Source organism: Capra hircus, chromosome 7, assembly GCF_001704415.2.
Source record: "Capra hircus breed San Clemente chromosome 7, ASM170441v1, whole genome shotgun sequence".
Classification (NCBI taxonomy): Eukaryota; Metazoa; Chordata; class Mammalia; order Artiodactyla; family Bovidae; genus Capra; species Capra hircus.
In genome coordinates this window covers 104441614-104510117 of record NC_030814.1, presented here as the reverse complement: position 1 = coordinate 104510117, position 68504 = coordinate 104441614, and the positions used below count along the sequence as shown (strand labels likewise).

The window sequence follows — 68504 nt, the reverse complement described above, 5'->3', positions numbered from 1 at the left end:
TGTGCATGGCCCCACACTCAGTGATGCTGGACTCAAGAGCCCCCCAGGCTGGGGAGCAAAGGCAAACACAGATTCCCCCACCCCCATGGGGTCAGGTCTGGGTTGGAAAGAGGGATTGTGGCTGGAGGACCCCAGACCAGGGAGCTGGGCCCTGCTGGGGGCCGTTAAAGGAGGCTTCCCGGAAGAGAGGGCAGTGCGGAAGAATGGACAGGAGCCCAGCAGGTGGGGAGGAGATGGCAGCGACCCGACAGAGGGAACTTGCGAGAGCGTGAGTGCGAGGACGCTGAGCAAGCGTGGGGAACTGTGGGCAGGCGGGCGCACAGAGGCAGCGGGGACACTGCTCAGGGGCCCCTACCTGCAGAGCGACCTCACGGGGAAGCGCCTGCTGCAGGGGCGGTGGACAGTGCTCCTCACCTTCAGCCTGATGCTCATCCCGAGACCGGCACGTCAGCATCCTGCGAGACTGAAGACTAGACGAAACCTATGCTCAGGGAAGGTCAGCATCATCTCAGTGCCTCTGGGGGCAATAACAGGACACCTACTGCATGCTTGTTCCTCATTGTTGCTCTTGTTGTCTAGTTGCTCAGTCGTGTTCGACTCTCTGTGACCCCATGCACTGTAGCCCGCCAGGCTCCTCTGTCCATGGGATTCTCCAGGCAAGAATACTGGGGTGGGTTGCCATTTCCTGCTCCAGGGGATCTTCCTGACCCAGGGATTGAACCCGTCACATTTCCTGCATTGGAAGGTGGTTTCTTTTACCACTGAACCACCTGGAAAGCCCGAAAACAGCAGCTCAGGAAGGTTTAGGGCTTTGGATTTGAATCCTTGACTGCTGGCCTGGCTAGGTGGGACCATCCCTTCCTTGAATCTCTTCATTTAATCTTCACCCCCAACACTTCAGAGGAGAGTCTGATCTCCATTTATTAAGCCTCCAAGAGGGGATTTCTTTTTTTAAAAAAGATTAATTTATTTGGCTGGGTATTAGTTGTGGCACGTGGGATCTTCGATCTTCATTGCAGCGGGCAAGATCTTTAGTTGAGGTAGGCGGGATCTCATTTCCTGACCACAGATGGAACCCAGCCTCCTGCATCGGAAGTGCAAAGTCATAGCCCCTGAACCACCAGGGAAGTCTCCAAGAAAGGATTTCTGCTTGAGGGTTCACAGTGCTGGTGCCTCTGAGAAAATGCATAGCCCGCCACCCCCACCTACACCCTTCTCCCCAGAACCCTGAAATCAAACTGGCAGGAGGCTGAGAGGCACCTTCAGGGCCAGCCCCTGCCAGGGGCAACACCTGGAGTGACAGCCCCACCCCAGGGTTTTATATGGTCATTTGCTCCTAATTATAAAAAGGTGGAGCAATTTCCAGATGGAGAGTTAAAGAAGCAGAAAAGAAAACAAACAAAAAAAGACACAATCTCTCCCACAATCACTCCGCTCAGAGAAAACCTCCCCTGGCGTTTCATGCACTGCCTCCCAGCATTTAAAAAATGGCCTTTTTATATTTTTGTTATTATCCCAGTAATGTGACTCTCCTAGAGAATCATCAACTGCCAAGCTAAGGAGGAGGAAGGAATAAGCAGAAATTACCTCTCGTTTACAAAGCAAGGACTCTTACTATTTTAAAGTGTTTATTTTTCTTAGTACACAACAACACTTTGTGTCAAACCAAAGGCAGAACAGTCTCTTTTCATTCCTTCATCTAGAGATGAGCCTCATTAACTCCATTTCTATGGTTTATTCATACTATTGAATACACAGGAAATGAAAAACAGCAAAGGGTTATGAGCACAGACTCTGGACTCTGACAGTTCAGGTTCAAATCCTAACTCTGCCCACTGGCTGTATGACTTCGGACAAGTAGCTTCGCCTCTCTAGGCCTCAGTTTTCTTTCTTTTTTTTTAGAGAAATGTATTTACGGCTGCGCTGGATCTCTGTTGCTGTGCACAGGCTCTCTCTAGTTGGAGAGAACAGAGGCTGCTCCCTGCTACAGTGTGTGAACTCTGGGACCCAGGCTCCAGTCGTTGTGGAGACAGGCTTAGTTGTTCCACAGCCTGCAGGATCTTCCTGAACTAGGGATGAAACCCGCATCCGCTGCACTGGCAGGCAGACTCCCAGCCTCCGGACCACTGGGGACGACTGTCCACTTCTTATCTCTGCACCAGGGAGGATGGTCACTGCGCTTCTAAGGGACAGTGAAGACTGAGATAACTCACTTGTTTTGCCCAGAACATCGTTTGCAACTTGATTTTTATATTTCTTTCCTCTGCTTACAAAGATAAGATGTGCATACCAGATACACAAAAATACACACACACACAAAAGAGGCAACAGCTAATAGGAAGGGACAGGCTGGCAGCCCCACCCAGCAAAGCCCAGCTGAAAACAAGTTAGGGCAAGAGAAGAGCCGACGTCCAGCCTCGGCCTGGTCCCACGGGGAGCGCTGCTATGTGAGCAGCTCCGCAGAGCTTGTCCCGCCCAGAGGCTGGGCGCCTGGGCTGGTACGGCTGGGTCTGCCCTCTCAGGGGCTGCTATGAATATTTCTCTCCATTTTGCAGAGGAGGAAACTGGGGCCCAGAAAGGGAAAGGTGACTTGTCCAGGGTCCAGACTTGATCCATTGCATAGATTAGTCAAGTCATTAGGAAAAAAGCGAATTCTTAAACTGTTTTCTTTCATTATATTATTTTCAATACAAAAATATGATACTCTCAGTAGGAAAGATTCCAATTTACAGAGTCCTGTTCAGTAAAAAGAGAAGCCCCACTGTGCCCTTTAGAGAGCAGTTATATATGTGTCCATTCAGGTAGTTTATACCTATATACAGATGCAGAAATTATATATATATAATTATTTTACTTATATATTATGATATATATTCTTATTATAATATATTACAATATATTCTTATTATAGTGTATGCTATTTTTACAGAAATTTAATTCTACTCTGCATATTAATCTGAAAATTGTCTTGTTCACACTCTCTGTTGTGAATATATGTGCACATTGAAACATAAATCTCTTTTTTTTTCCTTCAATGGGGGACCACTTTAATCCCCCATTGACATTTTTTGTAATTTTTTCAAATTTTTTGTGAAACATAGATTTATATTTTTTTCCTTTTGCTTTATTATTGCAGTATGGCTTACACCCAGGAACATGTGTAAAGTGCATTAATGTCAGGTGTGGGTTTTAGTTAATTTTTGACGTGGGCACACCCAGGTAACGGCCACCCAAGTCAACTTGGCAAGTCCCCGCTGCCCTTCGCAGTACAACATGGCCCAAATAGCTGTATGCGTTCTACTATCTTCATAGAGGTTGTCCCCCACTTTAAAAAATAATTTTATTGTTTTCCATTATTTTCATTATGCCCTGATCTTAATTTGTCAGCATTGTGAGTCTTTTTCCTCCCTTTCATTAAACATTTTTTGGGGGTTTCATTTTCAATTTTTTTTTTCTTTTTTTAAAAACTGAAGTACTGTTGATTTACAACGCTGTGTTAGTTTCAGGTATATGGCACAGTGATTCAGACATATATATGTGCTGTCTTAGACGCTCAGTCGTGTCTGACTCTTTGCAACCCCATGGACTGTGGCCTGCCAGGCTCCTCTGTCCATGGGGATTCTCCAGGCAAGAATACTGGAGTGGGTTACCATTTCCTACTCCACGGGATCTTCCCAACCCAGGGATCAAGCCCAGGTCTCCCACATTGCAGGTGGATTCTTTACCAGCTGAGCCACAACGGAAGCCCTGGAAAGTTATATATACATATATATATATATATATATACATATAATGAATGTATTTTTTTCAGTTCCTGCGCCCTTACAGGTTATTAAAAGTATTGAGTATAGTTCCCTGTGTGATACAGTAGGTCCTTTTAGTTATTTTCATTAGATCTTTTTATTTCTAAAATTATTCTAGATTCACATGCAGTTATTAGATTGGTGCAAAAGTAGCCGTAGTTTAAGAACCTGAATTTTAAATCACCATAACTAGGCTCAAACACATTTTACTAATCCAAATAGGAACCATTACAATCAGCACATTTTTGTCAATAAGAAATAAGTTTGTTTATTCCTGTAGCATAAAAATCCATGCTTTGGGATTCAATGACACTAAGACGAGGTGACAAGAATACACAGAAGAACTATCCAAAAAAGGTCACGACCCAGATAACCACGATGGGGTGATCACTCACCTAGAGCCAGACATCCTGGAATGTGAACTCAAGTGGGCCTTAGGAAACATCACTATGAACAAAGCTAGTGGGGGTGATCGAATGCCAGTTGAGCTGTTTCAAATCTGAAAAGATGATGCTGTGAAAGTGCTGCACTCAATATGTCAGCAAATTTGGAAAACTCAGCAGAGGCCACAAGACTGGAAAAGGTCAGTTTTCATTCCAATCCCAAAGAAAGGCAATGCCAAAGAATGCTCAAACTACCGCACAGTTGCACTCATCTCACATGCTAGTAAAGTAATGCTCAAAATTCTCCAAGCCAGGCTTCAACAGTACATGAATTGTGAAGTTCCAGATGTTCAAGGTGGATTTAGAAAAGTCAGAGGAACCAGAGATCAAATTGCCAACATCTGTAGGATCATTGAAAAAGCAAGAGAGAACCAGAAAAACATCTACTTCTGCTTTACTGACTACACCAAAGCCTTTGACTGTGAGAATCACAATAAACTGTGGAAAATTTTTCAAGAGATGGAAATACCAGACCACCTTACCTGCCTCCTGAGAAATCTGTATGCAGGTCAAGAGGCAACGGTTAGAACCAGACATGGAACAACGAACTGGTTCCAAATTGGGAAAGGAGTACATCAAGGCTGTATATTGTCACCTTACTTATTTAACCTATATGCAGAGAACATAATGTTAAATACAAGCCTGGATGAAGCACAAGCTGGAATCAAGATTGCTGGGAGAAATATCAATAACCTCAGATATGCAGATGACACCACCCTTATGGCAGAAAACGAAGAAGAACTAAAGAGCCTCTTGATGAAAGTGAAAGAGGAGAGTGAAAAAGTTGGCTTAAAGCTTAACATTCAGAAAACGAAGATCATGGCATCTAATCCCATCACTTCATGGCAAATAGATAGGGAAACAATGGAAACACCGAGAGACTATTTTCTTGGGCTCCAAAATCATTGCAGATGGTGACTGCAGCCATGAAATTTAAAGATGGTTGCTCATTGGAAGAAAAGATATGACCAACCTAGACGGCACATTAAAAAGCAGAGACATTATTTTGTCAACAAAGGTCCATCTAGTCAAAGTTATGGTTTTTCCCGTAGTCATGTATGGATGTGAGTTGGACTATAAAGAGAGCTGAGCACCAAAGAACTGATGCTTTTGAACTGTGGTGTTGGAGAGATCCAACCAGTCCATCCTAAAGGAAATCAGTCCTGAGTGTTCATTGGAAGGAATGACGCTGAAGCTGAAACTCCAATATTTTGGCCACCTGATGTGACGAACTCATTGGAAAAGATCCTGATGCTGGGAAAAGTTGAAGGCAGGAGGAGAAGGGGATGGCAGAGGACGAGATGATTGGATGGCATCACCAACTCAATGGACATAAGTTTGAATGAGCTCTGGGCGTTGGTAATGGACAGGGAAGCCTGGTGTGCTGCAGTCCATGGGGCCTCACAGAGTCGGACACGACTCAGCTACTGAACTGAACTGAAAAATCCATGTTTCAGGATTTAACGAACTCATGGAAAGCATTTTCTGCATCCTGCTGGTTGTGGAAGCATTTTCCCTGCAGAATGTTGTCGAGGTGTTTGAAGAAGTGGTAGTCGGTTGGCGAGAGGTTGGGTGAACACGGCAAATGAGGCAAAACTCTGTAGCCCACTTCATTCACTCATTCAACTTTTGAAGCGTCGGTTGTGCAACACGCGGTCAAGCGTTGTCACGGAGAAGAGTTGGGCCTATTCCACTGACCCAGGCTGGCTGCGGGTGTGCAGTTTTCGGTGCATCTCATCGATTAGCTGAGTTTACTTCTCAGATGTAGTGGTTTCCCAGGTAACCAGGGATAGGACAGTCAGCAACCTCTGACTCAACCCAGAGCAGTCTCCAGGGCCCCTGTGGGCCTGTCCTAACAGCTTGCCAGCCCAGTGAGCTCTGTTTTGTCAGCAAAATGGAATGACTCGTTTAGCGCGATTGCCAGAGGAAGCAGGGTGGGGAGGCCCAGGCCCGCTCCAGCTCGCTTCCTTCCTGCAGGGGTGGCGAAACATCTCACTCTGCTTCCCGTCTGCCCTGACCCCAGCTTTTCTATTTTTTTCCCCTTTCCTGCCTTCTTCTGGGGGGAAGGTGGTTGTCTGGACTGCGAGTGTAGCCCTGGTACGGACGGTCCAGCATGTCTTTGCCAAAGGGAAGTTCAGGTTCTTGCTCACATATAGCACTTTGGTCCCCTGGGAGAGGTGAGCGTGAGGGTCCCAGGCCACCCTCAAAGAGGCTCGCTGTCCCCTGAGTCTCCCTCGATCAGGAAGCGTGTGTGATCAGTTGCTCAGTTGTGTCTGACTCTTTGCGACCCTGGGGACTGTGGCCCGCCAGGACCCTCTGTCCATGGGATTCTCCAGACAAGGACACTAGAGTGGGTTGCCATCTCCTTCTCCACAGATCAGGGAGAGGCTCTAAGGAACCCAAATATCCAGGAGTCTCCCTGGATTTCTTTCCTCCCTTCGGCCCCGGAACATTCCTCCCTTTGGCCAAATTCTTCCCCTGTCCCGGTAGATCATCTCTCCCCCAGCAGGTCTGGGGATGGTCAGGAAGCCAGGAAGCCTGGGGTCCACAGTTGGCGCCTAGCAAAAACTGAGCAGAGCCATCGTTCTGCTCGACGCCTCCTGACATCCTTGTCCCCAAGTCCTTTCTCCCTACAGCAGCCCCTGCGAGCTTTCTAGAACTTAAAAACCATGTCAGGTTACTCCCCAGCTCACCCGCGTCTCCCATCATCCTACTCCCTGCAGCCCCTCAAGGAGCCCCCGCCTGTCTCCTTGACCTCTTTCTCCCTCCCCCGCTTGCTCACCTGGCTCCAGCTCACCACCCCTCTTTGTTCCTCAGACACTCCCATCTCTTTCCACCTCAGGGCCTTTGCACATGCTGTGCCCTCCACGGGAATGTCTTTCCTCCTGATCTCAGTGCTCCCGACTCCTCCTGCTCTTCCTGCTCTCACTTCAAATGTCACCTCGTCCACTTGCCTCCCATTTCCTCCCCAGTGCCGATCACCATGTGGCCTCTTCTTATTTACACACGGGCCCTTTATATTGTTTGTACCGCCCCAGACACCCGGCTACAAGGGGCTTCCCTTGTAGCTCACTCGGTAAACAATCTGCCTGCAGTGCAGGAGACCTGGGTTCGATCCCTGGGTAGGGAAGATCCCCTGGAGAAGGAAATGGCAACCCACTCCAGTATCATTGCCTGGAAAATCTCATGGCCAGAGGAGCCTGGTGAGCTGCAGTCCATGGGGTCGCAAAGAGTTGGGCACGACCGAGCAACCAACACTAACACTTACACACACCCAGTCCAGGGCCCATGACATGGTTAGAACTCAACATACCTTTGCAGAAAGAATGAATGGACTAAAGTGGTTAAGGGGCCAGAAGTCACAGGAATCCCTTCTGAGGTCCAGCCATGGGGTAGACTGTTTACACCCTCCCGGTTTGGAGATGATCTCAGCCATGGCCCCTGGGCCTCTCTGGAAGGGGCCAGGGCTGGGACAGGATGCGAAGGGGCAGGCCAGCCCTGCACTCACCTGGCCTCATGCCCTGGGGCAACCCTGGCATTCTGAGCCTCAGTTTTCTTCTCTGAGAAAATACTTTTGACTTCCTCTGCTCTTCTCTGCCTGGTTTGGACCAGGACACAGTCTAGGCACATCAGCTCCTTTCTCTGCTGGGATGACTGGCAAGCAGGAAAGCATGGGAGCCACTTGTTGTTTAGGCACCAAGTCGTGTCCAGCTCTTCTGTGACCCCTTGGACCCCAACAGGCTCCTCAGGTCACGGGATTTCCCAGGCAAGAAAACTGGAGTGGATTTCCATTTCCTGCTCTAGGGGATCTTCCTGACCCAGAGATCGAACCCATCTCTCCTGCATTGCAGGTGGATTCTTTGCCACTGAGCCACTGGGAAATCAGGGATGCCCAGCTTCCCAGGTGGCTCAGTGGCAGAGAATCTACCTGCCAATGGAGGAGACACAGGAGACTTGGGTTCAATCCCTGGGTTGGGAAGATCCCCTGGAGGAGGAAATGGCAACCCACTCCAGCATTCTTGCCTGAAAAATCCCCTGGACAGAGGAGCCTGGCGGGCTATAGTCCAAAAGGTTGCAAAGAGTCGGATACCACTGAGCCACTGAGCAAGCACGCACCAGGAAAACCGGTGTCTAATCATCTGAGCAGAGCCACGGTTACACTCCTTGCTTTCCTGGGGCTCTTAGTTGGCAGAGCCTCAGGTACTTCTCTCTGACTCCCTCCCCGCTGCTTCAGGTGGTATGACATTTTTCTGGCCCCCACTGCTCTAACTGAGCCCCTAGACTGGAGGGTAGATGGTGAATCTGGGCCTTAGGGCCCCCACCCCCACCTCAACCTTGAGATTCATGGCCGCCCAGGCGAGGAAAGGGAGGCCCAGAGGGGCTTCCCATTTGCCCAGCCTTGAGAAGGGAACTAAGGCGGGGCTCTCCCAAGAGATGCCTCGCTGGGCCTCTCCAATTTAAGCTAAGGATGGCAGCAGGGGGCCGAGGTTCAGAGAGGTTATCTTGCTCACCCAGAAGTAGAGAGGGGAGGGGCAGAGCCGGGTCCTCCTGAGACAAGGGACAGTAGCAAAGTCAGCCCAGACACCCTCTGCTTCTGAATGCTGACAAGTGTCAGGAGTCTGAGTGCAGCTGGTCAAAAAGTGAGATGATCCTGAGCACCTTTCAGTGGAGACCCAGGGAATTCCCTCCCTTCCCCTCTCCTCTCCTTCCTTCCCTTCTTTTCTCCCTTCTTTCCACTGAAGACAACAAAAGTTCTTTTTTTTTTTTTTTTTGGCTACATCTGTCTTAATTGCTGCCTGCAGGATCTAGTTCCTTGACCCGCGATGGAATCTGGGCCCCCTGTGTTGGGAGTGTGGTGTTCTTAACCACTGGAACACCAGGGATGTCCCTCCCCACAGGTCTTTAGAAGCATCCTTGCTTTCTGGGCTCACAAGATGCTCCTGGATCCTCTGCCCAGTTCGGGAATCAGCCATTCCTCCAGGAGCCCTGGCTTCTTTCTTGGGAAATGGTAATTAGAGAGCACAGTTGGCATCAGGGCTGCTCACTCCTGCAGATCTGGTCACTGTTTCTAGGCCTTTTCAGTGTAGAGAGAGAGCGCATGCTTTTCCTGTTTAAGAGATAGTACATGCTGTATTCTTACTGATTTTCCAATTCAGTTACTCAGGATTGCAGGATTTTACTTCTTTGCTCTATTTGTACATCTGTCTTCTAACACTGAGAATCTTGGTTTCTCACATTAACCAAATGACTTCTTTGCTTTATCTAAAAATATATATATAATAGTTTCAGAATAGCAACATGAATATTGTTACTAACATTATGATTTCCCATTAGAGAATGTGCTTTAGGTAGTTATACTGTGTTCAGATGACTGCGTTCTAAAGTCATCTGAAATAATTCCTGTTTGTGTGCTTAAGCCACCAACTCGAAACCACAATTAAGTTCATTTGTCTCTTTATCTTGCTTTTTTGGTATCCTGCGCAAGTTTGCGTCATCTTAATTCCCTAACCAGGGATTGAACTCAGGCCTTTGGCAATGAAAACACAACATCTTAACCACTAGACTGTCAGGGGATTCCCCATTTGTCTCATTTTTATTTCAAGGTTTTTTTTTCCCCTCTTTTTTTTTAGCCCACATGCCTAAAGCCTGCGCACTGCAACAGGAGAAGCCACCACAATGAGAAGTGCGGATGCTGCAACTAGAGAAAGCATGTGTGCAGCAACAAAGACCCAGAGCAGCCGTAAATTCACTGCATACTCCCACCATGCCATTATGCTAGGCTACATTCCCACCTGCAAGGAACAGAAGTACCTATTTCTTCACAGCCTCACCAAGGATGTAAGGTCGTATTTCTATCGCTATATATTTTCTTCCCCAAAGAAAATGGACATTTACTTTCTATCTTGTAAAAGTCCAGAGCTAAATAGTCCAGGGCCGGTGTGGTACTGCTCTACAAAGTCCTCTGGAATTCAGCCTTGTTTCCTGGTGGCCTCCATGCCTAATGTCTCATGGTTCAAGGTGACTGCCTCAGCTCCAGCCATCACATTTGCAGTCCAGGTATAGGAATGACGAAGGGATAGAGAAGGATAAGAGAAATTGAGATTAAAACTTTCCATTTCTCTTATGAGAGCAAGGTTGAGCATGTTTTCAGGGCCAGTGTATTTATTTAATGGGATCTCTTGTCCATTGTTAAACATAGGGTAGTTGACTTTCTTCTTTATTTCTGGGAACTCTGTATTAGGTATATATTAACCCTTTGTCTGTGATATAAGTTGCAAATGTTTCATCAGACTTGGAAACTAAGGCTTAGAGAGACCAAGGGGAGTGGGGCTCAGACAGAGGGTGGGGATCCCATTTCCTTGAAGAGCAGCTTAAAGTGGCAGCCCCTCCCGCACCACAGTGCTGGACCACGTGGCCCTGCAGTTTCTTGCTGGAGCTGCCGGAGCAGAGAGCACAGTCTAGGCACAGCCACGTGCAGCTGCTCTGCCGCATCTCGCCCCCAGCGTATTCGCAACCATTCGGCACACTGATGCCCTTCCACAGAGCAGAGGGCCCAGCCCTGCCCACGAAATGGAGCGATCTGCCCTCCCTCACTCCATGACTCCATCCAGCTGTTCTGAATAGCCTCGCCCCACAAGCCCCCTCTAAGTGCATCCTCCAAGGGGCGCACAGGTGCATCCCAGCCGACCCCGCCTGTGGGGGAGCCCTGCCCGCCCAGGAGTGCAGCCTCAATGTTGGCATCTAGGCGTCAGCACTGGCAGCCCCCTGGCCTCTGTGCCTCGCCCCTCCTCCCTCCGTACGGTGGACTCAGGAAGAGTGCCACCTCGAAACCTGCTCGCGCACGTCCTTGATGTGCGACCTTAGGTGTGGCACTTCACCTCTGCACCCCTCAGTTTTCCTCTCTGTACCCTGAGCTCCCTCCAAACCTAGACCCTCACTTCCCAGCTGGGCAAGGACTTTGCTCTGTGCCCATTTACCCATTCATGAGGGGCTGTTGAGAGAACTTTGAGGAGTCACATTGGATGCTTAGCATACAGCTGGCACTCAATAAATGTTTGGAGTTGTTCACTTAGTTCCTCCAGATAAGGAGATGTGGAAACAAGTGGTGGCTGGAGAGGGTCGTGGCTGAGGGAGAAGCCAGCAAGTGGAGGGGAGCCCAGGGTCAGCGCTGAATCTGTTTCCTTACCTGCAAGGTGGGCTTGTGAGACTGGCCAGGCCAAGGGGGAATTACCAGCCTGGGCTTCGAGTCAGAACAGAGTAGGCGGTTTAAAAATGAGGCTTTGGGGACTTTCCTGGCGGTCCAGTGGTTAATCTCCGTGCTCCCACTGCAAGGAGACCGGGTTTGATCCCTGGTTAGGGAACTAAGATCCCACGTGCCATGTGGTGCAGCCAAAAAAGCCTAGAACAAACAGAAACAAGGATTTCCCTCTGCTGGTAGCTACTCACTAGTGATAAAGAACCTGTCTGCCAGTGCAGGAGATGTAAGAGACACGGGTTCGATCCCTGGGCTAGGAAGACCCACTGGCAACCCACCCCAGTATTCCTGCCTGGAGAATCCCATGAACAGAGGAGCCTGGCGGGCTACAGTCCACACAGGTGCAAAGAGCTGGTCACCACTGGAGCGACCTAGCAAGCAGACAGTAACTACTCGGTCATTCCCGACTGGTTCCACCCTTACTGCAGGAACATCTGGGAACATCTATGGCTGTTTTCCAGCAGACCCCAGATGGTCCCTTAGAGAACACTGCCCAAGAAAGGCATAAAGCCTGGGATACGCCTGGCGCCTTTGAAGACGAGATTGTTGAGGGTGGCTGGGGTGGGGAGGGGCAGGTGCTGGGCGACTGAAAGCTGAGAGGGTATGTGGGCTGGGGAAGCGAGCCCAGAGCCTCCTGTGAGCAGGACATGCTCCCACGTGCCCGGGGTCGGGGAGGAGGAGGGTGCATTCAACCTGCAGTTTCATGGGGCACGTGGCGAGGGAGGGGCTGAGCAGCCAACTCTGGGAGTTGCGTCCTGGCCTGGAGTCTGTCTGACTCTCCTCAATCTGTCCCCCCGGAAAGACACCTCACCCCGACTCGCACCCCAAGCCCCAGACACACTGAGCCGCTGGGAAGAGCTGGGAGGATGGGAAGGGTTTGGCAGCCCACGCCCGAAGCCCTGCGCTGCCGCTGTCTCTCCTGCCCTGTGGGCCCTTGGCCACGGCCATCACAGTCCGTGGGTTAGATTTCTGCCTCTGTGTCATGGGGATCACCACACTGAACTGGGGAGGTTCAAACACCGCGGAGGTGGGGAGGGTCTGGTCAGGTGTTGGGGAGCGCAGGGCCGGGGGTGGGGGTGGTTCTCTTTAAACGGCTGTAGGGCGAGCAAATCCAGCCCGCCCAGCCCGGTCACTGTTCGTTATCAGTAGCTCTGTTGTCTAGCTGCTAAGTAAGTCGTGGCTGACTGTTTTGCCACCCCACGGACTGCAGCCCGCCAGGCTCCTCTGTCCGTGGGATTCTCCAGCAAGAATACTGGAGTGGGTTGCCATGCCCTCCTCCAGGGGATCTTCCCAACCCAGGGACTGACCCATGTCTCCTGCATGGGCAGCTACCTGGGAAGCCCCAGCGGCAGGCTGGGGGCCCCTCAGACTGACCCCAAGACAAGGACTTGACGGTCCCTGGATTACTCGGGAGGTGACCCCAGAAGAGCTGGTGGGGGGGGTGAAGACCTCAGATGCGGGAGCTGGAGGATGGAATTCTGCGGGCAGTGCTGCAGGCTCCTGGGGCTTGTGTCCATTGAGAGTCTCGCAAGAAGGCCTAGAGCGCACCTCGGAGCTGTGCCACCCCAAGGCTGACGTCAGAGTGGCCTGGGCTGATCTGGTATCACTGGCCTGGCACTTCCAGCCGGCCCCCCAGGTAGGCAAAGAGAGCCACGGCCACAGAAATGGTGCTGGGAGCTGAGCAGGTGCCGGGGGTACACAGGGCGCCCCGTCAGCGGCTCCTCTTCACATCTCATCCCAGCGAACCCTCCCCCAGCCCTAGAGCCTGGTGTCAGTGTCCACTGGCGTAGCTGCAGTGAGTAAGGCCCGGGTGGGGGTGCACCTGCCCCTGTCACACAGTCATGTGGACAGCCGAGCTTCCCCCCGCCCACACCGTGGGGTCCCTATAGCACCGACTGGCTCTCAGCAAAGCCCTGGGCACTTCCCTCACCGCTCTGTTCTGCTCCCAGAGGACAGGTACCCGCACAAGCTCACAGCCACCATTCAGAGACCGTCGTCATGGAAGAGCCTCCTTAATCCCCAGTCCATGGGCTCTGTGGAGCTGTCTCCCAAAAGAGAAGGCCACCCACTCCTCAGTCCTTGCTTGGCCCATGGCCAGCTTCTCCCTCAGAACAAGTGACTCCTTCAGACACCTTATCCCCAAAGATGTCTTATACAGTCAGCCCTCTGTATCCATGGGTTCTGCTTCTTTGGATTCCTCCAACCACAGATCAAAAATATTCAAGAAAAAAAAATTCCAGAAAGTTCTAGTGAGCAAAATTTGAATTTGCTTTGTACCAGCAACAACCATTAACATTTACGTTGTATTAAGTATTATAAGCAATCTAGAGATGACGGAAAACGTGCGGGAGGATGTGCCTGACTCATATGCAAATACTGCACCATATTATATAAGGGACTTGAGCGTCCACAGATTTTGGTATCCAAGGGGGATCCTGGAGTCAATGCCCCATGGAGACTGAGGGACAACCGTAGGACATCTTCTTATCCCAAAGACATCCCGACTCAGCCCACTTCTCTCCACCCTGATGCCCCCACCCAAGCGGCCCCAGTCTCTTCTGGGAGGCCCCAAGCCCTGCTTCCTCCTCCCTGTCCCTACTTCTGCTGAAGGGTGCTTCTCCAAATCCTCCTATGCACCCCCAGCCCACTAGGGATAAAACCCCAGCTCCCCATCAAGACCCTGCCCCATCTTGCCCCTCCTGATGGCCCCAGCCCGGAGAGTTCAGGCTCTGCCTCCCTCTGGCCACAGTAACATCTACCTCATCCCCACTCCTAGGCTTTTGCACAGGCAGCACCTTTCGTCAGAAACACCTTCTCCTGTGCCTGCCTCTGTCACTGAGTTCTCCAACCCTGAGCTCCAACCATCCTCCAAAAACCTTCCCCAGCTCCCCAGCCCAGCTTAAGTCACCTGATAAAGCTCTCATGGAACTAATTCTTTTCTTTCCAATAGCTCCATTCAAACTTAGACATTTATTTCTCTGACCATGTCTTCTGTGGGCTTCCCAGGTGGCCCTAGTGGTAAAAAACCCGCCTGCCGATGCAGGAGACATAAGGGATGTGAGCTCGATCCCTGGGTCTGGAAGATCCTCTGGAGGAGGCAATGACAACCTGCTCTAGTATCCTGGCCTGGAGAATTCCATGGACAGAAGAGCCTGGCAGGCTCTTGTCCATAGGGTTGCAAAGAGTCGGACACAACTGAAGCGACTTAGCACGCAGGCACAAATATCTCCTGCACTGAATTGTTACTCCGTGATAATAGACCCAGGTCTCTATTTGTCCCCAGTGGCATCCCAGGCTCAACCCAGTAGGATTCAATGCATGGTGAATAAACCTCCGCCGCACTCCCCCCAGGCCTGGGCCTCCCTGTGTGTATAGCCCTCTCCACTGTCTCCCAGCCAGTGTTTATTGAGGAGCGACTGTGCCCCACACGATTCGCAGGATTGCAGGCTGGGAAAGGACTTGCATCCCAGAATCCCAGGCCAGAAGTTCCCTGGATGTCCCTCTCTCGATGCCATATGTCTCCAAAGCATCCTTGGTGTCAGGCTGTCGTCCTCATCCACTCCAGGCCCCTGAAACCAAAACCCCTGTTGCCTCTCATGCCCAAACCCACATTCACTCAGCCCTCTCGCCCTGACAGCTCTCCCTCCTCAGTCCTCAGCCCCACCCTGGTGGCTGTGCCTCAGTTCCTCCCCACACCCTGCCTGGGCTCACCCCAGAGGGTCACGGCTCCCCAGCATCCTCAAGCATTAGAAGGGTGCTCTGTCTCGGCCCTGCCCACCTCAAGGCCCTGCCCAGGGTGCAGAGCCTACTGGAGGCTAGGAGGCCCAGGAGGAGGCCAGAGAGGAGACTGCGGGTTCCTGTAGGCTATTTGTCACCCATCCACTCCATCCCAAGGCTGCTGGCTCACAGAGGGAGCCTGTTTTTGGAGGTTGGAGGCAGGCTGCAGCTCAGAAGCCCCCAGTCCAGGTGCCCCGAGGCCTCCTATTTGCGTCCTTATGGAGCTGCATGGTGGCGCAGAGCTGCTACCAGCTCACCCTTGACAGAGTTTCCTCCCTACTGTTCCAGGGCCCTGCACTTTGTCCACTGCACCCCCCCGGCCTGGCCTCGTCCCCTAGTTCTGGCTGGCCCACGGAGGCAGGGACCAAGGGTATTCCTTGCTCCCTTTTCACAAGCAAGGGAATCGCGGTGTCATGGCACACTGGGATAGGAACCCTAAATTTAGGGTCCTCAGCTGTCTTAACCACTCTCATATAAGCCCATCACAAGAATTCACAAGTGCTGGGACTTAACTGGTGGAAGACTTAGCCTTCCAATGCAGGGGGTGGGGGTTTGATCCCTGATTGGGGAGCTAAGAACTCACGTGCCTTGGGGCCAAAAAACCAAAACCAAAACAGAAGCAATATTATAACAAATTCAAGAAAGACTTTAAAAGAAATTCACAAGCACTGAGTCAGCTCAAAACCAGGGACATCCTGTCTATTTAAAGAGTGGGTTCAAAGACTGAGCACGGTTTTGCAAGGAGGGAGGGGAAAGGGCATTCCAAGTGAAGGGCACAGCATGGGCAAAGGTGTGCTGGTGGGAAGGGCTGGGGTGTGTGTGTGGTTCTGAGGCCAGGTAATAGGACTGATGTCACTGCACCGGAAGAAATGGCAGGAGAGAGCAGAGCTGAATCACAGAGGCTTCTGAGGCCTACGAGACCCATACTGGAATCGACAGCACCTACCGCACACAGGCCGCTTGGCACTCAGCGCTGTTTGTACGTGACGACTTGGAAGCCTGTGCTCATCCCCACTTTTCCTTCCTCTTCCTTTTGAGTTTTATTTATTAAATTTTGGTTGCCCTAAGTCTTCACTGCGGCACCCAGGCTTCCTCTAGTTGCAGCGAGCGGGGGCTGCGCTGTTGCTGTGCTGGGCTTGTCATCGCAGCGGCCTCTCTCGCTGCAGAACAGGCTCTGGGGCACTCAGGCTTCGGCAGCTGTGGCGCACGGACTTAGTTGCTCTGCGGCATGTAGAATCCTCCCAGACCAGGGATCGAACCTGCGTCCCCTGCACTGACCAGCAGATTCTTATCCACTGTGCCACCAGGGAAGTCTATGTCCCCACTTTCACGCAAGCCCATGAGGCTGGGAACACAGGGTGGAAAGGGTGGCCTGGCGGTGGGACTCTACCCCTCAGCCTGCTTCCTCCCTGCTTTGCGTGTGTGTGGGCGGGGGATTAATTCAGAGCATCTAGATCAGCTAAGGGAAGGATGATGTCCGGCCGTCCTCCAGGTAGTAGGGGACACACGATGGGAAGACTCCTCTGCTGCCTCCACGCAGCTCTCTAAGCAGAGATTGTAAACTCTGACCAGTCAAGGAGCCCCAGGGCCTGGGCTTTGTGTGCAGGGACCAATGTGGGTGTCATCTTAAGCTCTAGGAGAGAGTGACACCTCTCTCTCTGGCCACTGCCCCCTGCTGAGCCCCGCTGTCCAGCCACTCAAGACCCAGCAGTCCCTCCCTTGGGCCAGGGTCCCCCAACTTGTCACCAAAGACACCTTCTTTCCCTCCCCTTTAACCGAGGGGAGCCACTCTAGAAAACTTTCTCCCACCTCGCATACTCTGTGTGATGAAACACACACTGTTCATTTTCCCTTTATAAAGACAGACATGAGGAAAATACATGAGACTTCCCTGGTGGTCCAGGGGCTAAGATTCTGCACTCCCAATGCAGGGGACCCAGATGTGATCCCTGGTCAAAGAACTAGATCCCAGGTGCTGCAACTGAAAAATCCAACATGCCGCAGCTGGACTTGGCACAGCCAAATAAATAATTTTTTTTTTAAAAAAAGAGGAAAGTACAATCAGGGAGGGCTGAGAATTGTGCTCTCTAGCACCTCCACTCCCTTGCCTCTCCCTCATCACCCCTCCTAGCCTGAATGACCTTTTTTGGGTAGATTGTGGGGGTTTTTTTTTGCCTGGGTGGGATTGTTCTGTGGTACACTGTGTCTGATCTTTTTGCCTGGCAGGGTGACAATAATTGGGTCATGAATACTATTGTCATAAACATCGATTTTTACAAATATCCCCTAAGGACCTACTGTGTGCCAAGCACAGGTAGTGAATGAATGAATGAATGCCAGGAAGTAATAAGAGCTATGAAGATAAAGAAGACAGATGGAAAGTGCTGGAAGAGGTGCAGGGGCTTGGATGTGGTAGTGAGGAGAGGCTTCCTGGAGGAAATTTGAGCAGGGTTTGGGGGACTTTCTGGAAGCCAGAGACTCCAGGTTGGGGGCTCTGGTTTGTTGGCTAATTGGCTGGTTTTGATGTAAAATTCCCATAACATGAAATTATCCATTGTGGGGCTTCCCTGGTGGTCCAGCGGTAGGAATCCACCTGCCAGGGCAGGGGGCACAGATCCAGTCCCTGGTCCGAGAAGATTAACTACGCCCAGGCAACTCAACTACCGAAGCCCATGCCTGGCAACAAAAGGAGCCGCTGCAGTGAGCAGCCTGGGCGCTGAAGCTAGAGAGTGGCCCCCGGCCTCTGCGAGGAGAGAAAACACGAGCGCTGCATCAGCAGGCTCGACACAGCCGGAAATAAACAAAGCTTAAAAAAGCAGCAGAAAGAAAGTAGCCATTATAAACCACACAATCCCGCGGCGTCCGGCACACTCACAGTGCTGCGCCGGTCTGCCATCACCTCTATCTAATGCCAGAACATTGCTGAAATCACTCCCCAAAGGAAACCCCACACCTATGAAGCACTCACTCCTCAGGCCCCCTTGGGTCCCATTGGGCGCCTCTGATTTTAATCCATATTTTGCAAAGTAAATGTCTCTAATATTTATTTGCAAATGTCAAATGTTCAAAGAAATGGACAACGTCTCCCCAAACACTGGCCGAATTTTGGACCAAGAGGAGGAACTGAGAAATGGAATATTACCTGCCAAATCAATCAACAAGGATGACACAGTCATCAGCCATTCCAGTCCTCCAATGTGAGCTGGTGAGCCCTGAGGGAACCCAGGAAGGAGACTACCTCCCAAACCCATGTCCATTGAGTCGGTGATGCCATCCAACCGTCTCATCCTCTGTCGTCCCCTTCTCCTCCCACCTTCAATATTTCCCAGCATCAGGCTCTTTTCCAATGAGTCAGTTCTTCGCATCAGGTGGCCAAAGTATTGGAGTTTCAGCTTCAGCATCAGTCCTTCCAATGAACACCCAGGACTGATCTCCTTTAGGATGGACTGGTTGGATCTCCTTGCAGTTCAAGGGACTCTCAAGAGTCTTCTCCAACACCACAGCTCAAAAACATCACTTCTTTGGCGCTCAGCTTTCTTTAAAGTCCAACTCTCACATCCATACATGACTACGAGAAAAACCATAGCTTTGAGTAGATGGACCTTTGTTGACAAAGTAATGTCTCTGCTTTTTAATATGCTGTCTAGGTTGGTCATAGCTTTTCTTCCAAGGAGCAAGTGTGTTTTAGTTTCATGGCTGCAGTTACCATCAGCAGTGATTTTGGAGCCCCCCAAAATAAAGTCTCTCATATACATAGAAAGCACTAAATTCCTTAACTTGGGATACCTGGTTTTCTTTTTTTCCCAGATTTTCTTTTTTTTATTCATGCTGTGCTGGGTCTTTCTCTCACTGCGGCGAGTGGAAGTTACTCTCCAGTTGCGGTGTCCGGGCTTCTCACTGCAGTGGTTCCCTTGTTGCGGAGCACAGGCTCTCGACACAAGGGATTCAGCAGCTGTGGCCCACGGGCTCTGAGGCACTGGTTCAGCAGTGGTGACCCTGGGTTTAGTTGCCCCACAGCATGTGGGATCTTTCCAGACCAGGGATTGGATCCGTGCATTGGCAGGCAGATTCTTTAACTCTGAGCCACCAAAGAAGCCCCTGGTTTTCTTTAATTGGCAATAATCTGTTGACATTCAGACTACCTGCCCTTTGTTGCAAAACTTCTGTATAACCTGGCTCTTCTCCTCAGAGCAGTTCTCTCAGGGTTACTTGAGATGCAGGCTCCTCAGCTTGAACTCCTAAAAATTTCTGCTGCATAAAACATAACTCTCAAAAAAAAAAAAAAAAAGACACACTCACCCAATGGGTCTGGAATGAGATATGGGTACCCCTATGGAAATACGGAAGCAGGTGTGGCTCTTAGTATCCATAAGAAACCCTGAAAAATGTACAAGAAAGTGATTCCACTTTTAAGGCTTTCTCCAAAATGCGCTCATCGAGGAAGCAACCTAGATGCCCAACCATCGGGGATCAGTTTCGTAAATCACAGAAGAGCCTTCAGCTGGACAATGATGAAGTCTTTCAATGTAAGAGAGTCTAATGGTACTGATTGGTGTGGGAAGTAGGCCTTGACTGACAAGTCGTACAGTGTACGTACACGAGTGTACAATGTGATTCCACTGTAGCTGAGAAAAAAGAATCTGGAGTGAAATAGACAATCATGTTAGTAACAGTGGTTTCTGGACGTTGATTTTATTTTTTAAATTTCATTCGCTGGACTTTCCTGGTGGTCTATTGGTTAAGGATCCGCTTGTCATCTGCTGTAGCGAACAGGGAACTCTATCAATATTCTATAAAAGTTAAATGGGGAAAGAATCTGAAAAAAATTCTACATATAATATATATGCGTGCTTCATCACTCAGTCGTGTCTGACTCTCTGCGACCCCATGGACTATAGCCCACCAGGCTCCTCTGTCCACGGGATTCTCCAGGCAAGAATACTGGAGTGGGTTGCCATTTCCTTCTCCAGTATTATATAATATACACATATACATAACTGAATCACTTTGTTGTACCGGAGAAACTAACACAACACTGTAAATCAACTATACACCAATAAAAATAAAAATTAGAAAAATTTAAAAAAATCAGCAAGTAAAAAAGGTGGGTTCTTTTTAACCCACCTATCAAACAGGGAACATGGGTTCGATTCCTGGTGGGGAAAGATTCCGCACTCTGTAGCATAACTAACCCCGCGAGCCCCAACTGCTGAAACCTTCGGGCTCCAGAGCCTGCGCTCCGCAAAGGAGGAGCCACCGCAATGAGAAGCCCACCGCGCACGCGCACGCGCACAGCAACCTCGCCCAGGAACAAAGACCCAGTGCAGTCAAATAAATAAATAAAAATGTCATTCACTCAACACTTCGCCAGTGATTTTTTTTAACTTAACAGTGAGCACTGGGCATATCATAGGTACATAATAAAAATTCACTCAGGAAATTAAATGCTATGACAAAGGACCTATTTAGATTATTTATGTTATGCTTGCTGCATTTTCTGAAACTCTTTTTACACTGAGCATGTTACTTTGGCAGTCAGGAGAGAAAATACATAAAGCTAATTCCATTAGAAAACGTATGCTGGTATCTTTCACCCCCTCCTCACCCATCATCACTGTGGTTTATCTTCCTAACCACCCTCTCCTTGCCTCCAGTCTAGCTCTTCCTGGCCTCTCATCCAGAGTGAAGCTGGTACATCCCAGCTCCTGGGGTCTGGGGCTGCGCTAGCACTTCTAGAAAATATGCAATTACGATAACGGAGAGGTAATTCCCTGGCAGTCCAGTGGCTAGGCCTCTGAGCTCTCACTGCTGAGGCCCGGAATCAATCCCTGATTGGGGAACCAAGACCCCGAAAGGCTCGGGTTGAGACGGAGAAATTTCCAAATGGGGGAACTGAGGCTCAGAGAGGTAGTCTGACCTGTTCAATGTCACGCAGCACGTAAGTGTCAATGGAAGCTGTCTGCTCCTAGAGCTCCGGCTCCCTGGAAAGGACTCAGGCCAAGCCTGGCTTCCTTCCATCCCTGCAGCCATTTTATTAGGCTTATATGATGGTGGCTTTATTATCGATAGCCCACAGGGAGCTTGATTTCTGGGTGGGTCATGAGCATTGCTCATCTTTTCCATCCCCGGTATCTTAGTTGGTAAAGAATCAGCCTGCTGTGCAGGAGACCCCGGTTTGATCCCTGGTTCGGGAAGATCCCCTGGAGAAGGAAATGGCAACCCACTCCAGTATTCTTGCCTGGAGAATCCCTTGGACAAAGGAGCTTGGACTGTAGCCCACAGGGTCGCAAAGAGTTGGACACAAGCGAGCAACGAACACTTTTGCTTCGACTTTCCTTCGTCAACACCTCACACTGGTACTGCCAGTTCCCTGAGAAGCCTCAGCGCCAGGCCTGGGGCTGCCAAAGCAGATACATTTGCTCTCTGCTCCATGGGATCAGGCCTGGGCCGGGTGCTGTGTCTGAAGAATCTGGAGGGCTGCATAGAGGAGGGGACATAGAGTTGGGGCTTGAAGAATGAGTAGAAGTGTGCTAGCTTGAGAAGTGGAAGGCTAGCTGGCTGGATGTATGGATAGAGGAGCAGGGGGTGGATCATGGGTGGTGGATCGTTTCTGGAAGGTAGGTGGATGGATGGACAGATGGATGAGTGGATGGACAGATAGTGAGCGGATGGGTGGATGGATGAAGGAGACAAGGCAGGCCACTCCCAACCACCTGGCCGACCCTGTGGGGGTCCCTCAGCCCCTCCTCTCTCATGTCTCTGCTCTTCTCCCTGGAAGTTGCCCCCAGGACAGCAGAGACACTCCCAAGGACTCAGTCCAGCAACTAGACACATCCTGCCTGGGCCCCAGGCTGCAATGGTGGTGGTGGTTTAGTCGCTGCTGTGTTCGACTCTTGCAACCCCATGGGTTGTAGCCCGCCAGGCTCCTCTGTCCGTGGGATTCACCAGGCAAGAACACTGGAGTGGGTTGCCATTTCCTTCTCCAGAGGATGCACTGAGACCCCAAGTCTTTTTTTTAATTTTTTTTAGTTTTGGCTGTGCTGGGTCTTAGATTGCTGCACGCACGTTTTCTCTGGTTGCAGTGAGCAGAGACGACTCTTCATTGCTGTGCTCGGGCTTCTCATTGCAGTGGCTTCTCTTCTTGCAGAGCGTGGACTCTAGGCACTTGGGCACTTGGGTGGTTGCAGTTCCCAGACTCTAGAGCATGGGCGCAGTAGTTGTGGCACACGGACTTAGTTGCTCCACAGCATGTGGAATCTTCCCGGACCGGGGATTGAACTCTGCACTGGCGGGAGGATTCTTATCCACTGTACCAGCAGGGAAGTCTGAGAGACCTCAAGTCTTGATGTGGCAAGACTAACACCTCTTTCCCAGACTCTGAATTCCCCACTCAATTTGGGAATTGTAATCGTAGAGAATTAAAGGATTTTGAGAAGAATACCACATCTTTGGGGGCTCCAAGATGTGACAAGAGTCTCAACTGCCCCCGCTACACTCATCACACTTGTTACCATTTCAGGAGGCTGAGGGGGTCAGCTTCTGAGCTTATGGCTCTGATGTTACAGTCTTTAAAGATCTGAATAATTTTTTGACAAGGGGCCCTGCACTTCCTTTTGGCACTGGGTCCTATAAACCACACAGGCTAACATAGCAACGTGCTCCCGCTGCCTCAGTCAACAAGCATTTAAGCTGTGCCAGGTGAAAGCAAGCAGAGCCAAGCCATGGTTCCCCTCCCCGGAAGCATGTGGCTGCTACTCTCAGGCCTCCCAGCCAGAATAAGACAGAGAAAGATTCGAACCCAGGCTTCCCAGGTGGCGCTTCTGGTAAAGAACCCACCTGCCAATGAAGGAGACTTAAGAGATGTGGGTTCGATCCCTGGGTCGGGAAGATCCCCTGGAGGAGGGTGAGGCAACTCACTCCAGTATTCTTGCCTGGAGAATCCCATGAACAGACGAGCCTGGCAGGCTACAGTCCATAGGGTCACAAAGAGTTGGACACGACTCTGGGGGCTTCCCTGATGGCTTAGATGGTAAAGAATCTGCCTGCAATGTGGGAGACCCCGGGTTCGATCCCTGGGTTGGGAAGATACCCTAGAGAAGGGAATGGCAACCCACACAAGTATGCTTGCCTGGAGAAGTCCATGGACAGAGGAGCCTGGTGAGCTACAGCCCATAGGGTCGCAAAGAGTCACACACGACTGAAGTGACTCAGCATGCACACACGGATTCGAACCCAGGCCCCTGACTGCAGCCGGGAGATAGTGTCTCCACTCTATGTGGTTGGTGTCCAGTGTGTGACCCTTTCTGTCCCTTAGTGGTCCCCCTCCTCCAGCCCAGGGTAAAGCAGGCCCCTCCATGACCTCCCTTGGTACTGGAGGATCTGTGTGCTCCGGAAACCAGATGTTTCCGGCCTATTGGAGGCCTGGGATTTCAGTGATAAGGCCAGAGCCAGCGTGAAGAGTTTCTGAGAGAGAAAGAGGAAGGCCAGACAAAGCAGAAAGGGGGTTGCTGAGATGAGCTTCCTCCTCAAGGACCCGGGAGGGCCATGTGCTCAGAGCCTGTGGCCATCCCTAAAGATATAGTGATAGCTGATAACAATGTCTCTTGTTTGTCAAGCACAGTCCAGGATGCCCTCTGCTTCATGATAACGAAGAGGAAAGTATTAGAATCACCCTCCTCTGTCCACTTCTGGCATCCTGGCGAATCTTACCTCAACCTATAAAAGCACATCCAGTCCCTCTCCTGCTCAAAAGGCTCCCATGCCTCCCCAGTCTCCATTCTTCACCGGGCCTGGGAGGCTCCTTCCGACGCCCAGCCCACGCGGCCCCCAGCTGTGCCCCCACTCACACCTGATGCTGCTCCGAGAGGCTGAGTGCGTTCCCACCTCAGGGTCTTTGCACATGCTCTTTCCCCTTGACTCATCATCTCAGAGCAGCCTTTGCCAACCAGCTGTCTTTGTCCGCTGTTTTGCTTGGCTTTCTTTCTTTATAATGCTGACTGAGACCAGCCCGCTCTGTCCTTCGCTCGTCATCCATTTCGTCCACCCGACGGCTGTGAGTCCCCTGAGGGCAGAGCCTCCCAGAGCACTAGCATATAGTAGGTGCTCAAGAAACATAAGTTACAAAGAGAAGGGACTTCCCTGGTGCTCCAGTGACTAAGACTCTGAGCTCCCAGTACTGGGCCCAGGCCCGATCCCTGGTCGGGAACCAGATCCCACATGCAGCAACGAAGAGTTTGTATGCTGCAACTGAGACCCAGCACAGCCAAATCAATATTGTTTTTTGAAAAATGAAGAACCTCCTTCTTAAAGAGGAGGAAGCAGGGAATTCCCTGGTAGTCCAGTCCAGCCGTTAAGACTCCAAGCTCTCACTGCCGAGGGCCAGGTTCAACCCCTGGTCCAGGAACCAAATCCTGCAAGCTGCATCAGTTCAGTTCAGTTCAGTTCAGTCACTCAGTCGTGTCCGACTCTGCGACCCCATGAACCGCAGCACGCCAGGCCTCCCTGTCCATCACCAACTCCCGGAGTCCACCCAAACCCATGTCCATCTAGTCGATGATGCCATCCAGCCATCCCATCCTCTGTCGTCCCCTTCTCCTCCTGCTCTCAGTCTTTCCCAGCATCAGAGTCTTTTCCAATGAATCAGCTCTTCACATCAGGTGGCCAAAGTATTGGAGTTTCAGCTTCAGCATCAGTCCTTCCAATGAACACCCAAGACTGATCTCCTTTAGGATGGACTGGTTGGATCTCCTTGCAGTCCAAGGGACTCTCAAGAGTCTTCTACAACACCACAGTTCAAAAGCATCAATTCTTCGGCGCTCAGCTTTCTTTATAGTCCAACTCTCACATCCATACATGACCACAGGAAAAACCATAGCCTTCACTAGACCGACATTTGTTGGCAAAGTAATGTCTCTGCTTTTGAATATGCTGTCTAGGTTGGTCGTAACTTTTCTTCCAAGGAGTAAGCGTCTTTTAATTTCATGGCTGCAGTCACCATCTGCAGTGATTTTGGAGCCCCCCAAAATAAAGTCTGACACTGTTTCAACTGTTTCCCCATCTATTTCCCATGAAGTGATGGGACCGGATGCCATGATCTTCATTTTCTGAATGTTGAGCTTTAAGCCAACTTTTTCACTCTCCACTTTCACTTTCATCAAGAGGCTTTTTAGTTCCTCTTCACTTTCTGCCATAAGGGTGGTGTCATCTGCATATCTGAGGTTATTGATATTTCTCCCGGCAATCTTGATTCCAGTTTGTGCTTCTTCCAGCCCAGCGTTTCTCATGATGTACTCTGCATAGAAGTTAAATAAGCAGGGTGACAATATACAGCCTTGATGTACTCCTTTTCCTATTTGGAACCAGTCTGTTGTTCCATGTCCAGTTCAAACTGTTGCTTCCTGACCTGCATATAGGTTTCTCAAGAGGCAGGTCAGGTGGTCTGGCAAGCTCCATGGTGCTACCAAAAAAATTTTAAAAAAGAGAGGGAGAGAGAGGAGAAGGAAACAGAGGGCCCGGGAGGTCCCCAGGGTATCCACGGAGATGGGACAATTGGAATGTTTGAGTCTGAGCCTAGATTATGCCAAATCTACCTGCAGGCAAGTGAAAGCCCTTTGGGTAAACAAGACTCTGAAGGTTTCAGGGAGCAGAGTCTGGTCTGTCAGATTCAGGTTCCAGGCCAAGCTTTTCCACTCAGCTAGTTTTTAATTTGGGGAACTGGCCTGAGTCCCTTGAACCTCAGTTTCCTCTTCTATAAAAACAAAGTTAGAGGATGAGATGGTTGGATGGCATCACGAACTCAGTGGACATGAGTTTGAGGAAACTCCGGGAGACAGTGAAGGATGGGAAGCCTGGTGTGCTGCAGCCCATGGGGTCGCAAAGAGTCAGACATGACTGAGCGACTGAACAACAACAAGAGGGACTTTACTGGTGGCCCGCTGGTTAAGCATCAGCTCTACCACTGCAGGAGATGTGGGTTCAATTCCGGGCCAGGGAACTAAGATCCCACATGTCACACAGTGTGGCCAACAACCAAAAAATGAAGTTAGAGATCAGATCAAAGAGGCAACCTGTGGGGTCCTGCCTTGGGCTGCCACGGCAGCTGTCTCCCTTTCTCTTTGTACCCCACACTGGGGGACAGTGGAACCCCTGAGAGCCCTTTACTCAAGTCAAGACTCTGAGGGGCTCCCAGTCTGGGGTAAGGGCAAAGCCAAAGAGAGATACCCCTGTGTCCTGGAGGGTCAGGCTTGGGGTAGTGGAGGGAAGCTGGAAAGGCTTCCTGAAGGAGGAAGTTTAGCAGAGCTCATATTCTAGGCCATAGATGGGGTCAAGTACAAAAGCTCAGAAACGAGGCCAATTGCAAAAGTTCAGAGACGGGGTCCAGCAGCTTGGCCAATGGAAATGAGGTGCTAGATTCTGCCTCTGAAACCTCCGAGAGACTCATGGAAGTTCCTGGAGCAGGAAAGTGAGCCATGCCACCAGTTAAGGGATCCTGGGGGTGGAGATGCTGGTTTGGGGGCGGCCCAGAGGGGTGAATCCTGACTCTAGCCTGTGCCTGGGGACCAGGAACGACCTCCCCTGGCAGACCGAGGGAGGAGGCTGAGGCATCTGAGTCACCCAGTTCCTGCAAGAACATTCGGCACCCAGCGGCCTCACGTGGGCTGTCACCAAGCGGGAACACTGCCCCCGGAGCCCCTCCACGCAGCCTTCCCCGAGGCCTCCCGCTCTCTGTTCCCCAGCTGTTCCTTCACGGCCACAGAAGGCGAGTAGGAGGAGAGGGCAGGCGGAAGGGAGTCCATGTAGGCTGCTTGGCCGGAATTTGGGAGCTTGGGGTGGGGGGAGGTTCCCTGGCTGAGAGTCCAGAGTGCCCTGGGGCTGCCAAAGCCTCTGGACTCGGTCGGGACTGGGAAACTGAGGCCCAGGGTCTGCGGCTGTTCTGCACAGCGCATAGTGTTCCGCGTGTGTGCTAAGCCACTTCAGTAGTGTCTGATTTTTGTGACCCTATGGACTGTAGCCCACCAGGTTCCTCTGTCCCTGGGATTCTTCAAGCAAAAATACTGGAGTGGGTTGTCATGCCCTTCTCTAGAGGATCTTCCGGACCTAGGGATCAAACTCGTATCTCTTGTGTCTCTGGTACTGGAAGGCAGGTTCTTTACCACTGGAGCCACTTGGGATGCCCATAGAGATACCTAATTCTCTCCTAAGAGTTGAAACCCTGGGGAATTCGCTGGTGGTTCAGTGGTTAGGATTCTGCACTTTCACTGCCTAGGGCCTGGGTTTAATCCCTTGTCCGGGACCTCAGACCCTACCAGCCTGCAGTGCACATCCGATCGCATCTCTCTCTCTGGCTCCAAACTCTCCTATGGCTCCCCAGTACCCTCAGAAGGAAACCCACCTGCCTCACCACCACCCATGAGGTTCCATCGGGCTCCTGTGGCCTCCTTAGCCCTCAGCATCCCCTTGCTTTCTTCCTACTCACTCTGTTCTGACCACCCTGGCGTCCTGGCTGTTCCTCCAACACACTAGTCCACCCTCACCTCAGGGCCTTTGCACATGCTGTGCACTCTGCCCAGAGCACTCTTTATAATTTGCGATCCCTGTTTGATCCCTCAGGAAAGATGCAAAGAGAGAGGGTCACGTGCCCAGGAACACACATCAAGTCGGAATGACTCAGGACTTAAACCCAGACCTGTCTGACTAACACCCGCAATCCAAACCCTCTCTCACCAGTTCTTTCACATTCAAAACAGGCCTCCAGACCAATCCACCATGGAGGTGCATGAGTCTCAGCCTCTCCAGGTTTTGCTGCAGGTAAGTGCCAAAGACCCTCAGCTTTAGGCCCAGATGCCCTGCTCAGGGGGCTCCTAGGCCCACTGGACTCTCAAGTCTCCCACTGTCTCTCCTGATGCGGTCCTGGTTTTTCTGCCCCACTTTCTGCCCTTCACATGAACGGATGGTAGAGCCTTCAAGGACGGCACAGCCAAAAATAATCAGGCCCCGACCTACCTCCCCAAAAGTGGGGCAGCCCCGCCCAGCCACCTGGTACAACGGAGGTAATTAGTACATGTGGCAAATGAGGGTAATTAGGTCTGTGGGAACCAAACCACGGATCCAGGTTTGGAGTTTGGAGGGGGCTCAAGTTCTGCTTCCCTAACCCCCAACCCACCCTGGTCCTGGGAGGTCTAGTCCATAACCCAGTGACAGACCCCCCTGCCCCAGCCCCTTCGTGCCAGGGCTGGGGTGGGATGGGGTGGGGGAGGTGGGTACCAGACTTCATTACTTCCTGGGGGCTGTTTGTTTAATGAATTAACCTTGGCCTTTGGCAGAAATTGAAATAGATCTGAATTTAAGGTAGAGTCAGTTTTTGTGTGTGAGTTGAGAATCATCAGACTTTCCTCTGCCGTGAATCCCAAGCAGCTCACCCGTGCTGGAAGATGCCAAATCCAAGAGATGCCTCAGCTGAGCCCTTAAGATACCCTCGGGCTTGGGGAATCAGCTCTGAACACAGACACTTCCACCAGGAGGGAGGGTGTCAGGGAGGGTGTAGCAGGAAAGAAGCCTTCTTAGAGAAGAGGGCATGGGGTGGGGGTGGGTGGGGGTTTGAGGAATGAATAGGAGTTTGCTAGGAGGATATGACCCTGTGGCTGTCCCAACTGGCAAACCTGGCATAGAGAGTAGGAGAAGGAGGGTGGTCAGAGAGGCACATGAAGGGCCCAGGGCTAAAGATTTAGAGGACATCGTGCCACGTTGGACCCATTTCTGTCCTCAAGAGCTCACATCTGGTTGGGACCCTTCAAACCCTGAAAGTCTTAAGAACTTGGCTCAGTATCAAAACCGCCTGTCCAGATAGCCAAGAATAACTATGACGTTTATAACTAGCAAACATTTATTAAGCTCCTGGCCCTCTTCATGCCAGGCCATATTGGAGCCTTACAGGAAGCCTCAGAAGTGGGTACCATTCTTAATGCATGTTTTATAGATGGGGAAACTAAAGTACAGGGAAGGAAAGTGATTTCTTTAAGGTCACCGTGCTGGTAAGAGGCACCCTGGCTCATGTGACATTGAAGGCCACCAAGGACCTAGGCAGGGCCCTTGGGATCCCTTCCTTCTGGGAACATTTACAGAGTTCCTGCTGCAAGTCAGGCTTGCTCTAGGTGGCGGGACAGAGGCTTGAACAAAGTGGGCAGTAACTAAATCATGACATAAACAGACCTGAGTGGTCCCTGTAATCCATGCCAGGAGGTTGGGCACGTGGTTTTGGGGAAGAGTGACAGACATCTCCCCCCTTTGCTGCTCTGGTGGGACAGGAACCCTCCAGGGAAGAGAGACAATATAACTTCAGCCCAAAGTCTGGGTCAGAGTTAACGAGACAGAGGCCAGAGCCTCACCTGTAAGAGCTGCTCTGTTCCCTGCCTGGTCCCTCCTACGGTAGGAAGCGCGGTCCCTCAGGTCCTTCCTCAGCCCCAAGAGGAAGTTGTCATTTCTAGTCAGCCACCTTGGGTTGGTGGCCTCTGTTCGCCCCTCAAGGACATTCCCAGTCCTTTGTAAAGAGAGGCCCAAGGACCACGCAGAAGAGGGCTCAGGCTGAGGTGGGAGTGGCCGCTCAGGGCAGCCTCCTACTCATCTATGTCCAGGGAACAGTGAGAAGCTGATGGTGCTGCCTGCGTTCTTCCTGCCTCCTCCTCCCACCCCAGCCCCATGAGCATCAGCCCATTCTCCAGGCAAGAAAGCCCAGTTTACACTGACAGAATCATTCTCTCAGTTTGAACTGGCCTAACACAAGTGCAGGTCAGGGCTGCTCAGGGCCAGCTCCATCCCAGTCCTTCCTGGAGACTTGAGAGGGGACCCCATTCTCCATCACGCTATTGCCTCCTCGCCCACCCGCCCCCACAGAACAGCCACCTGACCCCAGCTCTACAGCTGGCCAGTACTCAGCACACGCTGAGTGGCCTCCAAAAGCCTCAGCCCTGCCAGCACCTTTCCAGTTACATTAAAAAAAAATTTTTTTTTTTTTGTTATAAGGAAAAGTCACTCTCTGCACGGAACAGACGGTATTTTCTTTGTTCCCTACAGTGTTCAAGCGTTTTGTGGCTTCGGGCCTGAGAGCGAAGCCAAATCCTTTGCTTATGCAGATGCCGTGTGAAGTTAGAGGCAGGTGCAGAAAGTGAGGCTGTGGCTCTGTTTCCTGAGCAGGAGTGATAGTCCCTCTCACGCTGAGTGAGGTTCAGGCACGAGGATGGGTCAGTTCTGGCCACAATCGAACCAGTAAATAAGTCAGGGACCCCAAAGAAAGGGATAGGGTGGTGCAGCAGGGGTGGGCGAGGTCCCTACCAAGCTCAGGATAGTCAGAGAAGCATCTGGGAGGTGAGGGGGCAGTGGAGCTGAGCCTAGAAGGACAAAACAGAATATAGGCCTTTGAGAAAGGCATTCTAGGTGAAGGAAACAGCTTCAGCAAAGGCTGGGAGGGAGGAAAACTCAGATCTTGGCCTGGGATGAAGGCTCCAGAAACGACGCGACCTAGGATTCACCTACAGGTAATCTGAAGGGAGCGACCAGCTCAGATGTGGAGGAAACAGACAAGAACAAGTAAAGGAGACAGAGGAGAGAAAAAGCAAGAAACCTTGAATGTGGGCTTCCCAGGTGGGGCTAGTGGTAAAGAACCCGCCTGCCAATGCAGGAGACATAGGAGATGAGGGTTCCATTCCTGGGTCGGGAAGATCCCCTGGAGGAGGGAATGGCAACCCACTCCAGTATTCTTACCTGGGGAATCCCATGGACAGAGGAGGCTGGCAGGCTACAGCCCACAGGGTCACACAGAGTCAGACACGACTGAAGCGACGGAACATGCATGTACACGACGCTCAGAGCTTCATGGAAGTGCAGGCAGGCCTTCCTTGGTTCAGTGCCCCTGGCCGTGAACCGATGGCACGGTGTGACTCTGGAGGAGTCTCCAGAGAAAGGGTGGAGCTGGGACTGACAAGGGGGCTCCACAGGCTTGGACCAGGAGATCCTGGCTCAGCTCTAGAAGGGCTGTCTCCCAGAAGTGTAGGAAGGAAGCAGTGACAAGCCCAGGCCTGTGGACCTCCAGGCAATTCACCCACTCGGTGGCAAGTGGACATGGACATTCCCCCCACCTGGGATTTGGGGACCCTTTAACAGCAATGATAATCCTAATCCAGCCTCATCAACGCTGTGAGAGCTGTTTGGGGAGACACAAAAGCCCCAAGGTGGCAGAAACTCCCACCTGGGGATCAGAGAGGTGTGGGAGAGCAGGCAGGAAGGAATCTGAGCAGGGCACCTGGGATCAAGCCCCATTAGGGGCCTACTGGTTGCCTCTCTCTCATCTTCAAGCTTCCTCTCAGCCAGGGTCTCTTTCTTCATTTTCTGCATACGGGCACTGAGGACCAGCCACGCCTGGGTCCACCAAGGGGCAGATGTGCCCTGCACCTGGATTCCCTTCGGGTGAAGAGGGACCTGACTCCCCATCACAGACAAAAGCAGCCGTGGCCCAGAGGATGGGGACACCCCCCCCCCCACACACATACACCCTTGAAAGGAGGATGAGGCCACATTCTCCTTTGTCCGCTTAGGTCTGTCTGCCTGTCGCCTGTGTCTCTGCCTCTCTCCTCCGTCTGGGTCCGGGTCTCTGGCTCTACCCTTTGACTGTCCCCCTCCGCACCCTTCTGAACCTCTTGCCCCCCACCCTCTCCCTCTTTCCCCCTGCTCCTGCCCCTCCCTCTCTCCCGCCCCCCCGCCGCGGAGGGCCGGCAGGGGGCGCTGCGGGGCGGCCTCGGCGGCCCGGGGAGGCGGGGCGGGCGGCGGCCGCGTCGGGACCCGCCGCGATGGGACCGGAGGCGGCGCGGGCGGCGGCGGCGGCGCAGACAAAGGCGCGGGCGGCGCGGAGGGCGGCGCGGAGGGCGCGGGCCCCGGAGCCAGCGAGCGAGCGGGGCGCCGGGCTGCGGGGAGTCGGCGCCGCGGGGCGGCACCCGTCTCGCGCCCGGACACTTGCGGGGCGCCGAGCCGGCAGGGTGAGCCCGGCCAACCGAGCCAGCGCTGGGGGTGCGGGGGGCCCCGAAGTTCGAGAGCCCCGGAGAGGGTGCTGGGGGGGGTCGCCGAAGTTCGGGATACGGAGGCTGGGGGCGGCTGGGGGAGCCCCGAAGTGCCAGAGCTTGAGAGGGCAGGGGACCCCGAAGTTCCGGAGTCGGGGTCAGGGAGGGGACATTGGGAGGGGGTTCCGAAGTTCTGGCCCCGTCGTTGGAGAAGGCTGTGAAGGTGTCTCCGAAGTTCCGGACCTGGGGTGGAGGGGCGACCCGAGGGAACCCCGAAATTCCCGACCTGGGGATGGAAGGGTGGCAGGGGGTCCCCGAAGTTCAGGAGTCAGGGACAGCGCCAAGGATCCCCTAAGTTCTGGACCTGCGGTTGCAGGAGGTAGATAACGTGTCCCCGAAGTTCTGGACCCGGAGTGTTGGAGGGCCGTGGCAAGGGATCTTGGAAGTTCCAGGGCTGGGGGCGACACTTCCTGAAGCTGGGGCGTCCTGGACCTGACGCGGGTGGGGTTTTGATCCCGAATGAATATCCGATCCCCTGGACTGGGGCTCGTGGGGTGGGGCTTCGACCACCGCACGCAGTGTTGGATCCCGGACACGCGGCGCGGTTGGGCTCCCCTTGGGGAGCCCCGAGGCCGGCGGCGTCCGAGGCGCATGACTAGTTGGTGAGTAACTTTCCCCAGTGCAGCAAGTCGTGGCAGGAGCGTCCAGACAGGCAGGAGGGACCTGAGTGTCTGAGACCCCTGCGCCCCGGAACCCCGGCTCGACCCGGGACCCACCCCCAAGGCCGGCCAAAGTCACCGCCCCTCCCCCACCCCGAGCTCCGGTTTCAGACCCTGTGACCAGTACAGCAGCTGCCCAGAAGGGAGGGAGTGCACTCCCCACTCTGACCACGGGGGCTGCGGAGTCCGGGCCTCCCTTCCCTCGGTCTGCCTGCCCTCGCCCGGGTCTCTCCAGGACCTGGTTCCTGCCCAGCCGCAAGTACTGGGATTCAGTGGTGATGGGTGGCCACCACAGTGGACCTGTTCAGCCACGTCTTGTCTCTTTAACTAGGCTGCAGGCTCCCTGGGGATTTTTGGACTTTGACTCCAAGGCGTGCCTCTGCTCTAGAGTGGAAGCTGGGGGGTCTCTTTGGGGGCCCTGTGGGGGACAGGTCTCCCAGTAGGCACCCGGTAACGCCCCACTCTTTTGATGGAGGCCCTGCTTTGAAGAGTGCTAAATGAATTTGTCAGAAGGTGCTGAACGGGAACTGGCCTTGGCCTCCTCGGCCCAGCCCAGAGATAGAGAAGACTTCACTGGGAGTCCTGTAAGCAGGAAGATGCGAGGTTTATGCTCAGGATGTCAGGTGCCACCTGGCTCCTGTCAGAGGCCATCTCCATCTGGAGGATGTTCCTGCAACACTCAGGACAGGAGATGGCCTCTGGTGGCTCAGATGGTAAAGAGTCTTCCTGCAATGCAGGAGACCCGGGTTTGATCTCTGGATTGGGAAGATCCCCTGGAAGAGGGAATGGCTACCCACTCCAGTATTGTTGCCTGGAGACTTCCATGGACAGAGGAGCCTGGCGGGCTACATTCCCTTCACTTTGGGGTTGAACTTCTGTGAATGGTGTACGTGGGGCTGGACGTGCTTGGCCTCCCTCATCCTGGCCCAGGGGACACTCACAAACCCCCTCTCCCTCCAGAGGCCAAACCAGCAGTTCCTACCATCTCACTGGCTGCTGCTTGGAGCCCACCCAGACCAGCCTGACCAATGTCCACAGCCAGGTGAGCCCCTGCTTCTGCCAGCTTGACCCTGAGTCCTGGGGGTGGGTGTATTTGGCCCCCACTGAGCACCCTCTCCCCACACAGGGAGCAGCCCATCTTCAGCACACGGGCACACGTGTTCCAGATCGACCCGGCCACCAAGCGGAACTGGATCCCTGCGGGCAAACACGCACTCACTGTCTCCTACTTTTACGATGCCACCCGCAATGTCTACCGAATCATCAGCCTTGGGGGTGCCAAGGTCCTGGTGGGGCCTGGGTGGGGTGGCAGGGGCCAAGGATCCCAGGACAGGACTGGGTCCATTTGCTGCCTTGCTGTGTGTCTTGGGGGCCAGGGGATACTCTGAATTTTTCTGAGTCTCCATCTTCCTCCTGAAATGGCTCAAGCCAAGTGGTGCTAGTGGTAAAGAATCCACCTGCCGATGCAGGAGACGTAAGAGACATACGTTTGATCCCTGGGTCAGGAAGATCCCCTGGAGGAGGGCATGGCAACCCACTCCCATTCTCCTGCCTGGAGAATCCCATGGACAGAGGAGCCTGGTGGGCTACAGTCCATAAAGTTGCAAAGAGTCGGACAGGACTAAAGTGAGTTAGCACAGAAGGGCTAATAGAAGGCGATTTTCTCTGGGGGTTTCCTATTGATTATTTTACCAGTTCCATCACCCGTGAACTTTTCTCCCTGACCTCACCTTCCCCCAGGCCATCATCAACAGCACTGTCACTCCCAACATGACCTTTACCAAAACCTCCCAGAAGTTTGGACAGTGGGCAGACAGTCGCGCCAACACTGTCTATGGTCTTGGCTTTGCTTCTGAACAGCATCTGACTCAGGTGGGCCTGCAGGGGTACATGGTGGGAGGAGCAGGGCTGGGGTTGGGTCTTCTCTTGTGTGTACTGCGGGACCCTGGACAGATGCTGGGCCTCCATCTTCCCAGCCACAGAATGGGCATACAGAATTGGACCAGCCTATAGCCCCTTCCCACTCCCCTGGTCCACATCCCAGCTCAGCTGGCCACCTGCTTTGATTTTGAACACACCCTGCTCCTCTCTGGGTGCCTTTAATGGGCTGAGTGCTTCCCCACACCCCTGGCAGTACCTTCATCACCACCTCCTTCCACCCTCTGCTGTTTCTAGAATTCGGCATTGTCTTATGAATTGTTTCCCTGTATGGTTCATGCTCTCTGCGATGCTTTTCTTCTCTTTTCTTCTAGAAGCATTAGTTTCCCTTTCAAATTTTAGATCTTGAATTAATTTCTGCAGGCGGTATAAAGTAGGAGTATTTTTTTCACATATGAGTATTCAGTTGCTCTTGGGACTTTTTTTTTTTTTGGCCACACCATGTGGCATATGGGATCTTTGTTCCCCACCTGAGGATTGCACCCCCTGCACTGGAGGTGTGGCATCTTAACCACTGGGCCACCAGAGAAATCCTGGAACAGTTTTTGAAAACACTACCTACCCCCAATACCCCCAGTGAATTGCACTGGCCGCTTTGCACAACCCAAAGTGGGTGTATAGCTATAAAAATTTTAAAAATTACTTTCCAGCTAAGGAAATTTATTTTAAAATTTAAAAAGGTGGGGGGCTTCCTTGGTGGCTCAGTGGTGAAGACTCTACCTGCCAGCGCAGGAGAAATGGGTTCCATCCCTGGACCGGGAAGCTGTTAGACGCTGCAGAGCAAGGAAGCCCGTGCACCGTAACTATGGGTCCCGCGCTCTAGAGCCTGGGAGCTGCACCTGCTGAGCCCATGTGCCCCGGAGCCTGTGCCCTGCAACAGGAGAAGCTGCAATGGGAAGCCTGTGCACCGCCACCAGAGAGGAGCCCTTGCTCGCTGCAACCAGAGAAAAGTCTAAGCAGCGATGAAGACCCAGTACAACCCAAAATAAATAAATACATAAACAAAAAATTTTTTAAAAGGGCTCCCTGGTGGACTAGTGGTTAGGATTCCAGGCTTTCACTGCCATGGTCCAGGTTCAGTGCCTGGTCAGGGAACTGAGATCCCACAGTCCACTTGGTGCAGCCAAAAATAAATAAATAAAATGGAAAAAAAAAAGTGTATCCTACTCTAGCTGGAAAACAGGTATGGGAGATTAATGTAAACTATGACAAAAATGAGAACAGGGGGATTACTTTCCCACTGGCTGCAGGTGCCTGTCAGAGGCTCCAAGTCCAAGACTTGCTTTCTCTTTGTCACAAAGGATATTCACAAACGTCCCAGGCACGAAAGACAGATTAGCACCCACCTGAGGCTCTCCTTACTGAGATAAGCTGATTGAGGGGAAAAGGGGATCTCTTTCTCAAGGTGGCCTCCGTGAACACCCCACCCCTGCCCTCTAGCCGGATACCCACTCTGCTCCTTGGGCATCATTTTCCAAGCCTTCTTCCCTCTCTTGCAAAGTGACAAAGCTAGTGCTGGGTGGGAGTCATGTGGTGGGGCCCTGGTGGAGGGGGCTGGGAGTTTGTTGACTGTCTGTTCCTATTCCTCATCCCTCAGTTTGCTGAGAAGTTCCAGGAAGTGAAGGAAGCAGCAAGGCTGGCACGGGAGAAATCTCAGGATGGGGGAGAACTCACCAGTCCAGCGCTGGGGCTCACTGCCCACCAGGTCAGCACTCCTTGTCCCAGAACTCAACTGCCATGGAGGGGAGGGCTCTAAACGCTATGCTGGTGCTCAGGACCAGACGCTCACTGATGATATAAAACTAGAGCCATGACCGTGGAAAAGGGTCGTGGGTGCCGTGGGTGCCGTGGAGGCATGTCATAGGCCTGCCTGAAAGGAAGGCCAGAAAGCCAGCTCACGTGGCAGCGTGGAAATGTGAAAGCTGAAATGGCCAAGTAGTGGTGCATGCTTGCACACTGTCGCTTGAGTCATGTCCAGCTCTTTGTGACCCTATGAACTGTAGTCCGCCAGGCTTCTCTGTTCATGGGATTCTTCAGGCAAGAATACCAGAGTGGTTTGCCATGCCCTCCTCCAGGGGATCTTCCCAGCCCAGGGATATCGAACCTGCGTCTCTTATGTCTCCTGCATTGGCAGGCGGGTCCTTTGCCACTGAGCCACCTGGGGAGCCCTAAGTAGCGGGGTGGGGTAAAAACTGTCCCTGAGCGTTTCCCCCCACTAACCTATTCAATGTCATTGACTGACCACCTACTGTGTGCCAGGCCCAGGACTGGGCACAGGGCTTAAGAAGATAAAAGAAGTAGGCTGGTCCCTGCCCTCAGGACTGTGGTCCAGGCACCAGGTGGATTCATAATGAATTTAGCCTAATAGAGTAGGTTTCTCATAGGAATTTTAAATAGCTGTTGAAATTTGGCCCCAGGAAAGGTCATTGCGGTGAGAGAATAGCACCGAGGCTTCAGATTGCTCCCCGATTTGCAGATTATGAGTATCTGTCTCCCTGGGTTTAGGCTAGCCTGCATTAGGTTTGTTGCTGGTGGGTTGGTGAGAGCCCAGCAGGCAAGGAGGCGGGACAGGGTGCCAAACTACAGCCCAGGGGCCATGTGGGGGCCGCGGATGATGAGTGAGGAGGGGAGAGGAATAATTGGATCCCAGTGCTGGGAAGGACCTCCTGCGCCCTCTCAGCCATGACCTCTGACATCAGCCCTGACCCCAACCATGACCTAACTGGCCCTTAACTGAAGCCACGCCCTACTGTGACTTCACTTCTATCCATGCCCTTTAGGTGCCTCCGAGCCCCCTCGTCAGCGCCAACGGCCCCGGCGATGAGAAGCTATTCCGCAGCCAGAGCGCGGATGCCCCGGGCCCCGCTGAACGCGAGCGGCTCAAAAAGATGCTGTCCGAAGGGTGAGGGGGTAGCACAGGGTGCAGGGGCGTGACAGGACGAAAGGTGGGGGAGGCGGGAGGAAGTTCTCAGAAATTGCTGGGACTTGTTCCAGTGGCACAATCTGACAGTGGATCCACGCCTGGGATCCCAGTACAGGCCTGGGTTGGAGAGGAGACACCCAGATTACGCCCCTTCCAGAGCCGACCCCGCTTGCCTCATCCATTCCTTGGGGCTAGCCCTGGCCCGTCCACACCTCCCCCAGCTAATTCTAAACCCACGGATGCCTCCCCACCACCTGGTTCTGTCCACATCCCATGGGTTGGTACTGCGCTCCATGCGGACTGTGTCTCGCGGAGCGGACACAGAAGGGCCTGCTCTGACCCCACCTCCCGGGAAGACCCCGCCTCCCCGGGACGTCCCCACCCCCTTGTCTCGAGGTCCCTTGACCCCGCCCATAGCACCGCCCCAGACCCGCCTTCGCCCCGCCCCCGGCCCAGTGAGGCCCCGCCCTGCCCTCTGCCGACACCGGCGCTCTCGCAGCTCCGTGGGCGAGGTGCAGTGGGAGGCCGAGTTCTTCGCGCTGCAGGACAGTAACAACAAGTTGGCCGGCGCCCTGCGAGAAGCCAACGCGGCCGCCGCCCAGTGGAGGCAGCAGCTGGAGGCCCAGCGCGCAGAGGCTGAGAGGCTGCGGCAGCGGGTGAGGAAGCCCCACCCTCCCAAAGACCCCAGGTGGCCCAAGGGTCACTGTGAAGGTCCTGCCTCCTATTTGTGTGGGTTCAACTGGCTGGATGTGTGATCTCGGCAGGTCACTTCCCAGAGTCTTAGTTTCTTGCTCTGTACTATGGGTCTGAAGTACTGTCGGCCACAGAGGGTCATCAGACCCTAGAGTCCTATCTGCCAGAGGTGAGGTAGTGGCCCGGATTGAAGGGATGAGTTCCCTGTCATGGGCTTGACTGACCAGGAGGCGTATCCCTGGGGTGAGGAGGGTCCAGACTGGGCCATCCGGGACTGACCTGCCTGTCTGCACAGGTGGCTGAGCTGGAAGCCCAGGCTGCGGCGGAGCCACCTGCAGTCAGTGAGAAGGAGGGACCCAGCCAGTCATTGGAGCAGCTGGAGGCGCTAGTGCAGACTAAAGACCAGGTGTGTGAACGCACCTGTGTGCATGTGTGTTTCCTCGGGCCTTGCCGTCCTTGATCTCCCTCAGGGGAGCCAAGGACCGCAGAACAGATTCTGGGAACTTTTCCACCAGGAGATCCAGACCCTGAGGAGCCAGACCAGTGGATCCCGTGAGGCCGCAGACACCGAGCGCGAGGAGACGCAGCAGAAGGTGCAGGTGTGTGTGGTTGCTGTGTGGTGGGGTGGGGTGACTACCCGTGGCAGCCAGTCCCTGGTACGGGACCAACATGATCTTCCCTTCCCACGGGCTCTGGGCAGCCGTGGGCCTTCCTGAACCTCTGTTTCTTCACCTATAAATGGAGTCAGGAAGACATCTAAGGTTGTGAACGATTCAGATGACCAGGTGCATGGAAGGACTGAGTCAAATGATGGTTATTAGGACGATGTTTCATCTTCCATTCATTCAACAAGCAGTTTTTGAGTCTCTGTTGAATTTCCATTCTTGACCCCTATCAAATCCTCTCACATCCCCGTCTGAGGCCAGAAGCTTGCATTTGTACCCAGATGTGGCTGGCCTCAGAGAAGGCAATGGCAATCCACTCCGTACTCTTGCCTGGAAAATCCCATGGACAGAGGAGCCTGGTGGTTTGCAGTCCATGGGGTCGCTAAGAGTTGGATACGACTGAGTGTCTTCACTTTCACTTTTATGCATTGGAGAAGGAAATGGCAACCCACTCATGTTCTTGCCTGGAGAATCCCAGGGATGGGGGAGCCTCATGGGCTGCCTTCTATGGGGTCGCACAGAGTCGGACACGATTGAAGCGACTTAGCAGGACCAGCAGTGGCTGACCTGGCTTTCGCTGAAGACTTTATCTGAGGAACGTTCATAGGGGCATGTCCTGTGAGTCCAGCAGGTGGAGAAGTTAAAGGATCTGGTGCCCCCAGAGACAGTATTTGAGGGAACGCTCCCTGTTGTCTCCTGGGCAGCATGCACAGCAAATGCAGAGGCCCTGAGGTGGGGAGAAAGTATTCAAGGAACCACGAGGAAGCCAGAAAGGCTGAGCAGGAATGAGCAAGGAGAGGAGGGAGGGGTCTGAATTTCATTCCCAGAACAATGGGTGACAGGATGATTTTGAGGAGGAATGTGATCAGTTCAAATTGGCTGGGGGACCACGGAGTGTCTTGGGTACAGGTAGCTGGGAGAAAGCCAGCAGACAGGAAGAGTTTGGCCCAGAGTGGGGGCTGTGGTCCCTAGCACCTGCTTTGAGATGCTGGACCCTTGAGACTTTCTGGGGCCCCCAACTCTGCCTGCCCTCTCCCTGTAGGATCTGGAAACCCGAAACGCAGAGCTGGAGCACCAGCTGCGGGCCACGGAGCGCAGCCTGGAGGAGGCCCGGGTTGAGCGGGAGCGGGCACGAGCCGAGGTGGGCCGGGCCGCACAGCTGCTGGACGTCAGGCTGTTTGAGCTGAGCGAGCTGCGGGAAGGGCTGGCCCGCCTGGCCGAGGGCGCACCCTGAGTCCAGCCTCCGGGTCTGCATAGAGGAAGGGGCCTGTGGGAGCTGGTTTTACACAAACGGCTCCGCCTGGGGCACAGGCCAGGCCGCAGGCGGCACGGTGGGCCAAGCCCCGTGGCAGGGACTGGGGCCCAACTCAGCCTGGGGAGGGCTTGTCCACAGGACTCCAGCCAGCCCTGGCTGTTCACAGCTCAGAGGCTGTTTTTGAGCTTTTCATTGTGTAGAATTTCTAGACTCCCCAGGGCGCGTGCTGGTGCCCAAATTACATTTCTAAGCGTGGCTGTGTGCGTGGTGTCTGAGCAGCCCGGGTGTACCCAACCGCCAGCACTGGGCCCTCTGTCCATCTGCCCTCAGCCTGGTAAGCCACCTGGAGGGCGAGGTTCAGAAAGCCCGAGGGAGCGTGCCCAGGACACATGGCTCTGCTTCCCCATCTCCCTAAGCCCTGCCCATGTTGTCTGGACCACCTTGGACTAACGTGGACCCTGATTAATCCCCCCGCTTTCACTTCACTCTAGCCACAAACCCCAAATACAACCAAGTGGGCAAGTGGGGAAGCTCCTAGAATGTGGCCGTGTTCACTAGGCATGGAAACGATCTCTCCAAAACATCATGTCTACATCTGGGTAGTAGAGTGGTTCCCCATTTTCCAGATGAGGAAACTGAGGCCCATATAAGGGACTTCACCCACCCAAGGTCACTCGGCTGGAATGGTCAACACTACAGTCCAAAGCTTTGGGCCTGGCCCGACAGAAAAGAACTAGTGGGTGGGGTGGCGACATGATGTTCCGGGGGACTTGAGAAGCACAGGCAGCCACACCCTCTTCCCGCTGCCCCTGCTCCCCAGAGTCGGACTGCAGAAGCTAAAAGCCTCATTTATTAAGCACCGCCTGCAAGTGACACACCTTTGCTCATCGCACATCCAGGGTGACCCTGGGCTGGGGTTACTGTGCCCCAGGTGGACCGGGGCCCAACCTCACAGCCAGTGTTCTCGCTTCCTCAGCAGCCCGCCTCTTGGCCAAGGCTCTGAAAAGGGGCCACCAGAGGCTGCAGGGTGGAGGGCTGTGCACTGTACAACGTGTGTGTCAACGGGCTCTGCTGAGGGGCACTGGGCAGGCTGGGAGAGGGTTCTGTCCTCAGGGGAGGGCGCTCCAACCCTCAGCTTGATGAAGGAGTCCCAGGCTGGGCAAGTGGGTGCTGTGCGGAACTCAGGCTGGACCCTGAGCGGGTGCTGGGGACAAGGAGGCCTCAGGCCGGGCCCTGGGTGGGCGCCCCCTGCGGTTAGCCCTGCTGGCCTTTTGCCGCTGCAGTGTCTGCTCCACTTTCTCCTTGAAGCGCCGGTTCTTCTGCTTGATCTTGGCCAGCTCGGCCTTGCGCTTCGCCTCCAGGTCAGGGTCCTGACATGGGCAAGACCAGAAGGTGGCTAAGCTGAGCATCCTCCCTGGGGACCCTTGCACCCTGCCCCTACCACACAGACAGCTCAGCCAGCCCTTACCTTCCCCTCCAGAATCATCTGCTTCCTCTTGTTAATCTCCTTCTTTTCATCGAAGTTGGCTGCCTCCAGTTTCTGGGCAGAGGGGGAAAGAGTAGGAGAAGGGCGGGACCATCACGGGGGTTGCCACCTTCAAGGAAGCACCCTGAGTCCCTGAGGACGAACCCCTTCCCTGACACTCACAATCTCACACTCCCTGCGCACCACGTTGACCTGTGTGAGGATCTGCAGGACCTGGGCTTCCTCCACTGGGAACTCCTCCAGCTTCTTCTCTGTGGGGACAGCAGGGGCCTGGGGTTGAGAGGGGGCAGGGAAGGGCAGGCACCACAGGGAGAAAGGTTCCAACCATGTAGCTCCCCACGCAGCAGGGCGCGCAAGGCCATACAGAGTCATATCAGACAAAGATCAGGCGGGCAGGAGCTAGGTTCAGATTGCTCTCTCTTTCTGGTTGTTAACAACACCATGAATTTGATTAGGAGTTGTCGTTTTTTCTGAAACCAGTGTCCATTAAAGTCAAGATGTTTCTGAATCGCAGGACAGTCTGTGCAGTGGTTGGAGATGCCCCAGAGCTTCTCGGTCCACCCAAGGGGATTTTTAAAAACCTGCCTAGGCCACAGCCCTGGGGCTTCTGACTCATCTGCAGGGACCACCCACACACTCTGGTCTGAGAGACCAAAGTCCTTTCCCGTCAGTTGTGGTTTTCGGCTGCTGGAGGCCATGATGGAGTTTGTGAAGCAACTGAAGCAATTGCTGGGCCAAAGAGACGTCTACGGGGGTTGCGTAGGAAGGAAAATGCAGTTTAAAGCCTCTTCACATGAGCAGACAGGCAGGCACTGACGGAGTGAGTGGATGCCTCACCCGGAGGCACCACCCTCCCCTCCCCGCCCCACTCACTGATCTGCTCCTCGATGGCGTGAACCAGGTGGATGTCATACTGCGTCACCAGCGTGATGGCCTGTCCTTGCCGCCCTGTGGGGACACACCCAGACTGTGTGCTGGAGGCCAGGAGAAGGGGCCGACACAAGCGGGTCCTGACCGCTGGGTGGCTCAGAGCTCCTCTTGATCAAGGAGAACTGTACAGGAGCTCAATGGGTGGAGGAATGAGTGGAAACGAAGGAAGCTTAGAGCGTCACGTCTCAGCCCCCTGCTTGACCTCTGTGTGGCAGGCAGATCTGTCCCAAGGGAGCAGCAGGACTCCAGGGAAAGGCAGCTCTCCTGCCAGCTTGGCCTTAATCAGGGGCTGGCAATGTGGCTGATTTCCCTTTTTGCTGTGGCTGCCAGGGAGCTCAAGCCCAGTTCTGTCAGCAGGAAGCCCAGACAGGCTTCAGCTCCAAAGCCTACATGCCACCTTCTCTGTTCCCAGCTTCCATGAGACAATGCACTAGAACAGCCCTCGGAGCTGACCACGCCTGAGACCCTCAGGGCGGCCCCAAACAGGCGTCACATTCTTGTCACCCATCATTAGACAAGGTGGTAGGGGCCCAGAGACCTGATGTGACTGACCTGAGGCCACAGGGCAGGAAAGAAGGGCCAGTCTGGCCCCAGAAACCACGGCTCTGCCCACTCCAGGTGTGAGAAAATCTCCCGGACTCTGTGCCCCTTCCAGGTGGAGCTGAGGAGCAGACACAAGGCTCCTACCGGGAGCCACAGCAAGTGGTTGAACTTGAACGCTGAATCCCACAGGGCAGCATCTTACCCATCAGGACCCGTACACCTGTTTGCTGCTGGGCTGGACGGCCAGCCCTGATAGGCGAAGGGGGCTCGGGTGAGGCAAGAGGTAGTGGTGGGGAGGGGGTTGTGTGTGCCGTGTCCCCAGGGGACACCTCAGTGCTGCCTGGATCATGTGGAGAAGACACAGCACCCTCACCTATGTCTTTTTGTTTGTTTTGGGGGGATTTTTGGCCGTGGTGTGCGGGATCTTCCCCAACAAGGGATCAAACCCATGCCCCCTGCATGGGAAGCGCAGAGTCTGAAGCACTGGACTGCCAGGGAAGTCCCCGCCCGTGGTTCTGAAAGGAGGATTCCCCTAGCTTGCAAGCACTACCTCTAGTACCTCTCACCTGCAGCCTGTGGCCCTCCCATGCCCCACCAGCTCGTGACTGGCTCTGCGTGCTGTGGGCAGGCAGGAGGCTGGGTGCCCAAAGGCTGCCCTGCCCTGTCCGCTCACCTGCGCGAGCTGTCCGGCCAACTCGGTGGATGTAGATCTTTGGGAGTCCGGGGGTGTTGTGGTTGATGACCACCTGCACAGTGGGAATGTCCAGGCCCCTGGAGGCAAAGGTCAGTCAGCGCCTCTGTCCATGTGGGGAAACCGAGGTTGGGGCTCACCCAGGGTCACTTGGCGGTGAAGCTGGGGCTACCTGAAGCCAGCCTCCCTCTCTGGCCCTTTCGTGGGGGCCACCGTGGGGGAGGGAGCACCCTGGAGCCGCTCACCGGGAGGCCACGTCCGTTGCGATCAGTATCCTGTAGATGCTGGACTTGAACTTGGCCAGGGCGGCGAAGCGTTCTTTCTGTGCCACATTGGGAGAGAATTGGGGTGGGGGGATATCAGGTAGCATCCCAAGAAACGTTTCAGAGTTTATGGTTACTGTGTGAAGCCTGGGGACATGCACAGCAGAGGCCAGGACGGTCTCTGTACTCAAGGGGCTCACAGTCCAGCGAGGGAGATGACCTTGAGGAGGCCAGAATGGGGCAGATAGGGTGGCAGGAAGAGTGTTCCAGGCAGAGGAGAGGGCCTGAGCAAAAGCCCGGGGGCCGGGAGGAGGCCCCAGGGCGAGGCTGGTCGGGGAGGGCTCTGGGCGGCCGCCTGGCACCTCACCTGTTTCATCATGGAATGCAGAGCCACAGTGGGGAAGTTGAACTTGCGTAGCATCATGCATAGGATCTGGCAGGTCCTGGTGGGAAGGACAGGCTGCTGGTCCTGGGAAGGTGCTCTGCCCCCGCCTCCCCGCCCCGAGACCTCTAGCAGCGGCCCTGCATGACTGGGGAAGGAGAAGCAGGGGTGCCACGTCCTGCCTGCTGACCCCTTCCCTGGCCTGAGCCGACAAGAGAGTGCTCTACGTCCAGCCTTTTCTCTCCTGGTAGCCCAAGAAATTCTTGGGGGGCAGTGGTCAGGAGGTCTCCTCCACGTGCTGTGCGCTGCCCTTCTATGCTGGCTCAGGCTAGACCAGCCTACAGCTCCCTGATGCTCTCCCCAAATATGTCAAAGGATTTTGAAATCCCTGGGTCTGTGGAGAGGACAGCCGTGGGGGTGATGTGCTGGGCCTCAGTGAACCCCTGAGACCACAGCGAACTGGCTGCTTCAAGGCCTTCCCAGCTGCTGCAGGGGTATCCTGGGGAGGGCCCAAGGCCCTCAGCTCTTCCAGTTAAGGGCAGGTCTGAAAAAGTGAAAGTGTTAGTCGCTCAGTCTTGTCTGACTCTTTGCAACCCCATGGACTGTAGCCCACCAGGCTCCCCTGTCCATGGAATTCTCCAAGAAAGAATACTGGAGTGGGTTGCCATTCCCTTCTCCAGGGGGTCTTCCAAACTCAGGGATTGAACCTGGGTCTCCTGCACTGCAGATTCTTTACCATCTGAGCCCCCAGGAAAGGGCAGGTCTGAGGACCCCCAAATCCTGGCCCTGTCTTGATGAGGGTGACCTTATTAGCAAACTGCCTGACCTCTCTGAGCCTCCTTGAGTGAATCCTCTGAAACTGTTGGTCGGAGCAGAGGCCCTGGAGTGCCAAGACTAGCCCTGTGCCTGACACCTCCAACCGCAGACCACCTGCTGGACCTCCAAGAGGCGCAGGGGGAGCGACGCCCGGGGGACGGGAGCGGCAGGCCCGCCCATGCTCACTTGCACGTGTTGGTGAAGATGATGATAGACCAGTCCTCATGCTCATCGTGGAAGTTCTGGATCAGGTGGACCAGGTAGGCATCCTTGACCTTCTCAGGCACTAGCAGGTAGCGCTGGTCCAGCTGTTCTACGGTGCGCACCCTGGGCACAGGCAGATTCGTTTCCCCTTCTGTTGAATGAGGTCAATGCCCCCCCCGCCCACGGTCAATGACCTTTGCTGGACACCCCTGCCTCCCGCCTGCCCTGCCCCAGCCCCCCACCAGAAAGTAGCTATGGACTCACGGGGCCTGAGCCTCCCAGAAGAAGGGCTGGTTGGTGGCCAGGCCCTGAAGCTCCCTCAGTGTGTCGGTCAGCGTGGCGCTGAAGAGCAGCGTCTGCCTGCGGGCAGGCACGGCTGCCAGGATGACCTCCAGGTCGACAGTGAAGTCAGTGCAACCCTGCTCCAACAGCCTGTCCGCCTCATCCATCACCTGTAGCATCAGCCGCAGCGGGCATGGGGTGGGGACCCAGGGTGAGGCCACTGTCTGAGGCCTGACCACCACCCGGGGCCCAGCCTGCCTCCTTCATGTGCCTCCTTCCTGGGCTGAGACGTGCACCCTGGAGCGCTCTCCCTCGAGGTCTTGGAGGCCTGCTTTCTTGCCCATCTCAGCTTCAACGTCAACTCCTCAGAGAGGCCCTGCCCTCAGCTAACTTTTTTAGTGTGCGCATGCACGCGTGCTCAGTTGTGGCCAACCCTTTGTAACCCCAAGGACTGTCGACCTCCAGCTCCTCTGTCCACGGGATTCTCCAGGCAAGAATACCGGAGAGGGTTGCCGTTTCCTCCTCCAGGGAAGTCTCCCCACCCAGGGATCGAGCCCGCGCCTCCTGCATTGGCGGGCGGACTCTTTACAACTGAGCCACCTGGGGAGCCCGTCTTCTCTGGTGCAGGCCCCCTTTTGTCGGTCCCCGAGATGTCACTGTCCCCACTCCTAACTTGGTAACGGACGGCCAGCGGGACACACAGTCCCCAAATGGAGGAATCGGGGCCCCGGGCTGACTCACCAGGAAGCGGATCTTCTTTATGCTGAAGGTGTTAGAGCTGCGGAGGTGGTCAGCCAGGCGCCCCGGTGTGGCAATGACTACGTGTGGTTTCCGGGAGAGCTCCAGGGCCTGGGCCACCATGTCTGTGGGTGGAATGCGAGAGGTGGGGCTAGGCAGATGGTCTGAGGCTGCAGCAGTCCCATGCCCAGAGCCTCCTTGGGTCCCGCCATACCCATGCCGCCAACGACGATGCAGTCTTTCAAGCCCAGAGGCTTTCCCAGGACCCGGAACTGCTCTGCGATCTGATAGGCCAGCTCCCTGTGGGCATGAACGGGCCAGCCTGAGTCAGATAGGGGTTTTGTGCCTGCCTCTCACTCCTGTCTCCATCAATAGGGCCTCCTGCTTGCATCTTTCCTGTTCACACACCCTCCATGGCTCCCAGTCCCCTTTGGACAAAGGTTCTGATACCGACCGTTGGAAGCCCATTGTGGCTCCTACCCTCTCAATAGGCTGGGTGCCCGAACAGAGTGTGGCTTGTCCTCGGCCAGCCCCACCCAAACTGGCCTTTCCTCATCCCATGTCCTCAGCAATGGCCTTGACACCACAGTCATCAAAGCCCGAGACCCAAGTGTTAACCCCTCCCCCATCCCGAGGCTGGTCAGTGGCCAAGTCCCCTCCTCTCTGCCTCCAGCTCTGTCCAGGCCTCTCCTCTGGCCATATGCTTACTTCCTGGCCTTCCTGCTTGCCCTGAGTCAAGCCCTGTGCTCAGCACTTTTCACACACCGTCTTGCTAATTCTTCAGCACCTCTAAGGGTTGGGCTAATTTCTGTGCCCATTTTCCACACATAGCAAGTGTATTCAAAGAGGTAAAGGCACGTGCCCAAGAGCACACAGCTAGTTCACTCACCTGAGAGGCGTGTGTGTGTGTGTGTGGGGGGGGGGGTGGGACTCACCTGGTGGGTGTCAGCACGAGGCAGAAAATGCCATAGGGATCCTCAGACAGCTTCTGCAAGATGGGCAGGACAAACGCTGCTGTCTTGCCGCTGCCTGTCTTGGCACAGCCCAGGCAGTCCCGACCTGGGCAGAGAACACTGCAGCGTCACAGGTGCAGACAGGTATTCCATCAGGCACAGTTTACAGCAGCTAACATTTAACGAGCAATGACTATATGCTCAGGTTTCCCTGGTGACTCAGTGGTAGAGAATCCACCTGCCAGCGCAGGAGACATAGGTTCCATCCCTGGGTCGGGAAGATCCTCTGGAGAAGGAAATGGCAACCCGCTCAAATACTCTTGCCTGGGAAACCCCATGGACAGAGGAGCCCGACGGGGTACAGTGCACGGGATCACAAAAGACTCAGGCATGACTTAGCAACTTAACAACAATGACGAGAACTATATGCTCAGTAGCAGCCTGTGCCCTTCCTGTTGAAGACATTATGACAACTTTCCATTTAGAGTAATTGACACATTTAAGGAGAGTGAGGCCATCATCGTCCCCATTTAACAGAAGGGGAAACCGGGTCAAAGGTTTGCCCAGGACATACAGCCTGGACTGGAACCCACATCCATTTGACCTGAGATACTTGCTACTAACCACAATTTCATTTTGACTCCTTCCCTGGGATCAGAGCTTGGGAAACTCAGAATGTCCTCCTCAGTCCAGAATGCCCTCCCCCAACCTGAATCCTATTTTCCCTACTGACTCTTCATCCCTACTTAATGCCTTAACTTGTCACATCCTAGGCTTCCTGAAGGCATCTCTTTAATGGCAAAACTGGGCTGGACCAAAGGGGTGGAGAGAAGAGCAGTCTAGGGACCAGAGTCCTGGATTTACCAATAGTCTTGACAACCTCAATTACCATTTGTAAAATGAAGATAGTAAAGCAAGTTCTACCTAATTTTCCCAGTACTATCTATTAGTTATTCATCAAATCCTCCCAGTGATGATGCTACGAAAGTTTCAGAGATTATATCACTTGTGCAGGCGAGTCAGTCGTACAGCCTAAACGCCAACATTACCTAGTCGTCCTCCGGAACTCAGGATCGCCCGGAAGGCCCAGGGCTGCCCCTTGCCTCACGGGACCCGCGTGGGAAAAGCTGAGAGAAGGCAGGAGAAGCGACAGTAGCGGGGAAGCCTCCTGGAAAGGCCAAGCCACACTCACCCTCCAGGATGGCGGGGATGCAGCCCAGCTGCACAGGCGTGGGCTGCTTCAAACCCATCTGCCGACACTGTTCCACGAGCCACGAAGACAGCCCGAGCTCCGCGAAGCCTGCCATCCTCGCAGCCGGGTCAGTGCGAGCGCTCGTGTGAACGGTGCTTCCGGCGCGTGTCGATGACGTCAGAAAGCGTTACCGTGCACTGGATCTGCCTCCGGCTTGGTCCCACCCTCTCCAACTCGCAGTTCAAAGCCTCGACCTCATCCTTACCCTGTTTTCCCGGAATCCCGCGGGGGTCTCAGCCTCGAGTTAAACTACAGTTCCCAAGATGCCCTACGAGACGCACTTGCGTCTCCCGCCCCTCTGTTCCCCTTTACGAGTCTTCTATTGGCTCCTCTCCAGGGAGGAGCCAGTAAACTACATTTTCCGGCGTGCCCGTAGGCGGCCGCCTCCTTCCGGCCGACGTGTCTTTTAGGAAGGGGAGAGAGAGAGAGAGGGCAGCGGTATGGCTCCTCCGGCTCCTGTCCCGGCTTCTGGCGGCTCCGGGGAGGTGGACGAGCTGTTCGACGTGAAGAACGCCTTCTACATCGGCAGCTACCAGCAGTGCATCAACGAGGCGCAGCGGGTGAAGGTGCGGCGGCTCCGGGGCTGGGAGACGCTGGGGGCGGAGCCGGAAGAGGCTTCCTGGTGGCCGCGGGTCGGACTCTGATTTTAAAAACCCTACCTTTTCTCCTAGCGCCGTTTCACCCCCGACATCTCTTCACAGCGCGGTGAGGAATTGTCTTTGTCCCTTGACAAAACTCAAAGCAGTACCATTTCGTGATAATTCTAACTTTAACCGCTCACTCTGCACCTTAGGAGGCGTTTGAATAAGAGATTCATGCTTCTATAGTAATAGTAACAAATATAATACTACGCTGCGGTAATAATAGTAATAACAATAATAGTTCTCATTTGTTTCCGCCATGCCCTCAATACCCCTAAAGTAGAGACTATTATTTATCCTCATTTTACAGGTGAGAGAACAAGGAGGCTCAAGAGAGAGATGACTTCTCGCCTGTTACCCTGCCCCACTAGCCGGTTTATTTCTCCCCAGACTTGCTCATTCATTTATTCCTCACTGATCATCTGTATGGGCCAGGCCGTGTATCCGTGCTAGGCTCAAAGCTGTGACAAAATAGATAAAACTATCTTTCTTGGAAACCTCAGCTCCCAAGGGAGGCAGATAAACAATAAGAAAGTAAATAAACTACCAGGGGCATCCCTGGTGGTCCAGCGGTTAAGCCTTGGCATTTCCACTACAGGGGGGCCATGGTTCCAACCCTGGTTGGGGAAGTTCCCAATGCCACGCCAAATGCAAATACAAATAAATAAAAGTAAGTCATTTAAAAGGTGTCAGGAAGTGGTGTGATGGAGAGTGGTGGGAGGGAGCCTGCCTGAGAGCTAGAACCTGCAGCTGGAAAGGCCCAGGTAGTGAGTGGGTGACAGGAGAAGGGGCAGCCGGGACTGCTAGCAGCACCTTTTTGGGAAGGAGATGGATGGTACTGTGTCACTTTGAGAGTGAGCTATTGGAGACTTTTAAAAAATTATTATTTTGTATATTTATTTTTGGCTGTGTGGGGTCTTCATTGCTGCGCAGGCTTCTCTCCAGCTGCGGAGCGCAGGGACTGCTCCTCACATGAGCTTCTCACTGCGGTGGCTTCTCTTACTGCAGAGCACGGGTTCTGCGTTTAAGGGCTTCAGTAGTTGGGGCTTGCAGGCTCTAGAGTGCTGGCCCAGGGGTCGTGGCACATGGGTTCCGTTCCTCCGAAGCATGTGGAATCTTCCTTGACTCATCACTGGCAGGCAGACTCCCTCCCAACCACTGGACCACCAGGAAATCCCGAGGATTTTTAAGAGCCGTAAATGGGACAGGGTCTTTGCCTGGCCTCATGGTCTAGTGTCCTGAAGAGAGTAAACAAGTAAAGAACCGAGTGAATACATAATTACAACTTGAGCCCTGCAGGGATAGGAGATAGAAAGTACTGATCACATACTGGGAGGGTGGGCCGCTGCTTCATGTGGGAGTGATCAAATCAGACCAAGCTTCTGTGACTGTCATCTAACCCTGTGACCAAACCTTGAGAAGGCTCTCACTTCATAGGTGAGAGTCCCAAAGGTGCTGAGGCAGGGGTGAGCTCTGTGTAGTCAAGGCCTAAGAGGCTGGGGTTGCAGAAGTGGGGTGAGCACAGTGGGAGAGATGAAGATTGAAGTGCGCAGAGTGAGAGGCAGGGCCTGGGGGCAGGGGTGGGCACAGCAAGGGTTTGGAGATTATTCCGAAGGTGTGGGAGGCCGTAGGAGCACCATGCAAGGGAGTGGCAGACATCTTCGCAGAGGCGGCTGGGGGTTGGAGAAGTTTGGATTCTGAAGTGGAGAAGGCTTGCTTTCCCTTTTGGCCCTTGGCAGTGAGCCCCACATCCCTGCGTGTCATCTGTGGCACGGAGGGTAAAACCTCAGGCTTCAGTAAGAGGTTCCGATTCGTTGAAACGCCATTTGCGTGATTGTATTAGTTTTCCATTGTCAGTGTGACAAAGGACAGCTCAAGGCAACACACGTTTACTATCTTGCAGCTTCTATAGGTCAGAAGTCCAACCCTGCTCTCACTAAGCTAAAATCAAGGTATCGGCGGCCCAGCTGTGTTCTTTCTGGAGATTCTGGGGAAGAGCCACCTTCCTTACTCATTGAAGTTGCTGCTTCTTGGCCAGGGGCCACCCTTAGCTCCTGGAGGCTTCCAGATGCCTCTATCCAGCCCTCAACTTCCCATACCACCCTTCCATCTCAGAATCAGCCATGGGGGGACTTTTCTGGTGGTCCAGTGGTTAAGACTCTGTGCTCCCAATGCAGCGGGCCCAGGTTCGATTCCTGGTCAGGGAACTGGATCCCACATGCTGCAATGAAGATCTCCTGTGCCACAACTAACATCTGGTGCAGCCAAATAAATTGAAAAAGAGAAAAAAAAGATCCAGGCATGGGGGTTCTTGGAGTCTTGCAAGTTTCCCCTTCCCCTTCGTTCCTTTTGTCTAAAAGTCCTCTGCTTTTAAGGGGTTCTGTATTGGACTGGACCCTCCCAGATAACCCAGCATGGTCTCCCCATGTTCAGGTCCATAATCTTAATCGCACCTGTGAAGTCCCTTTTGTGACGTAAGGAAAGCTGTCCCAAGGGCTGCCGTGGGCATCTCTCAGGGCCTTATTGCGCTCGGCGTCACAGTTGCTAACGCGCCTCCCTGCCGGGTAAAGCAGACCACAGGAGGGTTCAGACAGGCCTGGCTGCCTCAGGTTCTGGCTCTTCTGCATGCTCTCTGCAGCCAGGGCTGTCACGGCACCCCCCTGAGCCTTGCTTTCCCCTCCTGTCGGACGGGAGCCATGACTTTCATCTCAGTAGGGCCCCGCGAGGTTCTGCGTCATACTCAGCGATCCACCTTCTGTCTTCTGTTGCGTGTCTGTTCTGTTTATGTGATAGCAATGTGTTCTTTGAGTCTTACTGTGTCTTAATATGCAGATTTTACCTCCCTGCTGAAGGCAGCAGCGCGACCTGCTGTATGCAGAGAGCTGTGGAAAGCCAAGGAAGCCAGATCAGCTGTTAGATCACTGTTGGAGGCAAGGCTGTGGCGCAGCCTCTGAGCTGGGCCTGGGTACCCTCTTCTGCAACATGGTAAAGATGCACTGGCACCAAACCAAGAGGTCCCCCTGCCACGGCCGGAAGAACGGGAGCTCCCTCCCTGCTGAGCCCTTTGGCCTGTGCTAATTCTGGTCCACAGGCCACCTGAACCCTCCTCGGCAGCCCGTGTTGGGTTAAATGGTGTCCCTGATGAGATGCATCCACTCGGAACCTGTGACCGTGACTCATTTGGAAGAGGGTCTTTGCACACTGCCAGGTGGTGCCTGGTAAAGAATCCGCCTGCCGACATGGGAGACACAGGAGATGAGGTTCAATCCCCGGGTCAGGAAGATCGCCTGGAGGAGAAAATGGCAACCCCCTCCAGTATTCTTGCCTGGGAAGTTCCGTGGACAGAAGATTCTGGCAGGCTACATCCATGGGGTCACAAAGAGTCACACACTTCTGAGCAAACATGCATGGAGTTGTAATCCAGTGAAGGATCTCTGGATGAGATTAGCCAGGGTTTAGGATCAGCCCTAGACAAACCTAGACAGCGTATTAAAAAGCAGAGATGTCACTTTGCCAACAAAGGTACCTATAGTCAGAGATATGGTTTTTCTAGTAGTCATGTATGGATATGAGTGTAGGACCATAAAGAAAGCTGAGTTACTGAAGCATTGATGCTTTCAAATTGTGGTGCTGGAGAAGACTCTTGAGAGTCCCTTGGATTGCAAGGAAATCAAACCAGTCAATCCTAAAGGAAATCAACCCTGAATATTCATTGGAAGGACTGATGCTAAAGCTGAAACTCCAGTACTTTGGCCACCTGATGTGAAGAGCCAACTCACCGGAAAAGACCCTGATGCTGGGAAAGATTGAGTGCAAAAGGAGAAGGGGACGACAGGATGAGATGGTTGGATGGCATCACCAACTCAACGGACGTGAGTTTGAGCAAAATCATGAGATAGTGAAGGATAGGGAAGCCTGGCGTGCTGCAGTCCATGGGGTCACAAAGAGTCGGACATGGCTGAGCAACTAAACAGCAACTAAATCCAATGACTGGTGTCCTTCTAAGAAGAAGGCAGAGAGAGCCTTGAGGCAGACAGAAAAAGTGGTGGCAGAGGTTGGGGTGATGCAGCCGCCAGCCAAGGATGAGGCAAAGGCGGGTCCTCTCGGCCTGTGGGAGGAGCCCAGCTCTGCTGGCACCTTGATCTCAGACCTCTGGCCTCCAGAACCACAAGAGAACAAGTTTCTGTTCTGAACCCCGCCTGAGGCGGTGGTTGGTTATAGCAACTTCAGACAGGCACCCCCAGAGGTGGCCCCAGGTGGAGCCCCTGGTATGTTGCAATGCTGGCATCGTCACGATGTCTGTTTCCCTGCTTGTCGGCCGTTTCTTGAGTGCCCACAAGATGGCAGGCACCGCACAGGTGTTAAGGGTGAATCAGCTAAGAAAGCCTCCAGGAGCTGATGGTCTAGTGTGGTCGGGTGACACTGATGGCCCGTCAGAGGATGGGATGTGGTCCCCTTCCCCAACCCCATCCCTGGCCTCCCTGGACAGTTAGCCTGGCTCTCAGGCCTGGCTGCACCTCTGAGCTGTTTGCAGGCAGTTTGATGTCACTGGTGGATGTGAGCCTCCTGGCTTTTCTGATCTTTGAGCTCCCAGCTGGTGCTGATGAGCCGTCAGGACTAGGCACCAGGGCTCTCCCCTGGTGACACGCTTCATGGTTCCTGGGGTTCCCTGGTCTGTACGCCTGTCTTCGTTCTTATGCCTCCCAGAAGCTCTTCTCTTTGGCTGCTTGGGAAAGTCCTGAGGTCTGCGTGTGGGGTCTCACTGACCCCCCATCAGCCATTCTGCAGGGTCGGTGGTGTGCCTGTTTGACGCAGAGGGCAGCTGAGGCTCAGGGTGGCCTCTGGTCCCCTGGTCCCTCGCAGGGCATCTCACTGTGTCCATGGATACCAAGAGCCAAGAGCCAACATTTGTCTCTTTCTTTTTTTGAAGAAAATAATCTTACTTATTTTATTTTTGGCTGTCCTGGGTCTTCGTTGCTGCACGCAGGCTTTCTCTAGTTGCGGTGAACGAGGGTATTCAGTGTGGGGCCCTCACTGCAGCAGCCTCTCTGAGAGCTCGGGCTCTAGAGCTGGGGCTTCAGTAGCTGTGGCACACAGGCTTAGTGGCCTTGCAGCATGTGGCTATTCCCGGATCAGGGATTGGACCCGTGTCTCCTGCATTGGCGGGTGGATTCTTTACCACTGAGCCGCCAGAGAAGCCCCTTGTCTGTCTCTCTTTTTATACTGAAGGTGGTGTGGGGACCCCAGCTGGGTTGGCCTCACCAGTGTCCAGCTTTGAGGGTCCTTTGAGAGTCACTTCTTTAGGAGACACTGTGTTCCAAGTCCTGGCCAGATCCCGGCTGGCCACCGTGGCTGGAGCAAGCTGCCTAGACCCCATGGTGAAGCTGGCTGGAGTCCAGCTGGGGCCAGGAGCCAGGCTTCTTGTTTGCAGTCTCCGGTGGCCTGAGAGGAGGACATGTCCGCCGCCCTCACACCCTGAGGCTGGGAAGAAGGCCCGGGCTCTTGGAGTCTGGTTCTCAGCCTCGGGGAGGGCAGTCCTGGCAAGCTCCCACTGGTGGGGCTCCAGGCCATTGTTCCCCAGCTCGGGCAGCTTGGCAGGCCGTTCTCTCTGCTGGTCCCCAGGCCCCGTGGTTTGGAGTGGCGGCTCCAAGGTGGCCAGGCCCACTTGCCCGGTCACTTTGCTCTCCCGGCCCCCGCGTGGCCTGTCCCAGCACCCCCGCACCCTCTGGGCTGAGTTGCTCTGTGCCTGCCCACCCCAGGCACCGTGGGGCCTCCAGGAAGTCGGCCAGCACTCCAGGGCATGGTCCAAGGCTGTTCCCCCGAGGAAGGGCCCCTCCCGTGCCCGCAGCCGCACAGGGGCCCTCTTCAGGGTGCTGCAGGGAGCTCTGCATGAGCTCGCCTTACAGCTGCTTCTGGGTTCTGTGCGGTGACTGGGCTGACTGAACGTGGCCTGTGGACCTCGTCCCCATGGACATGGCGGTCCCCAAGGACTCCCCCCGCCTGGCTAGACCCCAGCATCGCTGTGCTGGGGCAGCCAAGCTGAGCTCTTCCAGAAAGGTCTTCTGAGTGAGGCGAATCTTCGTCTCTCCTGTTTGTCACTTTTAAAGAGCGTTTTGAAATCAAAGCAGCATGGAAGGATCCGCTGCAGACAGTAAAGTCCCCTTTGCATGTCCCCCACCAGGTCCCATCCCTTCTCCAGCATCAGCCATCCATCTCCAGATGGGAGTCTTCCCAGGCCTGCTTTCCGGGCTTGCACAGACTTAGGCATCAGTGCACGCCCGACCCCACTGCAGGCGTCCTCGGACCACCTGGACTGTTGGGCTGCTTCCATTTTGGTCCGCTGCACCTCGGGTCCTTCCCCATCGGCACGAGCAGCCCAGTGTCCCGTGGTCGGAAGCGTGGCTCCTGCCCCGGCCCCTTCTGTATGGCTGGGGCCGTTTCAGCACTGTTAGTGTCCCCGTCCCTCACCCAGCTGGATGCGGGTGACAGTCGAGCCTCCTTTCCCAGGGGGATGTCCTGGGGGCACAGAATGGGGTGCCCAGCATGCTGCGTGCCGTCCGTGGCGGCTGCTCGCCTGTGGCCGAAGGTCCTAAGGCGGCAGAGAGCCAGGGCGGGGACTAGGGCCCAGACTCCTGGGAAGGCTGCCTGTGGCTGGCCTCTGTGGGGCTGCTGGCCGCACGGCCCCCGCGAGTCCTGACCTGCCTTTGCTTCCGCAGCCATCCAGCCCGGAGCGAGATGTGGAGCGGGATGTCTTCCTGTACAGAGCGTACCTGGCCCAGGTGAGCGTGGGCCCTTGACCATGACTGCCGGTGTCCTGGGACAGGAGAGTCAGGAGCAGAGTGTCGGCGGGGGCAGGAGCCACGCAGCCGGTGTGGCCGCTGCAAGTCAGTGACCGCGTCAGCGAGGCCCTGCAGCACCAGCTCAGGAGACCTGTGTTGGGATTTCTTGTTTGTTTGTGTTTTTTTTCACTTATTCAGTAGATTTTACTTGTTCGGCGTGGTACTGGGTTTACAGATAACCAAGCAGATGATAAAAAGAATTCCAAATCCCCAGCCCCACCCCACAGGCATTTTCTCTCGCTAACAGTTTGGGTTCGTGGGGTGCTTTTGTTAGAGCTGATGCACTGGTATTGATGCTGTCATTAACTAGAGCTGGCAGGTTAGATGCTACAGGTAGAGCTTTGAAAGCTCCGTTGCATGCTGTGCTCAGTCCTGCCCAACTCCTTGTGACCCTGTGGGCTGTAGTCCGCCAGGCTCGTCTGTCCATGGGATTTTCCAGGCGAGAGTACTAGAGGGGGAGCCATTTCCTGCTCCACGGCCTTCCCAGCCAGGGACGGAACCCACGTCTCTTGGTGTCTCCTGCATTGGCAGGCGGGTTCTTTTACCTGGGTCTTAAAAAGCAGCATTCCCCTGGGACATAATGCAGTGAGAGTTCATCCCCCTGTTGTATAGACAACCCAGACTCTGCAGAGAGGATTGCACTGTGCCCGCTGTGTTCCCACCCCAGGCCCACAGCACGGGTGTGGCCGCCAGCCTCGTCCCCTTAGAGCAGCGGGGAGAGGGCAGGCCTGGGCTGCTGTGTGGGGGACACATGGCTCCACAGGTGCCCCCACCTCGCGTCAGGCCTCAGGTGGCTTCCCAGGTCTGTTTGCATCTTTCCCTCTATGGAGCATTCTAGACCCTGAGGGGACCTCCCGCTGTGGCCCAGATGCTCCTCCCCGCCACCTCCCACCTCCAGGGTATGTGTGCCCCCCGTCAGAGTAGGGTGCCCCAGTGCACTGCAGAGTCTCCTCAGATGTGTTCTTGTCTGCATGTGTCTTTAAAGATAAACACAGGTAGGGCTCCCCCGGGGGCCCAGTGGTTAAGGCTCTGTGGCTTCCATGCAGGGGTCACGGGTTTGACCCCTGGTCGGAGAACTAAGGCCCCACATACCGTATGGCAAGGCCAAAAAATTCTTTTTTAATAAATTTTTAAAAATTAAACGTGAAGACGCGTAGAAGGCAATGAACACACTGAAACTGCCTGGAAAGGAACAGGGAAATGGGTCCCTGATGCCGGTTTCCCTTCGCAGTGACCTCCCTGCTGGGTGTCTGGGTGGGGCGAAGCACGTGCCCAGATTCCCTGACCCTGTGACCCCCTCCCCTTCACCACCTGGGGCTGTACAGTGACCGGCCAGGGTCTGCAGCTGGAGCAGCGGGCAGTGTGGCTAACGGGGGATGCTGTGGTGGCTCCCGAGGGCCAAGGGGCGTCCCTGGGAGCAGCAGGTACTGGGGCTTCACCAGGGCGATACTGGCACCAAGCAGCCCTTGTATGTTCCTGGGGTCTGGGACACAGAAACTGCACCGGGAGGTCGGGCAGGGCTGACAGCGTCCGTGTCCTGCCCACAGAGGAAGTACGGTGTGGTGCTGGATGAGATCAAGCCCTCCTCTGCCCCCGAGCTGCAGGCCGTGCGCATGTTGGCGGAGTACCTGGCCAGCGACAGCCGGCGGTGAGGCTGGGGCGCTGTGGGCGGGCCTGGGCGGGCAGGGGGTGTCTGGTGGGCATCCCTGCTGTGCCCTCTCGCCTCGCTGAGCCTTGGTTCCCCTCACCCGCACAGCGGGGGCAGTGAGGGGCCCTGCTTCCAGGAGGTCTCTGCGGGGGCGGGGGGCCAGAGGTGGGGACTGCACAGCCTGGTTGCCCAGAGAGCCCCCGGGACCCGCGGCGGGGACCCTCCCCACCTTCCGCTGCTGCTCACCTGAGTTGCGGGGAGGCGCTGGCGGCTGCGCTGCCTGTCATCCATCTCTGCAGACGGGTGGGAGGGCGGACACCGCGGCCTCACTCTGAGCTGCATGTCCGCCTCGTGCCGCTGATCAGCTGTCATCAGACTCCGTCAGGTGGTGGCCGGGAGAGGCGAGGGTCAGGGCTGTAGGGACCCGGAAGCGCTGGGTCTTCCAGGACCAGGCCTGCCTGTTCTCTGCTGCCCGGCGTGGGGTCTGAGACCGCTCACGGTCCGGCCCTTCTGGCTTCAGGTGGCTCCTGCGCAGGCAGGTCTTGGGCTGGGATGCTCACCCAGGTGCCTGTGAGCTCAGCCTCTGGCTGGGAACTGTGTGGCCCTGCCTCACCTGTGCGTGGAGCACCAGCCTGATGCAGCAGGCTTTGTGGTCCCCTGCACCTCGGTGTCCCCCACCCCCGGAAATGGACTGCTCACAAAGCCCCCTGGGATTTCAGAGGTGAAACACTCCCCAGAGGGTGGCTGGGCTAGAAGGCGGGGCAGCACAGCGCATGACAGGGAGATGCTCTGCTCTGTGAGCCGATCCCAGCTGCCCGTCCCAGCTCCGGGGCCTCGCTCACAGCACTGTGATGCCTCGGGGAGTCTCAGGGGCTCCTCTCCTGAATGCTGCCCTGTGGAGCTTGTTAGACCAGGATGTGGGCCTGACCTCATCGATACTATGCCTCCCTCGCGGGCTGCTGCAGCCCTCTGTGGGTCCCAAGTGTGGATGTCTCCTGTGACCCCCACTTCTGCTCTTCATGGAGGGCAGCGCCCCGTGCGCAACCTCCTTTGATCTGGCTGCTTGGTCCATAAAGAGACCTGAGGGGTTTCTTCAAAGAGGCTTAAGCAGTGGCAGCTGAATGGGGACCCCCAAAAGCTGTGAACCTGACCTCGTTGGAAACGGGCTCTCTGCAGATGTAAGTGGTTAAAGACCTTGAGCTCATCTTGGATGTAAGGTAGGCCCTAAATCCAGTGACGGGTGTCTTCAGAAGAGGGGGAGAGAAGACGCAGGCAGAGATCTGGACAGAAGGACTGCCGCAGCTCCGAGAGCCGGGGGGAGGCGGCCCCGGACACGCTGTCCCTTGGAGCCCTGCAGAAGAAACCAGTCCTGCCAACACCTTAAAAAAAAATGACTCGGCTGCACTGAGTCTCAGTTGCCACAGGCAGGATCTTTGACCCTCACTGCAGCATCTTCAGTTGCGGCAGGCGACATCTTAGCTGTGGTCCTTGGGGTCTAGTTCCCTGATCAGGGATTGAACCAGGGCCCCCTGCGTTGGGGGCATAGAGTTTTAGCCACTAGACCACAGGGAAGTCCCCTGCCAACACCTTGTTCAGCTGCTGGCTTCTAGAACTGTGAGAGAATACATCTGTCATTTCACTGTTTCCTGGTACCTGGTGCTTTGTGATGACCCAGGACAGTTAAGACAGGCGCCCTCTCTGCACCTCACTAGCCTGGGTGATGAGCCCTTTGAGAAGGGGAAGGAGCTCCGCGGCTGCTGCGAGCATTACAGAAAAGAACCCCCAGGAGGCCCAGGGCATGGAGCTGGTGCTCAGAAAAGCAGAGGTGCTCACAGTGCGTCCGTCCTGACAGTGAGACTGCCCGGCAGGCAGGTGGTGGAGGAAGCGCCAGAGCCCACGGGATAGCCGCAGCACCTTCCAGTAACAGCGTGCGCCGCTGACAGGAGGACGGGGCAGGCCGCGTGTTCACCGCCGGTGCGCCGGGAAGCAGGCAGAAGCTTTGTGAAGTGGCCTTGGGGCGGCGCATGTCAGCCCCGTGGGGTCGCTGCACAGTCGCGCCGCATGCGTGGCGGGCAGCACACGCAGCTGTGAAGTCACGTGTCAGGCCCCTCTCTGGTGGGCGCGGGGAGGCTGACCCGTCCCTGGCCTCCAGGGACCCTGGGGTACACCACCCTCAGCAGCCCACATGAGACATAGGCGTTTGCTGAGACGGCATCGGTCCCGAGCCGCGGCGTTTGTCCAGTAGTGATACAGGGCCCTTCTCTCGTTAATTGCTCAGCAGCCCTTTGAAACAAGAATCCCAACTCCTCGATTCAGTTAAGCAGTTCATTTCTGGTGTAATGTGACGTGTGGGTGCACCCATCTGGTCCTCAGGCCAGCCTGGACCCCGGCCTGGTGCCAGCACCCAAGCCCCAGCCCAGCACACCACCCACCTGTCGGAAGCAGTCAGGCTGGGGAGCCAGGAACAGCCACCTTGGCTGCCGGGCATCCTCCCACACAGCCACCCTCAGGACCCAGGCCCAGTGCTGACCTAGGTAGATCTGGCCCCTCTGCTGAGACCACCAGCCTCCAGGGGAAGCTGGTGGCGGCATGAGGTTGAGGTGCCCCTCTGCAGCCTCACGTCCCTGCAGCGGGAGGTGCCCCTGGCAAAGCCAGCCCACCCCTCTGCATTGGGGTGGTGTGGACACCTCAGCCCTTGAGCACTGATGCCGGGGGAGCATGGGGCCTGGGTGGTCATCTGTGGGCAGGGCCAGGCACGACCCTTCCTGCACCGCATCTCCCCACGAGGCCTGGCGCACCTGATCCCACTTCTGGCCTCGGTTTCCCTGTCTGTGTGAAGGCTGAGAAGTGCCTGATGAGGTGGGGAGACTGGCACCCAGAGGGGCTTGGCGCAGACAGCTGGGCCCATCCTGCCCACTGCTGCTCTGTGCCTGCGGGGGCCTGTCTGTTCCCCCTGGGGGTGCGGCCACCTCCTGCCCCTGCCTTGGGCCATGAGCAGCTGTGTCTCACAGGGACGCAATTGTGGCCGAGCTGGACCGGGAGATGAGCCGGAGCGTGGATGTGACCAACACCACTTTCCTGCTCATGGCCGCTTCCATCTACTTCTACGACCAGAACCCAGACGCAGCCCTGCGCACCCTTCACCAGGGGGACAGCCTGGAGTGGTGAGTGCCTATCCTACACGGGGGTTTGCGGGGGTGCTGTCTGAGAGGCAGCTCAGAGCCTCATCAGCCGTTGTCATAGGAACGGCGAGGGGGGCTGCTTGGAAAGTGGGCCTGGGGTGGGGCTCAGGCCTCTCGTTCCAGCTCCAGCTCTTGTTCCCAGTCCCAGAGACGCTCTCTTCCGCACGGCTGGGCTGCTGCTCTGAGGACAAGGCACCCTCTGCTGAAAAGCGTCTGTTCCCAGCAGCAGAGCTGAAAGCACCTTTGTCTCTGCCCGAGGCCTCTGTGCCCGCCCTCCCTCCATGAAGCCTTGTGCTCCTCTGTCCAGGGCCCTGGCCTGTCCACCTCTTCCTTGGGCCCTCAGCACCCTCCGCTGTGGCCAGCCCTCGGGCACTGCAGGCCTGGGCCCTGGAGCCCCCAGCCCAGGAGGCGGCTCTGGGCTGTGCTGTGACCCTCGCTCTGGCCAGGGCTCCACAAGTGCTCTGGTTTCTGCCTTCCCCTTGTTAGTCTTCCTTCTCGCCCGCTTATATCCCACCTCAATCCCAAGGGGGGTTTGCAGTTGGCCTGGTACAGGGCTGAGGTGACAGTGGATCCGCAAATGTTTCTCATGCCCCTCCCCGGACTCTCCTGGGCACTGGGTCATGTCCTGGCAGGAAAGCTCTGGAACAAGAGGCCACAGTAGTGATCGGGTCCCAGCTGTCTAGGCCTGAGAAGGGGTGGTGGGTGTGATGCTGAAGGCAAGGACCACGTGCTTCCCTGTAGCACTTCATCCGGGAGCACTGGGGAGGGACTGTGTTTGGAAAGAGGAGGGGGGTGCAAACCTGGTGGCTGGCCACGGGGTGGGCAGGGAGTGGGCCGCAGGGCTGGGGACCCCGTGGAGCTCTCGGCCTGATCCTGCTCCACAGAGGCACAGGGCCTGGGAAGCGATGGGGCGCTGGTTGCGGCGAGCAGTGCCCACAGAGTTTGATTCTACCAGGCTGATGGTCAGCCTCAGTTTTCCCCTCTGCAAAGTGGGACTGGTGGCCCGAGCACTAACAGGAAGTTTCGGGAAGGTGGTGCTTACAGAGTGAGCTCCCAGTGGGAGGGTACGGTGGGGCGAGGGTTCACGGACCACACGCCTTTCCTGCAGCATGGCCATGACAGTGCAGATCCTGCTGAAGCTTGACCGCCTGGACCTCGCCCGGTAAGCCCGTCCCCGCCGGGGCTGCTGGGTGACGGCCTGTGCCTGGGGGTGGGAGGGGGGGCTATCTTAGCAAAGGCCAGGCTGTGCTGGGACCCTGAATTCTCCAGAAACCGGGCCTGTCTTCAGTGGGGACCACCCCGAGCACGCCCCCCCCGGCTCAGATCATCAGCAACCCGAATGTTTCTCTGTGTAGTACGTTCTGGTCCACGGGGGTGGTGGCACCACTGGTTACCTGCCTGGCCCTGCACGGTGCTGCCTGGGACGAGGGGCGTTGCTGCTGGTGCCTCAGCTTCCTTCCGTGAGGCCAGCAGCAGGGCCCGGCCTGCAGGGTGGGGGTAGGCTTCAGGCGTGTGCGGCCGCAGGGGCTGCCAAGGCCTTGTGAGCAAGGAACTCGGGCAGGGGTGGGGGACAGCGGCCGGGCCCTGCAGCCACTGGGCACCTCTCCTCCGCCCCCAGGAAGGAGCTGAAGAAGATGCAGGACCAGGACGAGGACGCTACGCTCACCCAGCTGGCCACCGCCTGGGCCAGCCTGGCTGCGGTGAGCCCCTGCCCAGCCTGGGTGGGAGCACGGGGGCAGGAGCAGCTGGGCTTCACGGACACCCCAGGCCTCGTACTTTTTTGGGGGCCAGTCTCCTGGAAGAGCCCAGAACATTTTCCCCATCACTCAGCCTTGACCCCTTCTGGCTTCCTATAGCCCAGTAGCTTGGCCAGAGCCAGGGTGAACCGACGGGGGCTCGGAACTAGACTCGGCGTGCCTGTTCCTGCAGGCACTCCCACTCCCACCCGGGTGCGGGGTGCCAGCCTGGCAGCACACCCTCCTCTGGGGCCTGGCCCCAGGCTCGGCTGCTGCTCAGCTTGCTCTCCAGGCTCCTGGCACAAAGCTGGGGCCCGAGTCCTCCCTCGCGTACTCCCTCCTCGAGCCCAGCCCTGCTACCCCCACATGCCTGGGCACCCCTCTCCTGGCAGCAGCCCCATTTCTGTCTTGGGCTTTTAACTTCCTTTCTCTGAGTTCACGCTCTTGTCCAGGCTTTTTAAAACGTGCTCCTTGTCTGTGTGCATCTGCACGTCGTTTTGCACGGCTGAGGCCTCACCCCGTAGGATCCATTCAGTGCAGGGGACACACCCCAACAGTCCTCTCTGTAGCCTTGCATTTGTTCACAAGTGCACCTCCGTGTCAGGCTCCCCTGCCAGCGTGACACTGTGTTTCTACCAGGCAGACAGAACCTGCTATTCAGAATGCGGGCGGGCGGGCTCAGGACCGACCATGGAACAGAGGCTGGTGGGCCGTGTGTCCCAGCCCAGACCTTGGCCCAGCTGCCAGTGCGTTGATTCCTCTTCTCGAAGCTGAGCCTTTCAAGTTCATAAACTGAGGACTTGAGGGAGCCGAGTTTGAGGGGTCTGGACACTGCCTCGGCCCCTTCGCAGCACAGGCTGCTCAAGGGCCTCTGTGTGGAAGGGGGCGGCATCCCCAGGGTGCCTGCCCTGAGATCCGTCCAGGAGGGAGCAGGCTGGGGCAGGGCAGCAGGGTGACAAGGCGGTGATGTCCCAACTGTCCCCGCAGGGAGGTGAGAAGCTCCAGGACGCCTACTACATCTTCCAGGAGATGGCCGACAAGTGTTCGCCGACCCTGCTGCTGCTCAACGGGCAGGCAGCCTGCCACATGGCGCAGGGCCGCTGGGAGGCCGCTGAGGGCGTGCTGCAGGAGGCGCTGGACAAGGTAGGGGCAGGCCCAGCCCCACCCCAGAAACAGGTGCGGCAGGGGCCCCACGCCGGCCTGCTGGCCAGGTGGGGATTCTCACGCTGACTCAGCTAAAAGTCGGGATTGTGAACCGCAGTCCTCATTCTGACTTCTCTTGAAAATGGGAGGATCCCGTCAGCCCAGGCCTGAGCTAAGCAGACTCATGCCTCGTCTTCTCACTGATGCCGCCGCTGCCTGGCCTGGGCCCTTTCAGGGTGATGACCCCTGACCTGGATCTGTGCTTGAGAGAGACCCCTACTGTTGGCTGCTGAGGAGCGAGCACAGCACACACACGTGTCTCCTGTGCCCGTGCTCGCCGAGCGGAGGCCCTGAGCGTGCCGCCCGCGGGGGCTGGGGGCCGCCGTAGTGGCCTGCCTTCTGACCGAAAGCTGAGGCGGTTTTTGATACAATGAGAAACTGACGCCAGTGGGCAGCCCCTCCCTCTTCACCTCTGTGAGGGGCCAGGCTGTCACGGCAGGCCATTGGCCACGCAGAGACAGGCCAAAGGGCGGTGGTGGGGTCATCAGGCTGCGCGTGTGGAGCTGTGCCCTGTGCCAGCCCGCGGCCAGGGTCCACACGGCCCCTTGAGCCTGCCACACCCCGGGCAGCATGTCCCTGCCTCGCCCCCCCATCAGGGCCTTCGGGCTGGGGTTCCCGGCCAAGGCAGCGGCCGAGCCCATTCCCAGGATTCCCTGGGCTTCGGCGCCCAGTGTGGGCGGGTGAGGGGAGGTCAGCTGCTTGGAGGTTCTGGTAATTTCCTGCAGTTTCCTGTCAGGTCCCCTGGGGAGTGGGCGGGCCCTACCCCACGGTCTCAGGCCTCACGGCTGCAGTGGGAGGACCAGCTCGCTGGGCTGCGATACATTGAGGCTCCCTTGGCCTAGACTCTGTCACCTTAAGATTTGTGATAAATAAATAGGCCTCTTGGAAACTGCAGCAAGCGGAGTCTCTGTGTCAGTCTGGCCTGTTCAGGAAGCACCAAGCCCCTGGGGAAAGTAGCTGGTGTGGGGAAGCAGAAGGGAAGGCTCCAAGCTCACCACCTGGCCAAGCATCCAGTCACGGGGCACACTGCATCTCGTAGCCCTAGCCCTGTCTGAGTTGGGGGTGAGTGGGCCAATCCAGTGGCCTGGAAAAGCTGACCCTGCCCGTCCCCTTTGTTGCCAGGACAGCAGCCACCCTGAGACGCTCATCAACCTCGTCGTCCTGTCCCAACACCTGGGCAAGCCTCCTGAGGTAGGCCCCTCCCCACCCCCAGCCAGGTGCAGCACCTGGGCAGGCCTCCTGAGGTAGGACCCTCCCCATCCCCAGCAGGTGCAGCAGGGTTTTCTGGTCCTCGCAATGCCAGCCTGGTGTGGGCAGGGGTCTCCAGCGAGGCTCCAGCTCCACAGGGCGCTTGAGGTCACGGAGTCTGAACTTCAAGGCTAGCCTGGGGTTGGGGCAGGAACCTGCTCCCCATGCGTGGATGCGGCTGTGGTTGACCTTGGGAAGTTGGTGGTACAGTCACTCCCCCAGGGCCCCCACCCTGCCCGGAGCTCTGAGAGTCCTCTGGACATGTGAGCTGAGGCTCAGGGCTCGCAGGGTGGGAGCCAGCCTATGTCACCTCACAGTCAGGAGCAGGCAACAGGACAGAGAAATGGGGCCCAGGGGAGCCATCCCGGTGAGCCTGTCTCGTCTGAGGGTGCAGGGGAAGGATGCGGGGCACTGCCCATTAGGTGCCAGGCCCAGGCGGCCAGGGGCCCGCCACCCCAGAGCTTCATGGGGGTCTGTCCCCAGTGCCTACGGAAGGGCCCACTGGCAGCCTCAGGGCTGGGGTGGTGTGGGACAGATAGGACAGCGCCCCCACTCAGCACAGAGACACCCCCAGACTACCAGTCTGGAAGAAGCAGAGCTGCACAGACGCCCACAGCCCTGTATGTCAGGACTGGGCCCAGGGGTAGGGCCAGGCTGGGTGCGAGGCTCTGTCGTGGCCCCAGTTCCCATCCCCAGGCCTCTGAGGTGTCTCCATACAGTGCGCCCAGAACAAACCCATCTCGTTTCCCACCCCCATCCCCCAACCTGCCTGCCATCTACTCTGCCTGGCCCCCTGCCTCTCCCTGGGCCTGGGTCCCCACCCAGCCCACATCCCTGAACCTGGGGCATCCCTTCAATCACGTGCAAGTACAGGCTCCTGGCCCCACCCTCCAGGGTCCCCTCTAATTCATCATGATTCCGGGGTGTTGGGTGATGGAAAAACTTTGGGGAATTGGGGCTCTTGCTTGGGTCTGGCTGGGTGGCCCTTGTTTCATCCCATTCTGCTTTCCAGGTCAGAGCCAACGTGGGGTCCCCATGTTTAGCTAACCTTGCCTGCTCCCACAGGTGACAAACCGCTACCTGTCCCAGCTGAAGGACGCCCACAGGTCCCACCCCTTCATCAAGGAGTACCAGGCCAAGGTGAGCCCTTGTGGGTGGCCCAGCTCTGTGCCCCAGACCCCGCAGGCTCTACTAGGCAAGGTGGGCGCTCGGGGCCTGGCTCACAGGTTCTCCCGGTTCTCTGTCTCTCTGTACCGCTCCCCCCCCCCGCCCCTACCCCCGCACCCCCAATTCGCATCGAAGGAGAGCGACTTTGACCGGCTGGTGCTGCAGTATGCCCCCAGCGCCTGAGGCCTGCCCCAGACGCACTTCGGAGGACCTGTGGGAACGCGAGGCCAGGGCTCTGCTGCCCTCTCCGCCGGGCACTTGCCCTTTGGTTAGAAGTACAGGCTGGAAGCCCAGCCCAGCCTGCCGTTTTTCAATAAATGTCTCCCTTCCAGGAATTCCCATCCAATCCGTGCTTGCTCCAGCCACTTTGAAGGGGCATATAGGAGGGACCCCTGGTGACCAAACAGCTACCCCCACACTCAGTTGGCATCCAGAGAAGCTGAGGCACAGGGAGGTCACAGCCATCACAAGGGGTACCAGGATTTAAACGCAGCACCTTTGGGGGTCTGGAGGTGGTGAGGGTGCCGGAAGTACTCAGGCCTCAGCTCAGTTAAGTGGGGAGGGGCCGTGCCAGGTCCTCATAGGAGTAAACATCACCCTGCCGCCCCGGCCCCTGCTCCTCACTGCCGTGTGGTGAGTCAGGACAGGCCCGCCATGATGGGGGCGTGGGTGCCAGAGCAACGCTGTGGCCGAAACACCGAGCTCCCTGCCCAGAAAGATGAGTGCCTAGTGAGCGCCCCTTGTTAAGTAGAAGCTGGACAATAGAGGGAGGGGGAGTGGCCGGGGCCTCTGGGATGAGGTCACTGCGGAGCTGTGTCCGCCTGAACAAGAAGGATCAGTCAGCCCAGGTTCTGGGGGGCTGAGCCTCCTGTGCAAAGTTCCTGGAGCCGCACTAGAGTCAACAGGCCAGATGGGGCTTTGTCTCTGGGCCCTTGCCTGGGGAGGGAGAGAAAGAAGATACTTGGCTTCCCCGAGCCTGGCCTCATCTGCCTCGGAGGTGGCCTTTGACTGCCAAGGCAGGACAGAGAGCAAGGGACCCCCGGCCCCTCCCCTCCAGGTCAGCAGGGGATTGAGGTGGCAGAGGCCTTCCGGGGCAGGGGCGTCGTCAGTCGGGGGCAGTAGTGTGTACGAGGGTGAGGGCTGGGGTCAGCTCCCTGGGGAAGAGGAGGCCTGCCCTTTCAGGAAGGGCAGGGTACAGGTCCCTTTCTTGGGACTTCAGCAGCTCCCCTCAGAGCCCTCGGTGCCTGGGAGCTCTGGTTCCCAGCTGCCAGCGCCAGGAGCCCCCTTCCGTTTCTGCTCTGCACCCACCCGTTGGCAGCCTCCTATCTGGGCCGTGCCAAAATGAAACTTGAGACTGGGCTGGGGCTGGTGTGGGGGGCAGCTCTCCCCTTACTGATGGGTGCCATAGTGACCAGATAGTGCCTGGAGGGGTGGGGGCAGAGATGGATGGTTGGGATGGTGCAGGGCTGCCCGACTGGACTTATGGAGGCATGTCCAGCAGCCTGGGACCCCTTAGCTCCCCTCAGCTTGCCAGGCCGGCTATGGAATTGGGTATCTTTAATGGACAGAATTCTTGCCCACACGGAGAGCACATTAAAAAATAGGAGGAGGCAGAGCAGGACAAATGTTGACACGTGCCACGGAGAAGGCTGATGGGGCAGGGGGATCCGGGAGGTGCAACGACCAGGTGACGTTGTAGGTAAAGCCTGAAGGGGAAGGAAGAGCCCTGCCAATACCTGAGGAAGCAGCCAGTGCAAGGGCCCTGGGGGAGGACTGCTTGTGGA

General features: G+C 55.6%; 3 protein-coding genes and 1 non-coding gene across 5 annotated transcripts; 3 read left to right on the top strand and 1 right to left on the bottom strand.

The window, feature by feature from the left end:
- HOMER3 (homer scaffolding protein 3) lies at positions 32132-40771 on the top strand. Its single transcript, XM_018051463.1, has 10 exons — positions 32132-32302; positions 34003-34084; positions 34169-34325; positions 34783-34914; positions 36578-36685; positions 37761-37882; positions 38403-38559; positions 38892-39002; positions 39112-39195; positions 40304-40771. The coding sequence occupies exons 2-10, from the start codon at positions 34071-34073 to the stop codon at positions 40493-40495; spliced, it is 1077 nt and encodes a 358-aa protein (XP_017906952.1). The 5' UTR covers positions 32132-32302; positions 34003-34070; the 3' UTR covers positions 40496-40771.
- DDX49 (DEAD-box helicase 49) lies at positions 41345-49277 on the bottom strand. Of its 2 annotated transcripts, XM_005682100.3 has the most exons (13): positions 48997-49277; positions 47787-47910; positions 47066-47151; positions 46855-46976; positions 46096-46283; positions 45814-45954; positions 44797-44872; positions 44412-44488; positions 44149-44246; positions 42876-42950; positions 42165-42253; positions 41985-42056; positions 41345-41886 (listed from the first exon to the last, which is right to left on the bottom strand). In XM_005682100.3, exons 1-13 carry the CDS (start codon positions 49109-49111, stop codon positions 41698-41700), a joined length of 1452 nt encoding a protein of 483 aa, XP_005682157.2. In that variant the 5' UTR covers positions 49112-49277; the 3' UTR covers positions 41345-41697. The 2 variants fall into 2 exon arrangements, with proteins under 2 accessions (XP_005682157.2, XP_017906951.1); XM_018051462.1 differs by lacking the exon at positions 42876-42950.
- COPE (coatomer protein complex subunit epsilon) lies at positions 49393-67066 on the top strand. The gene is made up of 10 exons (XM_018051464.1): positions 49393-49622; positions 56414-56476; positions 58084-58184; positions 61196-61348; positions 62475-62528; positions 62985-63066; positions 64090-64245; positions 65428-65496; positions 66619-66693; positions 66856-67066. The coding sequence occupies exons 1-10, from the start codon at positions 49497-49499 to the stop codon at positions 66901-66903; spliced, it is 927 nt and encodes a 308-aa protein (XP_017906953.1). The 5' UTR covers positions 49393-49496; the 3' UTR covers positions 66904-67066.
- TRNAG-CCC lies at positions 51832-51904 on the top strand. The gene has a single exon. It is a non-coding gene; the product is annotated as a tRNA-Gly (tRNA).

Excerpts from the sequence above, each read along its gene's own strand:
- HOMER3 (XM_018051463.1), top strand. Across the intron at positions 39,003-39,111 it reads TAGTGCAGACTAAAGACCAG|GAGATCCAGACCCTGAGGAG; the intron begins GTGTGTGAACGC and ends CTTTTCCACCAG. Across the intron at positions 39,196-40,303 it reads AGACGCAGCAGAAGGTGCAG|GATCTGGAAACCCGAAACGC; the intron begins GTGTGTGTGGTT and ends CTCTCCCTGTAG.
- DDX49 (XM_005682100.3), bottom strand. The coding sequence starts at position 49,111 with ATGGCAGGCTTCGCGGAGCTCGGGCTGTCTTCGTGGCTCGTGGAACAG. Across the intron at positions 47,911-48,996 it reads CATCCCCGCCATCCTGGAGG|GTCGGGACTGCCTGGGCTGT; the intron begins GTGAGTGTGGCT and ends TTCTCTGCCCAG. Across the intron at positions 46,977-47,065 it reads CATCGTCGTTGGCGGCATGG|ACATGGTGGCCCAGGCCCTG; the intron begins GTATGGCGGGAC and ends TTCCACCCACAG.
- COPE (XM_018051464.1), top strand. The coding sequence starts at position 49,497 with ATGGCTCCTCCGGCTCCTGTCCCGGCTTCTGGCGGCTCCGGGGAGGTG. Across the intron at positions 56,477-58,083 it reads ACAGAGCGTACCTGGCCCAG|AGGAAGTACGGTGTGGTGCT; the intron begins GTGAGCGTGGGC and ends TCCTGCCCACAG. Across the intron at positions 62,529-62,984 it reads GACCGCCTGGACCTCGCCCG|GAAGGAGCTGAAGAAGATGC; the intron begins GTAAGCCCGTCC and ends CTCCGCCCCCAG.